Below are 65,408 nucleotides of genomic sequence, written 5' to 3' on the forward strand. Positions count from 1 at the left end.
GAAAAACAGACAAGTCGCGTAAGGCGAAAATACAATATTTAGTCAAGTAGCTGTCGAACTCACAGAATGAAACTGAACGCAATGCCATTTTTCAGCAAGACCGTATACTCGTAGCATCGTCAGTCCACCGCTCATGGCAAAGGCAGTGAAATTGACAAGAAGAGCGGGGTAGTAGTTGCGCTAAGAAGGATAACACGCGTTTCTGTACCTCTCTTTGTTTTAACTTTCTGAGCGTGTTTTTAATCCAAACATATCATATCTATATGTTTTTGGAATCAGGAACCGACAAGGAATAAGATGAAAGTGTTTTTAAATTGATTTCGACAATTTAATTTTGATCATAATTTTTATATATTTAATTTTCAGAGCTTGTTTTTAATCCGAATATAACATATTTATATGTTTTTGGAATCAGAAAATGGAGAATAAGATAAATGTAAATTTGGATCGTTTTATAAATTTTTTTTTTTTTACAATTTTCAGATTTTTAATGACCAAAGTCATTAATTAATTTTTAAGCCACCAAGCTGAAATGCAATACCGAAGTCCGGGCTTCGTCGAAGATTACTTGACCAAAATTTCAACCAATTTGGTTGAAAAATGAGGGCGTGACAGTGCCGCCTCAACTTTCACGAAAAGCCGGATATGACGTCATCAAAGACATTTATCAAAAAAATGAAAAAAACGTTCGGGGATTTCATACCCAGGAACTCTCATGTCAACTTTCATAAAGATCGGTCCAGTAGTTTAGTCTGAATCGCTCTACACACACACACACACACACACACGCACAGACAGACACACATACACCACGACCCTCGTTTCGATTCCCCCCTCGATGTTAAAATATTTAGTCAAAACTTGACTAAATATAAAAACCAATTACTGTGCAGAATGCGTGCGTTCAGTCGCCATGTTATTTTGGTGCGAAGTGTAAGGGGATATCACTGAATCGTTTCGCACACATTTTTTGTTGTTGTGACCTCTTATTTCTGAGATATCGCGTGTCCGTTATTAGGCGCCCGTCCGGTAATTAGGGCCTTTCCCCTATGCTTGTAAATGTTAGTTCAGTTTGGATCAAGCCATCCCTGGTGGCTACTCAACTCATGTACTAGCTGTTGTAATTGTAAAGGTTACGGTGTGTCAAGCATTTCTTGATAGCAGTTTAACTAATGTGCTAGATGTTGTTATGATTGTAAAGGTTAGCTTGCGTCAAGCATTTCCAGGTAGCATTTCAACTCATGTGCTTTGCACTGATTGTAACACATTTTAACAAATCTCAGAAGAAAGTCTGTGCTGACTTTCAATTGTTTCTTTTACAACTTCTGATGTTATATATTATATATTATATGTGCATGTTTCTTCCGTATGTTCGCCTGTGTGTCTTCACCAGTGCCAGAAAACTCCTGCCTGCACCAGGCTGTCAGAAAAGTAGATTTGGCGCTGTGGGAAAGCCTAGATGTCGGATAAGTCGCAGTGATCTCGACTATGCTGAGCATGTAGATAACGACATCGGTGGGTCACCTGGATGTTGGACAAATACGTCCGTGAATCACCGAATGACAAGCACGCCTTCCGCAATAACAACACGAGCCTCGTAAGCACATGAACGAAGCATCACAGTCGTGCATTCGCCATGCAGTCGTATCGCCATGCAGTCGTGTCGCCATGCAGTCGTATGGTGATGATGCAACTCTCAGTCTCGTAACGGCTGTGCGAGCCTTTCACTCGTAGTGAAAGACCTGTTGCTGTTATTGACGTGCAAGTCGTATATTAAAACAACAACAATGAGATATATACATATATTACCTACGAATAACAATACACTTTTTCAACAATGGCCGGATTGTGAAATGCCCAGTTCTTGATCAATGACACTTTACCCATATTAGAACATGCAATTTTCCCACTGCCTGTGCCCCTCAGTGCAGTGTCTGTTTTGCTCGAAAAGCAAAACGTCAGCAACTATGAAGTTGGTTTCAGACTTGGCAGTCTATACCGTGTGAAAAATAGAAATCCCGGCGGTTGCTGAGCCAATGTCAAAAGGTGCTGTGGGCACGCTATGCTTTATCTGTAACTATAGTTACTGAATGTCCACTCAGGAGGCTCTTCTGTTTCTTTTGAGAGATTTATGAATACAAATGAACACAAAGAAAAACTAAGGACTAACTATAAACATTAAAATTCTGCTCCTCCTTCATTACGCAAATTAGGGACATGGTGCTTCAATACTCTCGATCGTCTCAGAAAAAATGCTGATAAGCTGTTTGACCAGTGGGACTAATACCAAATGAGTGCATGAACACCTAAACATAATTGTGTGTGTTTTTCTTCCCATCTGTTCGATTTTTAAAGAAAATATAAGAGTTTTAAAATTACGTGTCTAGCGTGACGCTTCTCGTCAAGAAAAAAATTAAGCTTCTAAAGAATGTTGTTGTTCAACTAGGTACACTGACAAAACAGTCAGAGATATCTGTTTACTGGTAGGGTGGCCAACGATGAGACATCGGGGAAACAGAACGGATCCGCAATAGCTCAGTGGGTTTCATACTCCGTGAGAGATTATCGCTGAAACTTCAAAGTGAGACGTAAAGCCAAGCCTTGACTCTAACAAATAACAAGTCGCGTAAGGCGAAAATACAACATTTAGTCAAGCTGTCGAACTCACAGAATGAAACTGAACGCAATGCAATTTTTCAGCAAGACCGTATACTCGTAGCATCGTCAGTCCACCGCTCGTGACAAAGGCAGTCAAATTGACAAGAAGAGCGGGGTAGTAGTTGCGCTGAGAAGGATAGCAAGCTTTTCTGTACCTCTCTTCGTTTTAACTTTCTGAGCGTGTTTTTAATCCAAACATATCATATCTATATGTTTTTGGAATCAAGAACCGACAAGGAATAAGATGAAAGTGTTTTTAAATCGATTTCGGAAATTTGATTTTGATCATAATTTTGATATTTTTAATTTTCAGACCTTGTTTTTAATCCGAATATAACATATTTATATGTTTTTGGAATCAGAAAATGACGAAGAATAAGATGAACGTAGATTTGGATCGTTTTATAAAAAAATAATTTTAAATACAATTTTCAGATTTTTAATGACCAAAGTCATTAATTAATTTTTAAGCCACCAAGCTGAAATGCAATACCAAACCCCGGCCTTCGTCGAAGATTGCTTGGCCAAAATTTCAATCAATTTGATTGAAAAATGAGGGTGTGACAGTGCCGCCTCAACTTTTTAAAAAAGCCGGATATGACGTCATCAAAGACATTTATCGAAAAAATGAAAAAAAACGTCCGGGGATGTCATACCCAGAAACTCTCATGTCAAATTTCATAAAGATCGGTCCAGTAGTTTACTCTCAATCGCTCTACACACACACACGCACACACACACACATACACCACACCCTCGTCTCGATTCCCCCCTCTACGTTAAAACATTTAGTCAAAACTTGACTAAATAGAAAAATTCAAGCCGCTTTTAGACATTTTGAGAAATCTTGTACTTTTCAATTCTGAATTTCCACTGACATTTTAGCATCTTAGTTTCTTGTTCGGGGCTTTTACAAAGAATATCTTCGGATCAAAACTGACTTTAAACTAAAATCATCAGCCTTGGTTAGTCAATTCAAACTTCTGATAGTGTTCCTCACTCAAACAGTCTTTCCATCTGAAACATCGAAAAGCTCTTTCGGGGAAAAAATAACCGTACGCAACGAACTTCTATTCGCCAAGCCATGGGCCGCATGGACTCTGAAATTTCCCACTGTAAACCTATTTTTTGCTCCCTCAATTATAGGTAATAATAAACATAAACAGGGCATTCCCTCGCTGAACCGTATGAACTTTTTTCGTCCGTTTTGGTTGACTAACCGCCAAATATCATTTCGTTCAATTTTTAAAAGAAAATGCGCAGAGAAACTGAAACCGCTCTGGTTGTATGGACGAAAAACATAATGGAATGCAGCGGTGCGTGTCTCGGCTTATCTGTTTTCTATTGTTTGTGACGTGTTTCTGTTTGCTCAGGAATCATCAGCGAAAGGTTTTATTGGAATGTCTTGCTGAGAATAATTTCTTCGACTCCCCCCCCCCCCCCCCCCAATTTATTTTTACCATCATGCCTTTTTCTTCGTCGTCGTTTTCGGGTGATGTTGAGTCGTTACAGTTTCGTACCCGGGACAGACAGGTACCCATTACCCATATAAATCTGCTGAGCTGTCAGAGTATGGTTTGATCATGATTCATAATTATGGGGATTTTTGAGCTGTCGATGAAAACTGTGTTTTGTTTCCCTGTTACTTGCACGGACTGTAAGCCCATGAATAAACTCAGGCGGTTTCAGTATCCGTTCGTACGAAACGAAGTCAGTTCCCTCTGAATTCATGTTATGGCTAGCTGTGTTCAACTTCTGCAGCTTCCCGTCAAACTAAACAGTTGGAAAGAAAAGGTCTTGGATTCTTTATTTCTTCCCGCCTCCACATTCAAAACACATCCAACAACAACCCCCCCCCCCCCCCAACAAAAAACAAACATACAAACAAAACAACAACAAAATTAACAAAACACCACACCCTCCGCGCGTGTGTACACAAGCAACCATGAGTATTTTACTCTTTTTTTCTTCTTTTTATATTTAGTCAAGTTTTGACTAAATATTTTAACATCGAGGGGGAATCGAAACGAGGGTCGTGGTGTATGTGCGTGTGTCTGTGTGTCTGTGTGTGTGTGTGTGTGTGTGTGTGTAGAGCGATTCAGACTAAACTACTGGACCGATCTTTATGAAATTTGACATGAGAGTTCCTGGGTATGAAATCCCCGAACGTTTTTTTCATTTTTTTGATAAATGTCTTTGATGACGTCATATCCGGCTTTTCGTGAAAGTTGAGGCGGCACTGTCACGCCCTCATTTTTCAACCAAATTGGTTGAAATTTTGGTCAAGTAATCTTCGACGAAGCCCGGACTTCGGTAGTGCATTTCAGCTTGGTGGCTTAAAAATTAATTAATGACTTTGGTCATTAAAAATCTGAAAATTGTAAAAAAAAAAAAAATTTATAAAACGATCCAAATTTACGTTTATCTTATTCTCCATCATTTGCTGATTCCAAAAACATATAAATATGTTATATTCGGATTAAAAACAAGCTCTGAAAATTAAATATATCAAAATTATTATCAAAATTAAATTGTCCAAATCAATTTAAAAACACTTTCATCTTATTCCTTGTCGGTTCCTGATTCCAAAAACATATAGATATGATATGTTTGGATTAAAAACACGCTCAGAAAGTTAAAACAAAGAGAGGTACAGAAAAGCGTGCTATCCTTCTTAGCGCAACTACTACCCCGCTCTTCTTGTCAATTTCACTGCCTTTGCCATGAGCGGTGGACTGACGATGCTACGAGTATACGGTCTTGCTGAAAAATGGCATTGCGTTCAGTTTCATTCTGTGAGTTCGACAGCTACTTGACTAAATATTGTATTTTCGCCTTACGCGACTTGTTTGTTTTACAGCTGTCAGTCTAACCGATGCAATGCATAATGATCAATATTCCCAGTTCGAGTGTTTTCCGTATAATATGCATTTCAACAACCCCAGAAGAATTTTGTAAACGAATTACTGTGCACTGTTTTAGTAACTTTCCATGAAAGATGGCAGTTTCGGTTACTTTTCGATATTCTGAGAATTGCATCGACACTTCTAAAAGCATAGCACGTGTTTTATCGAAACGTGTCATCTTTAAACTATACGGGCGTTACTCTCATCAGATTCAGGGTATAAGGTCATCAAATCAGGGTAAAAGGTCATGAAGTTTAGTTCAAGGCGTCACATTAAAATTTTAGTCTTTTCATCTCTGCGACCAAAACAGTATTTTAATGTTCCATTAATAATTCACACTTGAATGAATAGCACCAAATATCCGGTGACTCAAAGAGAGAGAGAGAGAGAGAGAGAGAGAGAGAGAGAGAGAGAGAGAGAGAGAGAGAGTTGGAGGGAGGGGTAGAGGGGGTTGATTTACAGAGGGGGAACAGTTAAAAGTGTGTGATTTAGCAGTGACAGAGAACTGGAGAAAACTGGTTTAAAAAACAGCACAGTGTGTGACCTCGTTTCTCCTGTCACAATGACAGCGCACTGATCGCTGGTGTGATATGAATATTCATGTCTGCATCGACCCCCTCCTGCTTGGCATGGCGATTTTAAAGGCAGTGTCTTCCCGTGAGAGCAGTTTAGCTCACCGATCGATCCTGCCCAGGCTTTTACTCAGGGGATACCAACATCCTTCACTTGGGCACATACCACCAGTCAGCATCCTGATTGCTTGCTGTGTAGCATGGGAACTATGAATGAGTTCATTACGCACACACATATTCACACACACACACACGGCACACACACACACAACTATGATGCACACACACACGGCACACACACATTCACACACACACGGCACACACACATTCACACACACACGGCACACACACACCACCCACCCACACACACACATTCACACACACACGGCACACACACACACACACACACACACACACACACACACACACACACACACACACACATTCACACACACACACACACGGTACACACACACACACACGTACACACACACACACATTCACACACACGGCACACACACACACACACACACACACACACACACACACACACACACACACACACACACACACTGAAACACTAGCGTCAGTTTAAGAAAATCATTCTTCATAACAAATCCTATAGTCTGCGCAGAAATTTCATTGGCGGTTGCTTTTTGGTATGTGTTCAAGTTGAGGGAAGGTCGTATGGCCAGATCTTGGATGGTAAGCCGAATTGATAAAAGCCTAATAATAATTGTGCGAGGTCAACTTCGCGGCGAAGTCAGCCTCACGAAGCTCGCTGCACAAAGCCGCTTTGGCCATGAATTTTCGGTAAAAATGTTGAGGGACGGTTGCATCCCATGTCTAGCAAATGGTAATACACGCCGTGGATGGTGGCACGCCTAGTTTTTTCCACCGCAGGAACAACACCCAATTCGTTCCCCCGCACGCGGAAGCAAAATTGTTATCTCGCAAAGGAATTGCCCTGTGAAGGTACGTTGTGGCAAATCACATTATTAAGTATAGATATTCTGAAGCAGAATTGCCTAGGCTATATGTATAATATGTAATGTATGTCTTGTTGTGTACTCGTGAACAGTGGCGTTCGATTTTCTGCCGAAGTCCGTGAAAATTATACAGAGAGGTCTCAATTTCGTACAAATTAACCTAGAACTACCATTTAAAGCACTATTTTAATACTCACAGTTTAATCTTCGATACCTTGCAGCCTTGTATGCGCGTTTTTGGGCACCAGCATCGTGGATAAGCTGCTCTAATCTAGCGTTATTTTGTGGTACTCGATTCTCAGTGGGTAAGGTCCCCCGCAGACACCAGATAAGGTCCCCCGCATTTTTGACCAAGCTGCGGGGGATCTTACCCCGTCAAATTTTACTGTTGATCTTTGAACCGATCGTGAGTCTAAACTAAGGTAAGCTTAAACTTAAAAATGAAGAGCAGTATCCACAAGTAGTTTGACTTTGACCAGCAAAAAGATTTAAGCCCTTCTGTTGACCGTGCTTTGTGTTATTTCATCATTTTTAACGTGGGAGACAGTATTTCTGACTTGTCTTGATGACATTTCTTCTCTTATGTAGTACACGAGAGTGTAAATGGTAAGACAACTAGCTGATCCAATGCAAAATAAAGTACCGAACAGTATGATATAAACTTCAATACTAGAAAGTCTGGTTATCTACTATTTTAAGGCATTAATTTGGAGACACCTACCATGTTGTTCGTCTTGCGGGGGAACGAATTGGGTGTTGTTCCTGCGGTGGAAAAAACTAGGCGTGCCACCATCCACGGCGTGGTAATGGTGATGAGAAACCTGGTAAGAAGACGGAGCGATAGATCTGCTTAGATCAGCAGTTGTGGACAATCACTCAGACAGTGGTGGTAGTAAAAAAAAAAACTGTTCTCTGGTAGGGATTCCTGACACTCAAAACTTTGTAGAATGTAGCAGAAATTGGTACATTCTACTTATTTTTACACACAGGAGCTTCTATCAAGAAGTGCCGGTGTAACACGACATTTTTACTCCACGAAAAATTGACTCCGTGCGAAAACTTTACTCCGAGTACACCTGTCGTACGAGAAAAGAAAAGAACTCCCCAAGGAACGAACAAATTACTCCCTCCACGAATTTTTTTACTTCCAGTAAAAATCTCGTACGCGAAAATGGTATGCGGGCGAAGGAATAATGCCAATAAAAAAAATTATGTGATCTCGCGCAAACCGTAATGTCGCGCTACCCTTCTCTCTACCACCTCCAGGACTAACAGGGTTCAAGAGCATTCTGGTCATCATCGGTCCACGCTCTCGCTCATAAATGAGACCCGAAGGGGGGCGGGGACGTAGCTCAGTTGGTAGCGCGCTGGCTTTGTAGCCAGTTGGTCGCTATCAGCGTGGGTTCGATCCCCACGTTCGGCGAGAGATTTATTTATCGGAGTCAACTTTGTGCAGACTCTCTTCGGTGTCCGAACACCCCCGTGTGCACACATGCGCACGAAAAAGATCCCACGTTCACAGCGAAAGTCTCAGGGCTTGGAAAACACGAAGACACGCATGCATCATCTCTCGTCTCTGATTATCATGATCGTATTTCGATACTTTGACGAGACAACCCCAATGCTGGTGTGTCGAAGAAGACAGCCACAGCGGGCTTGTTCGAATCAAAGTATCACACCATATCTTCAGCGTATTACCAATACCTGTCCCAATATATGGCGACACTCTGGCCTGGAGGTTCACCGGCAGATTCTCAGGGATGCGCTGCTTCGAGTCACGCAAGCCATCACTGCTGCCGAGGTCGAGCACTTCCACGACCGCATCGCCAACGCCTCATCATCCAGGGAGCTGTTCTCCATTATGTCCTCTCTCCTGGGCTCCTCCCCCGCTGCCCCCTTACCCACCGCTCACCCACCACAAGATATCCCGGAGTTATTCTCGGAGTTCTTCAAGGACAAGATTGACAAGCTTCGGGGAACACTCGAACAGCAGCCCTTCGTCCCGTCCCCACCCTCCCCCCCCTTCTCCGGCTCCGGAGCAGTTGAGCGCCCACCTGTCTCGGAACTCGCTGATGCCAGTGTACCAGTCAGCGTGCTGCCCTCACCACAGCACCGAGACGGCGCTCCTGCGAATCACCACGGACCTCCTGAATGCAACAGATAGCGGTCTCGTCTCTGCCCTTGTGCTGCTGGACCTTTCCGCGGCCTTCGACACGATCGACCATCAGCTACTCGTTGATCGCCTCAGTTCCACGTTCGGCATTCACGACACCGCCCTCTCTTGGTTCCGGAACTACCTCCAGAACCGCACTCAGACTGTCACCACTGATTCGTTCTCTTCTCAGCCTGTCAATGTCCGCTTCGGCGTCCCAAAAGGGTCTGTCCTCGGCCCTGTCCTTTTCACCTTGTACACCCAACCCCTCTCCCTGGTCATCGAACGCCACGGCTTGAACTACAACTCCTTTGCCGATGACACGCAGCTCCAGAACAGCGCCAAGCCGGAGGACGTTGACCATCTCCTGGGATCCATCTCCAGTTGTTTCACTGACATCAAGAACTGGATGACTGAGAACAAGTTGAAGTTGAACAGTGAAAAGACGGAGGCCCTTCTCGTTGGAACACGACAGAAGATTGCTTCCCTCACTGTGACCGACCTCCAGCTGGATGACGCGACTGTTCCATTCTCCCCTGCTGCCAAGAGCCTTGGCGTCTTTCTCGACTCCACTCTCTCCATGCAGACACACATCTCCTTCATCATCAAGACCTGCTTTTTCCACCTACGACGCATCGCCTCCATCCGTCGCTACCTCACCCACGACGCCTGTGTCAAGCTGGTTGTCTCCCTCATCTTCAGTCGTCTGGACTACTGCAACTCCCTTCTGGCTGGCCTCCCCGCCTCATCCATTCATGGCCTACAACGAGTCCAGAACGCTGCTGCCAGGCTGACGTTGAGGAAGACGAAGCGAGACCACATCACCCCCCTACTTCGCTCCTTGCACTGGCTCCCTGTCAACACCCGAATCTCCTACAAACTGTCCACTCTGGTCTACAAGTGTCTCAACGACTCTGCTCCCGAGTACCTTCAATCCTCCCTGGACCTGTACACCCAGCCCTCCGACCGTCCCCTTCGTTCTGCTGCTGACCCACTCCGCCTACACATCCCTCGCTCGAAACTCGCATCTGCTGGTCAGCGTGCATTCCCCTCCGCGGGCCCCTCAGTCTGGAACGGCCCTACCGCTTGAGCTTCGCCAGAGCCCCTCTCTTGACGCGTTCAAGAGTAGGTTGAAGACTCAGTTCTTCCCGTAGCTGGCTGCGACTTTCATGTTCGACGTGATGTGTTGTGCCCCAAAAGACATTCTTGTGCTGTGCTCTGTGAGAGGTGTTTTCTTTGTGCTTAATATTATTTTGTTCGGACCTAGCTATTGATGTGTACATTGTTGTTAAACAGTTGTTTGTTGTATGTTTATCAGGGTTTGCTAGTGTGTGATAGGGTTCGTGTCCGTCTGTAGATGTTAGTTTCTTTGTTAGTCCTGTGTTGACAACTCTTCGACAAGCGCTTAGAACTGTACCCACGGAATACGCGCTATATAAGCATCATATTGATTGATTGATAGACCAGTTGCTCTAAGAGGACGTTAAACCCTAATAGTCAGTCAGTCAGACCCGAAGGAACGAAGGGAAGGAACTCATTTTACCTGAGTTCAGGATGGATTCAAGGGAATAAAAGTTGCGTACACTGACCTGGCGTGGGCGGTAAAATGCTCGTGTAAGGGTGGAGTAATTTATTCGTTATTTATTCGTCCAGAGCCTAACATTTTCGTACGAAATGTTTACTCGGAACACACCTGTCGAGGGGAGTAATTTTCTCGTTTTATGGGGGAGTACTTTTTTCGTAAAGGGAGTAACATTTTCGTACGAAATTTACTCCAGAGTAAAAAATCTCTTGGGAGTATTTTTCTCGTGTTACACCGGTCGATCTACTCATAGTATTTATTTAACACACTAGCACACTATTGTTCAACCCAGAAAATGAGGAAGAGGAAATTACCATGTATCCCGTATTGCCAACAATCCGCAAAGTCAGTAATCCTTGGAATGACGAATTTTCCATAGCGTGAAGACAAAAGTCTGGTGCAACCACATTAACTTGACTGCAGCTCCCCCCCCCCCCCCCCCCCCCCCCGCTCACCCTCTCTCTCTCCCTCTCTCTCTCTCTCTCTCTTATTATCATTATTCTTTCTACATGTTTAAAGGACATGTTGGAAGATTAGGCTTAGCCTTTAAACATCTATCCTTCTATAATAAAGTTCTGAATTCTCTCTCTCTCTCTCTCTCTCTCTCTCTCTCTCTCTCTCTCTCTCTGTCGTATGACCTCTGTTTTGCTGGAACATAAACGCCCGTCGTGGGCAACCACTGATTCACGTCACTATAACGGAGACTGACTCACACTTGACCACAGTACAGTGCCTGGTGATAGCTACCACCCCCCCCCCCCCCCACATACACACACACCCCTCACACACACGCACACCACCGTCGCTGCAAGTGCAAACTTAATAAGAGAGAGAGAGAGAGAGAGAAGGAGAGAGAGAATGTGTGCTATTTATTTATTTTTAACTTTCGCCGCGTAGGCTTTTATTTTGTCACTCGCCGCCTGTGACCTTAACCTTGGTCCAGTTCTTTGCCCCTGGCCTTGGCACTGTCAAAGCATCACAGTCAAGGTCACAGAGTACAGGACATGACCTTGTTGAAGTCCATATACTGGTCTATACTGTGATGCACTAGTGTAAGAGATGTTATCATCAAAACAGTATGAATCACGGTCAGATTTGCGCGTGAACTGAAAACTACATGCAGTTCTCAAAGTCCACTGTGAATCTATATATATATATACGACTAGTGTCTGTCTGTCTGTCTGTCTGTCTGTCTGTTCGCGATGCACGGCCAAAGTTCTCGATGGATCTGCTTCAAATTTGGTGGGCATATTCAAGTAGACCCGGGACACGACACAACCTGGTCGATATTTCAACACGTGCTCTCAGCGCGCAGCGCGGAACCGATTTTGGTTCCACCTCAGCTATTTTGGTTCCACCTCAGCTTACCCGGGCCCCCATACCGACACACCATAGCCGCTACACCACATCACAACGCCAAAGTTCTCGGTGGATCTTTTTCAAATTTGGACACCGTATTCAGCTACACCCCGGACACAATATCATCGATGAGATATTTCAACACGTGCTCTCAGCGCGCAGCGCTGAACTCATTTTCGTTTTTGGGTTCATTTCACCATTATAAGTAACTCTTCCTTATCTTCTCCAGTGTTTGGCGTTTATCTCCCTTCCTTCGTGTGGCTTTCCCGTTCAGTTGTAAGTTACTACACTGCGCTGTCCACTGCGCTGAGCGTCTTCGGATATTCCCGGCGTTCTGTTACTGTTACCTATTTTTAGAAGGTCAACGCAGTGTACAGAACGTAAATTGGACCCGTAAATTATCCTCACTGTAAAAGTGCAAAGGTCGAATCAATTTATAGCCACGCGAAAAATACACTGTCATCTATCTCTCTATAGATACGGCTTCTCTGTGTTTGTGTGTGTGTGTGTGTAAGTGTGTGTGTCTCTATGTAATCAACACCTGTGCATTCTTCAGTTCTGTTTGTGATGTGGTCTGGCGGCTTTTGTGTAATTTTATGTACTGGCCTTCCTTTGAGAAGCCATAACTTGCTCAGTCCTGTTTGAGTGGAGTTCGCCTCCAAAGGTGATTAACACGGTTACATTCGTCGACAAGGATGGGACTCGATATGGTCAGGAATGGCATTATGGCCACTGAATCATTTTCGTGCTGTTCCCATTCCACGAATCTGGGAGGGACCTAAGCTTGGCGGGTCCATAGTTCGGACGGCTCTAAGTACTTCTTCCCGGCGAAGCCGGCTACCCGGCGAAGCGGGTATTCATTCTAGTATATATATATACGACTAGTGTCTGTCTGTCTGTCTGTTCGCGATGCACGGCCAAAGTTCTCGGTGGATCTTTTTCAAATTTGGACACCGTATTCAGCTACACCCCGGACACAACCTCATCGATGAGATATTTCAACACGTGCTCTCAGCGCGCAGCGCTGTGCGCGCTGAACCGATTTTTTGTTTGTTTTTGTTTTGTTGTCGGATCCACTACCAGTAACTCTTCCTTATCTTCTCCAGTGTTTTCAGCCGCGATTATCTCCCTTCCTCCGTGTGGCGTCACTCCATATTCCCGTTACTACGTTACTATTTTTAGAAGGTCACTGCACGTTACTATTTTTAGAAGGTCTCCAGTGTTTTGCGCGTTTATCTCCTTTCCTTCGTGCGCCGTTCGCCGGCGTACACCCGGCAAAGCCGGGTCCCAGGCGCAGCCTGGTATTCGGCTCTACTTCTTCCCGGCGAAGCCGGTACCCGGCGAAGCGGGTAATAATCTAGTCAGTCATATCTGTGCACTGCAGGTTTTGTCCCGGTTGTGCATATTTGCAAGTACAGTGCGAATTAGGATCATGTTTGTATCCGCGGCAGCGCGTTCCACGTGCACTGATCACGCTATAAGGCTAAACTGACACATTACATGAACGCACATTCACATGCACGAGCAAACCGCGCACAAATGAATATATTCAAGGATATATTCAAATGATAAATTGACAGCTTGTTACACAAACATTCTTAAATCATAAAATAATTCTTTTTTCCTCAAGACAAGATCAGTACAACTCGAAGTTTTGAAAGTTTAAAAATAGATAGCCTGGAAGTGTGTCCCACAAAACGTGGTTCTCGCAGCAGACGAATGTTCTGCCCGTCGCCAGTTTCTTTGAACGGGTAACCGCCACCGCTCAGGTCGTGTGACTCACAGCCGTTTGTTCCATTTTACATTCAGAGGTACACAATAACGTGCTATTGCACATACAGCGAGTCGCATTGAAATCACAAACTGACTACTAAATTGTGAGAAAAAAAAGGAAAGTGGATCATACGGGTTCACGATGGCTCAGGGGTTAGATAAACCACAAAAACAGGTGTATGGTTTACGCGAGCTAAATAGCCATTCAAACTCATAACTCTGTCATTTAATGCTATTAAATGCTATTGCAAGTGTGTTCGATAAGGTTCGAACTGCTTTTTTTCATGAGAAGATTTAAATCGTTCTGCCGGGTAAACCATGTGAGACGGACTGGGGCTTCAAGGTCGCGGATTCGAATTCGGCCTGGTTCATAACGCGTTCAACGACCTATGTACTGGTAGGAGAGGAGGCTGCAAGTGGCTAAACGACCTCTCCATCTCTCTCTCTCTCTCACACACACACACTGCGGCCACACACACACACACACACACACTGACACACCGCGGCCACACGCACACACACACACACTGACACACACACATACACAAACACACACATACAAGCGCGGGAGCGCACACGTGTATGCAAACATAATGTTTACATAGACATACCCACTGATAAAGGGCGTGCCACATGCAGAGCGAGAGAGACTGTGAAAGAGAAAAAGACAGAGAGACAGAAACAGAGAGCGAGAGAGAGAGAGAGAGCGAGAGAGAGAGAGAGAGAGAGAGCGAGCCTTGATGAAGAAGCAAACAGAATGACTGACAGTTGTGACAGTAAAAAGCTTGTACAAACAAGTGCGCATTGGATGTCACAAAGACATTAACTGCTTCTGTTATTTTCATGCGATGTTTATTTCCTTTTTTATGATGATTCCTTCTTCAGTTATATTTACGACTCGTAATTGACGTATTTGTCGTTTTTATTTTCATTTTTTGCTTGAAATACAGACTTACTCATACAATCATTCCACCTGCTAGTAGATTCGTGACATCCGTTGACGTCTTGTTTGTCATCTGAACGGAAATCGTCAACAGGGTGGGGGCACGTTTTCTCTGGAATCTCAGAACTTTACCCCGGCTTTAAATAACCATGCTTTTATCGGCACAGACAAATCGTGTAATTTCGCCGCGGTAAACTGACGATCTACTACGTTGCTGAGGTTGCGAAATCCTCAGATCATTCTGTTACCAACAGACAGACGATCAGTCTCAGCAGCCTCAGAATAAAACTACAGGTGTTTGAAGCATTTTTTGTCAAATGTAATGATAAACAACACGGGTCTACGGATTTGCTCGTGTACACAATTGTACCCATTAGTTACATATTTACAGTGAAACCTCAGTTTAAAGACCCTCCATTCCTCTATATTAAGATATTCTTTTCTCGGCTTGCAGACCCTTTTAATTCCAGATAACTATTTGTGTTATGCACGCTTGAACACACCGACGGTAAACCCTTGACTCTATGCTGTCTCAGACTATGCCAGACAAAAGTTGTTGTTGTTGTTGTTGTTGTTGTTGTTGTTGTTGTTGTTGTTGTTGTTGTTGTTGTCCTAAAAGCTTATGTAAATAATCGGAAGAAAAAGTTCGGAATGACCTGAAAAAAGAATTGTTTTCAGTACTGAAAAAATTGCGCTGTTTCGGTCTCTGCCACTAGCCTCTGGACTATAAACACACCTTTGAAGGCAAAGGGCAACAAGATCAGAAATAAATGTAGTCATTTTAATTTAATCGCTCCTTTGGATTCGATCTATTTTCGCACTTTCTCATTTTTCTTTCATCTCTTCCTTTTTATATTAAGTCAAGTTTTGACTAAATATTTTAACATCGAGGGGGAATCGAAACGAGGGTCGTGGTGTATGTGCGTGTGTCTGTCTGTCTGTCTGTCTGTCTGTCTGTGTGTGTGTGTAGAGCGATTCAGACTAAACTACTGGACCGATCTTTATGAAATTTGACATGAGAGTTCCTGGGTATGAAATCCCCGAACGTGTTTTTCATTTTTTGGATAAATGTCTTTGATGACGTCATATCCGGCTTTTCGTGAAAGTTGAGGCGGCACTGTCACGCCCTCATTTTTCAACCAAATTGGTTGAAATTTTGGTCAAGTAATCTTCGACGAAGCCCGGACTTCGGTATTGCATTTCAGCTTGGTGGCTTAAACATTAATTAATGACTTTGGTCATTAAAAATCGGAAAATTGTAAAAAAAAAATAAAAATTTATAAAACGATCCAAATTTACGTTCATCTTATTCTCCATCATTTTCTGATTCCAAAAACATATAAATATGTTATATTTGGATTAAAAACAAGCTCTGAAAATTAAATATATAAAAATTATTATCAAAATTAAATTGTCCAAATCAATTTAAAAACACTTTCATCTTATTCCTTGTCGGTTCCTGATTCCAAAAACATATAGATATGATATGTTTGGATTAAAAACACGCTCAGAAAGTTAAAACAAAGACAGGTACAGAAAAGCGTGCTATCCTTCTTAGCGCAACTACTACCCCGCTCTTCTTGTCAATTTCACTGCCTTTGCCATGAGCGGTGGCCTGACGATGCTACGAGTAAAATGGCATTGCGTTCAGTTTCATTCTGTGAGTTCGACAGCTACTTGACTAAATATTGTATTTTCGCCTTACGCGACTTGTTGTTTCTTCTTTTGTTACCTTAATCCTTTCTTTTTCTTTTTTCTATACTTTGTTTTATATAGGGTGGGTTTTTTCTTCCTTCATTTTTTTTCCAGTTTTCATAATGTGTTGTTTTGGTCGTCATTACATTTAGTCAAGTTTTGTTTTATTATTCTTTTCACTCGCTGCGTGTGTAGGCGTATCACAACATAAAGGTGTTTGGTGTCAAGATCCTCATTTAGACTCTGACGTCTGAAAACAGCCGTGGTTTCGCCTTTTCTGCCGCTGTTGCGACAGCAAGAATGTCTAATTTAATTAATCTGGGAATAGATGGCGGTGTCATTTATCTTTTCTATTTATATAGTCTGCCGTGATACAAAACGAACCGTTTAACCTTTTGGAGACGATTGTTTGTGCGTTTTCCGTTTTCGAGATGTTTTCATTCATACTGCCGTCATTTTTAGTGTGCCTCAGTTAACTTCTTTTGTCAACATCGCATTTCAACATTTTGTCGTGATTCATGGCGAGTTTCCAATTGGAGAAGTTGGCATTGACCACGAGCGAATGAGTGTAGAGAAAATGAAAATAACAGTGAAAACGTTAGTCTTCCTCGCACGACTCTGCGTGACTGAACATGTACTCAGTACATGCAAGTCCCTCGCGAAAAACCAAACATAAATTGCAACTGAAGAGCACGACTCGAACATGAATGAATGTCATAATTCACACAAACACACTCACACAGACACACACACACACACTGGCGCACATACACTCACTGCCGCACACACACACACACACACACGTGTGCCGAGGTAAGGCCTGGATAAGAGGAAGATTATTGAAGGCGCTTCTTGATTCTAGGCGTCCGGAGACGCCTAGTAATTGGGATCAAGTAAGCGCTTGCCTATGGACAGGATAACTCTGCGGTTGCCTATGGGACACTGCCACATTTACGTCTTGAGTTACTGCCCTTACTTTTTTTTTTTTTTTTTTTTGACAAAATTGTTCAACAAAAACATCGTAGGTCGAACTGTGCAGGGTCAACCGCAACAAACTCTACCCATTCATACTTTGAAGTATTTGAGTGACTTATATACCGACATTTTTACTTCTTAGTTTTAGCACAGGTGTAGGAAAAAATCATGAACCAAAATGTTATTTATTTTTTAATTTAACATTTGTTTTACAAATGTGACCATGGTCTTTCAAACATACAGTAACATTAAACATTGTTATGTTAAAAAAAAGAAAAAAAGAAAAAAAGCTTTTGTGCACAAATCAGAAAATACATTGTACATTTTACCTACAGGCCAAACAGTGTCCGTGGCGGCAAAGGACCTATATTTTTAGATCAGTCACTGTGGCAATTTGTCAAGAACAGGCGCTTGCATTTGGATGTGTCCACTGATAGTAGGTTTGGTTGTGATCAATCAGAATGATGAGGAATAAAAATGTATGACAGTTTGTTATGATGACATGTAATTCACATATGCTGAAATGTAATATTATACATGATATAATATTATTATGGCTGTTGCCATGACCATGAACCCCAAGAAAGGTTTAATGTTATGTAAAATCAAAATACCAAAATCAAGCACCTATTTATCTGGTCTACGGCGTGTGTGTTCTGCTCTCTCTTGGCACACAGCCACAGGTCAAAGCAGAGGTTAACTTGAGTGCGCGTGTACCTAGCGGGTGATTTCTATTAGGGCCTTTTACAGCAGACCGCGCGCTGAGTTATTTCGAGTTACTCCCCTTGGGTACGGGCAAACTCGCTGTCGAAGCCACGCTGCAAACTGAGGAGTAGATTGTGTGTGTGTGTGAAGTAAAGGGGATGGTTTGCGTCCTGATATTAATCAAGAATATATTTTTCGGGGAACAAAAATGTGATGTATAGCTCCCAACAGTAACAACAACAGCAACAACATTATGAAACAAAAGCAAGACGAAAACGCAGTGAAACACATCAAAACCAACAGCTAACTTCGAGTTTAAGTCACTGCAATAACTTGTCATAATTCCAGACGTTATCTGGTGTTTTGCTCACTGCGACAACTTGTTTAACACGATGTGAATAGCCCTCCGTAATCCCAGCGAAAACGTCCAAAACGCAGACACCAAAACTCGATGTTTTACCGTGTTATGCATAATACTAACATCTCAGGAATTTTATTGCGTTACGGCAGTTTTTCTAATGTGACATGAATCGCATAGGTATAATGCCACACAATTCAGCTGATTAACGTGATGTTTGATGTTATATGCCAAGTTAAAGTGCCAAAACGAGACTTTTCGCCCTGTGGCAGAAGTGGAAAAGTTTTTCGTCTACACCGCGGAGGTAAAACCGACACAGAGGCAGACAACCTACCTGCACACTTCCTGTATAAACTGTGGATAATCGTCAGCGAAGGTGGGGGACATTCTGCTGGAATTTTGCCAGTGTCCGGGGGGGGGGGGGGGGGGGGTTAAGTACTTACATTTCACAACTTAGGCATGTTATTGTTATTGTTAGTATTGTTACTCCTCACTGAAACCAAGTAAAGCAGGCTGTTCACCCTCAATAATGCTTTTACTGTATTAGTACTGTCACAGTATGTTTGCATGCAAATATTAGTAAGCTTCCATGAAATATTGAATATATATATAATTTATATCCATTTCACAGCACTAGGATGGGATGTCTGGCACTTTGAATCACTAACAGAAGCACTGCCTCTTCCATACCCATCTCCTTTTTGAAAAGAGTATACCTATGGACCAGTGAATGGTTACATTTTAATGATCATATGGGTTGCTCTGATTTTATTCAGGATCAGGTACGTTTGTTTTTTTAACCACACAAACACTTAGACAACAATTATCAGAGTATGAGTTTTTCCGCGTGTTGATTTTTATTTAAATCCAAGTCACAGCTTCTGTTTTATGATGAGTGATGTAGTTTGAAACACTTGGACAACAATTATCAGAGTATGAGTTTTTCCACTTTTTGATTTTCATTTAAATCCAAGTCACAGCTTCTGTTTTATGATGAGTGATGTAGTTTGAAGTGTTGGTATTAAATGTTCACTGACAGTCATTCTGTGCTGGTATTCCCATTTTCACCTGCAGGGTTATGAAATATATGGGGAGAAACTTGGTCAGTAAAATCATCTTCAAGCGTGAACTGATAATTGTCTCTGTTTAAAATTACAATGTATTTCGTGAACACACCTTGAGAATGACCCTTGCGTGATTTAAAACTGCCTGCTGTGAATACTGTTGTCATACTATGAACTTTCTTTTGAGAAAAACAAAAAGAATGAAAAGCTTTTAACTAGCTTGTGAATGAGCCTCTTACTTCCATGTGGGGCTAGCTGCTTTGAACTATTTTTAATGCCTGAAAAGGATAGTGATGGAAATTACTAGTTTAATGTCAGGTGTGACATATACTATTGATTGAACTATTTTTTTTATTAATCTGCAATTTTGTTACAACCTACTTTGTTTATTTGGTGACAAGCTAGTGGGAGGCACTTTTTAGACTTTTAAAATGTCAGGTATGGGAATTGTTAGCAAAGTTTCACATTTTCTGCAGTTGAATCCATATCTCCACAACAACAAAATGTATGGTCTTATGAACAAAAACACATACTTTCTGTGCTTGTTCGAAGGTAAAGACATATTTCTTTGTGTTTGTTAAAAGAAAAACCTCTTAATTTTGTCTGTTGTGAAGGAAAAGTTTACATGGTTTCGTCACCCAACTTACAAAATTTGTCCCACAAAATGTTAGGGTTTTTTTCTCCACTTTTTTTTCCTTCAGTTGCCATGTCTAAAATGTACACATTACGTAAAATACTCCATGTCAAAATCCAAATGTTTAAGGCAATGTGACAATTATTTTAAAATATCATTACACTATTCCTATAGCTTTGCCCAAATATAATGCAAGTAGGGGAGGTAATTGTTGATCCATATATTCATCTTAACTTTTTACGCATATGGACGTAACTCCTTAACTTGCATTATTTTTGTGCAAGAGGATGCATCTCAAGATAGTTGATATTTTCTTATTCCCAAAAATAACAACAATTCTGTCCAAGCAGATTTGTTTTTAATTTTTATTTACAGAGGACCATTGTCGAATGTATATGGTTACTGTTGAATGAACATTTGAAATTGATTGGCTGATTACTGGTTGTTGTTTTTGTTTTGTTTTGTTTTTTTACTACAGTATGAAGTTATTATATCTATTTTCTTTCATCGCAAATAAACATCTTCCTTTCTGCATACGTTTCACACCTCATTCACGTATACAACTAAATTCCATACCAAATCATCTTGCATTTTGTTCACCTCTTTCTACATTTCTCTAAACATTTTTATTTCAGTAGTCAAACACCTTTTCTTCCTATGTGGATGTTCTGTGATCAATGGATGGCGCAGACTAACATGAACATGTGCTAGAAAAATAATGTAAAATGTTTAAATGTAATCTAATGTCAGTTGTGGGCAAACACTTAACCAAAGTTAAAACGTGACCTCAAAAATGGGGTAATATGCAAAAACTTAAAAAATATATCAATATGTGATGTCATGTTAAAGCTGTCTGCAAGCAGATTTCTACACCTTCTCGTGTCATGGCCTATCCGATTCCTTATATCTCAAAGTGTCTTCCACTTAATTTTCAGTCATTTGGCTGCAATCAAAGGAAACAACAAAAGCAACGAAAAAGTTTTTATTTTACTGCGTTTTAGTGAAACATGCAGCCAATAAACACATATTCACTTGCAAAATTATACAACAAACTGTATCAATACATGTTTGTCACATTGCATTCCAAAAAATTTATCTACGATACCAAACCTAGAAAATAAACTGTACTTACATGTATGCGCGTCTATCTAACCGCACCTGGGATAACTGCAGTGAGTCGTCAAAAATAGTGTTTTTTCTGTGCGTTTTTTTTCAAATAATGCAATAACAGCACACACATTTGCTTGCAGAATTAAACAACAAATTTCACTGATACATGTTAGTCATTTTGCATCCAAAAAGAATGATCTACGACTCCAAACTTTGAAATATAAACTGCACTTATATTAAAATATTCTGTCAACACGTAGTTCAGTTTAAGGCCTAAGTACTTAAAGGCATATTATGTACTCGATGACTATACACGCTAATTGCTTTACCAACAGCTGGAGACATGCTAAATTAAGTTCCCTGCAAAATATTGTGGTCTAGGACCCCTTCAATGTTGAGATATGTTAATTTTCATTTTGATCTGGATCGTCCTATTTATAGATTTGGCAACACATGTAACGTTGATGCAAGGGAGCTAACAACGCGGCTTTGTTGACATCCTCACTTTTTCAGAGGCTAGAACAAGCTGTAATGCATGTATTATAGTCCGCGCATGGTGACATATCGTCATTATATGGTCTTATGGTGCGTTTGACATCGATTATGGGCAAACTACACTTTGTAAACACGGGAGCGCGTACATATGCCTTTAAGCATTTAGGGTCGAATCTACTTCCGCTATATTCGAAAGGGTGTGCTTGCCAGCTTCTTTAATGCAAAAAATTGAAAATATTATTCATGACGTTGCATTAAAAAAAAAAAAAAAGCTTTCAGATCTTAGAATGTCATTTCATGTTTAGACAAAAACTTCAAATTGTTAAAACATGTCATTTTTTTTTTTGGGGGGGGGGGGGGGTAAAAACTTTAAAAATACTGAAATTTCATGTTGCAAATGCCTTAGTGGGCAAAAACTAAAAAATGTTAAGGTGTGACTTTATTTAGGCACATTTCAACTCGCTTCTCATCAAGGATAGCAAAAATGTGATTCAAAAATTTTCTTATTTGTATATTACACTATTTTTTTCCGATCAAATTAATTATTACAAAAATTGTCTAAAGTGACAAACTATGAAAATCATGCATTTAAAAAAAAAACAAAGCTTTTAGAGCTTTCTGATGTCGCTGTAACACTTTAAAGCTGCCAGCATGCAGATTTCTACACCTTCTCGTATGATGGCCTATCCAATTCCTTATATCTCAAAGTGTCTTCCACTTTATTTTCAGCCCCGTAGAGCAAGTCGTTTGGCTGCAATCAAAGCAAACAATAAAAGCAACGAAAAAGTGTTTATTTTACAACGTTTTTGTCAAACATGCAGCCAATAAACAAATATTCACTTGCAAAATTATACAACAAACTGTATCAATACCTGTTTTTCACATTGCATTCAAAAAAAATTATCTACGATACCAAACCTAGAAAATAAACTGTACTTACATGTATGAGCGTCTATCTAACCGCACGTGGGATAACTCTGCAGCAGAGCGTATATTGCACGCTCTGCTCCGCAGTGAGTAGTCGAAAATAGTGTTTTTTTCTGTGCGTTTTTTGTAAATAATGCAATAACAGCACACACATTTGCTTGCAGAATTAAACAACAAATTTCACCGATACATGCTAGTCACATTGCATCCAAAAAGAATGATCTACGACTCCAAACTTTGAAAATAAACTGCACTTATATCAGAGACATCTCTGCTTACATTAAAATATTCTATCAACCCGTACTTAAGTTTAAGGCCTAAGTACTTAAGCATTTAGGGTCGAAACTACTTCCGCTATATTCGAAAGGGTGTGCTTGCCAGCTTCTTTAACAAAAATATTCATTTTGTCAAAATAACATGGACGCCTGTTCATTTTGAATGAACATTTTTCTTGTTGGTCCTTGTTTTAGGCTGTACTCCATTAATGCGAATTTGAAAGACCGCAAAAGGAGCACATTTTGCAAGGTTTCAACGAATCCTCACAAAAGAAGACTAAAGATTAAAGATCTTGAATGAAGGAAGTAAAGGGTAGCCACGTCGTGTGGCGTTAAAGACCTTGTGTCCTTAAGGGAGGCGTTTGCCAGTGCGGCAAGTGTGCCCTGAACAGGTTGCGTCAGTGATTCAGAAGTAAGGATTGAGCGGTGTGAAATAAGCCACCGAAACGTCTTTACTTCTCCAGAATACTTAACATTGTACACATAAGCTAAGGGAAGTAGATTATTTCAAGTTCTTGTAGCCTTCTTTTTCTATTAGTGTAGGGAGTTCGATTGACATGGATTTAACAGTGAAGTAGTCTTTGGCACCACACGTATTTCATTTTAAGAGACACACACACGCACATGCACACGCACGCATGCACGCACGTACGCACACACGCACATTAGTCTGTATGCAATCAGCCGAACATACAGATGGATGTCGGACAGTAACAAAAACTTCGAATGACAATGCAGCCTCATCATTCTCTTCTTAATTTAGAAAGACAAAAATCTGGTTCAAAAGTTCTGGAAAGAAAAATGAAAGATACATATCGAGAACTGTCGAGACGTTCTAGTGACCTTGAGATTGAGGTTGAGCTTGAACTTCGTCTTGAATAATCCATAACTCTGAGATGGTGCATCAAATGTAAGCAAAATAAATCACAAAATCTTCTGATGTTACCGGTTCTGTGGGGAAATGTATGAAACAACCAGGAAACAGGAGGCGGAGCGAGCATCAACGGAAAATAACTGACCCGGCGACTGAAAAACAATGATATTGATTTTTTGAAATTTTTTTTTAAACAAAACAGTGAAACTCAGCACTATCACGGTTTCTCGGATGCATTGATTCATATTCTACTTCGCGATACCCTACTGTTTCCCGCCCCGGTAGAAGTAATACAATCTCAGAAGAAGAAAAAATCTGATCAAATGATATGACTAGATGTAAAACCCGATAGGTACCGGCGTCTAGAATTAGGTCTATAAACAAACAAGGCAAAGACGCATTTCATTTAAAAAGTGACACACACACAAAAACACGCACACACGCACGTACGCACGTACGCACACGCACGTACGCGCACCGTGCGCACGTACACACACACAAACACCCCCCCCACACACACACACACACACACGAGAGAGAGAGAGAGAGAGAGAGAGAGAGAGAGAGAGAGAGAGAGAGAGAGAGAGAGAGAGAGAATTTTATTTGGATATGGGTGCGGACACATAATGTATACAACTAGGTGTATAACTTATCTGCGCTCAAGCGCATCGAACGTGTCAAAAGTGTATGCCTGTGTGTGCATGCGTGCGTGTGTGTGTGCGCGCGCGCTTGTGTGTATGTGTGTGTGTGTGTGTGTGCGCGCGCGCTTGTGTGTATGTGTGTGTGTGTGTGTGTGTGTAGGTGGGGGTCTGAAAAGGGTGTTCAACTGTACGAGAGTGACCGACGACGAACGCCTGACCTCCTCCCCAAGAGTATTGTGCACGTTAAAGACCCCAACCGAATTAGTAATCTCGAGCGAAGGCTATTCCACATGTACCTGGTTCCCTGAACAGACAGTTCAGTTCAATACAAGCAGAGATCTCTCTGGTTCAAGCTACCTTCAATGACCTCCTGTGTGCACGATGATCTCACAATTCAGCAGAGATCCGTCCAGATTTTTGACTAGCATAAAAAGAGCATCCTTCCATTTGTCACATGCAGCCGGGTTGTTTTCTGTGCAGAGTACACAAGTTTTGCTGAAAAGGTTTGTGTTTTTTAACTGACACCCATGTCAATCTGCGAAGCTAGCCGCCTAATTCTGGTTGGTTCCCGCTCTGTTTGTTTGTATAGGGGAAGGGCCCCCTAAAAGGAAACACTTTTTGTTTCATGCTGATAACTATAGCTTGTTTTCTCGCGAAGAAGTTTGGTAGTTGTTCTCTTTGGTTAAACCGTTAGGCTTCATTAGAGAGAATTAGCTTTGATAAACATTCAGCAAAAATTTAGATACAGAAAAATTAACAACTGGTCCATATTTGAACCATTCCCCTATCCAGGAAGCAGCTAGGCTGTATACTTATTGTTGGCATGTGCACAAGGGGAAAATTAATATGCTCTTACTGATTCCACGCAAAAACCCGGACCGATCTGTGGTTGTCTTCATGATCGTTTACACAGAAAGGAAAGTACCTTTAACAGGGATGGCCAAATTGTCCGCCCGGTCACCAGGGGCGAGTAAGCGAGTAAGCGAGTAAAAAATCCGCCCGGCTGGCAAATGAAAATTCTGGTAAAATGCGAGCCTTTTGGTTGTACTTTTGAGTTTTTTGTTTGTTTGTTTGCTTAATGCCCAGCCGACCACGAAGGGCCACATCAGGGCGGTGCTGCTTTGACATATAACGTGCGCCACACACAAGACAGAAGTCGCAGCACAGGCTTCATGTCTCACCCAGTCACATTATTCTGACACCGGACCAACCAGTCCTTGCACTAACCCCATAATGCCAGACGCCAGGCGGAGCAGCCACTTGATTGCCAATTTTAAAGTCTTAGGTATGACCCGGGCCGGGGTTCGAACCTACGACCTCCCGATCACGGGGCGGACGCCTTACCACTAGGCCAACCGTGCCGGTACTTTTGAGTTTTAAAGGTGGTCGTCTACATTTTTGCTTTTTTTCAATAATCTTATGGTTAGATTTCGATACAAAATTATGTCAAATGATGAATGAACCATGGAGAAAAAAATTATAGAAAAAAAAATATGTAAAAAAAGATTTTATTTTTGGGTAGCGCTGTCGACGCTTTTGTTAAACGCACGAAATGCACAGGATTTGAGAGGAGTTTTGCGCTTGGCATTTTCCAAATAAGGCTATCCTACTATGAGTACTACGCTGGAATACTACAATGAATTTTCAAACGGCTACACTGGCTTCGTCTTTCCTGATCGAAAGGGGGTGTATTGTTGATATTTGTAGATAATAGACTCTGCATTTTAATGGTCAAATGGCGATTTTGGCATAAAAATGTAGACAAGGACCTCTAAAGCTATATAAACACTGCAGATCAACTGTGGTATGTACTGGGCCAGCGAAATTTCTGCCGGGCTAGTGACTTTCTTGAAGTTTACTCGCCCGGGTGGCGAGTTAAAATTTTGAGATTTGGCCATCCTTGCTTTAATGAAACGTTTCTTCGTTACCATGACGTCTGTCATGACGTTTGACAGACGACAAAAGCTCGTTAGCGTCGTGGTGTGCGTATTTGTTGAATTTTAATAAGTTGTGTTTAACCTTCAGACAGGGCGAATCGGGTAATATATAAATACAGCATTTTAATTAAAATTAATACAGGCTAACGAGACACAACGTGGTTCAGATTGACGTCATCATGGACATAATTTGACGTCATCTCAGTTGTGCTGTTGTGCGCATAATGTGCCCGAGGCTACGCGGAAGTAATTTTAATGAGGATTTAAAGTTGGAATTTTGCTCATAATCAGCTTGTTATTTAGCACAAGATGACGTCAGATCCGTGTTGCATGGGTAAACGCGTGTGGTTGTAGTAGTAGTAGTGAGTTCCTGGGAATGATATCCCCGGAAGTTTTTTTCTTTTTGTCGATAAATGTCTTTGATGACGTCATATCCGGCTTTTTTAAAAAGTTGAGGCAGCACTGTCACACCTTCATTTTTCAATCAAATTGATTGAAATTTTGGCCAAGCAATCTTCGACGAAGGCCGGACTTCGGTATTGAATTTCAGCTTGGTGGCTTAAAAATTAATTAATGACTTTGGTCATTAAAAATCTGAAAATTGTAAAAACAAAAAAATTTATAAAACGATCCAAATTTACGTTCATCTTATTCTTTATCATGTTCTGATTCCAAAAACATATACATATGTTATATTTGGATTAAAAACAAGCTCTGAAAATTAAAAATAAAAAAATTATGATCAAAATTAAATTTCCGAAATCGATTTAAAAACAATTTCATTTTATTCCTTGTCGGTTCCTGATTCAAAAAAACATATAGATATGATATGTTTGGATTAAAAACACGCTCAGAAAGTTAAAACGAAGAGAGGTACAGTAAAGCGTGCTGTGCAGCACAGCGCAACCGCTACCGCGCCAAACAGGCTCGTCACTTTCACTGCCTTTTGCACTAGCGGCGGACTACGTTCAGTTTCATTCTGTGAGTTCCACAGCTTGACTAATGTAGTAATTTCGCCTTACGCGACTTGTCACTTTTCTTTCTCAGTCAGTGGTGTTGAACTTTAGAGTTGTAAATTCATAGCTCACAATCCAGTGGCATTTAAGCCTCCAATTTTGCAGAACCTGCCCTTGTAAGCGTAACAAGTCATTTTAGATACCTTTGCAGTCACAGAATGAACTGTGCACATGCCTTTTGTTTACATGGGTTTTAGAAGAAAAACTTGACATCGACACAGCCGCAATTTCGAAGGAGGGGAGGCAACCGTGTGGATATTACGTATGCATTTTCTCGTCACTGTGTGTGTGTGTGTGCGGTGTGTGTGTGTGTGTTGTGTGTGTGAGTGGTGTGTGTGTGCCGTGTGTGTGTGTGTGAATGTGTGTGTGTGTGTGTGCGGTGTGTGTGTGTGTGTTGTTTGTTTGTGTGTGTGTATTCATGTTAGTGCGCGTGTGTATTTAGGTCAGTAGCGGTGTACAGTTGTGTGGATAGGTACAGTGAAACGGGTCAGGATGTGTGTTGCTGATCAGTTTTTCAAAACTGAAAAAAAAATCAGATACACCCGACCTAGACACACACACATACACACACACAAACAGGCAGATAGACTGAAAGAGAGAGAGAGAGAGAGAGAGAGAGAGAGAGAGAGAGAGAGAGAGTTTGGGGGGAAGAGTGAGAGACTAAAAGGGGGACTGAGAAAAAGAGAGAGAGAGAGAGAGAGAGAGAGAGAGAGAGAGAGAGAGAGAGAGAGAGAGCAGAAAGAAAAACAAAGTGGCAGGAAACGAGAGACAGAGAGAGACAGTCCGAAATAAACAGAGAAAAGGAGACAGATTCAGAGACCCCGAGAGAGAGAGAGAGAGAGAGAGACCCCGCGGCCGATGCCCGTACAAACAGCAAGTGTTTGTTGTCAAAAAGGAAACTGGCACGGAGCCAGCCATCACGTGCGCGCTAGGAATAGGCGGCCTGCCAATAAAAGAAATACCTCCCTCACGTGTGAACCATCATGCACACCACCACAGATCTGCCAGAGCGCTCGTGTGGGATAAAGAACAACTTGCCATTGTGTTTATACCGTGAACTCTGATCGAAAATGTGCATCGTCTTACATTGTATGGACGGATGCGCATGTTAATTGATTAAACGCCCCACAATGATGTGCTTTAAAAAAAAAAGTAAAAAATAATACAATAAAAATTAGTTTGGAACAAGTGGTGACAGTCTGGGGTGGCATTCATGTATCGTTTTATTTAAAGGTAAGCTTATGTACCTTCCTTCTCACGGGGAACAATCATTTATTTATTTATTTTATGCAATTTATATCGCGCACATATCTCAACCACGGATTCAAGGCGCAGGGATTTATTTATGCCGTGTGAGATGGAATTTTTTACACAATATATCACGCATTCACCGCATTCACATCGGCCAGCAAACCTCAAGCCTATTAGGGCGAGCATTCACCTTTCACGGCCTATTATTCCAAGTCACACGGGTATTTGGTGGACATTTTTATCTATGCCTATACAATTTTGCCAGGAAAGACCCTTTTGTCAATCGTGGGATCTTTAACGTGCACACCCCAATGTAGTGTACACCACAACAGATCTGCCGGCCAGGCTTTTACATGAGGTAAGAGCATCCTTCCATTGGGACACACACCTAAATCAACAGCTTGGCTGCTTAGCCGTGTGTAGAGTACAGTGGAACCCCCCTTTGAAGACCCTCCAATTGTTAAGACCTCTCTCGGCCGGGCCCTTTTAAGACCTTGCTTTTTCAGATGAGATTTTCTGTTCATTAACTCTGTAAATGTACCCCCATTTTAAGACTCCCTCCTTTCTAAGACCTGAATTTCTTAGATGTTTGGAGGTCTTAAAAGGGATCGAGGTTCCATTGTATGCTCTTTTTTTTTTTTGCCTGATTAATTTGACAAATTGACACGGGTGTCAGTTACGTAATAACCTTGATTCAACAAAAGATACTGATCATATCTGCACAGGCAGCTACCATGCCTTGTGAATGTTCAGTGGTACTTGTCAATTAAAGTTGAAAAAATGGATGGATCAATCATGATGGTGGTCACATTTTTTTTGTTACTGTCAGAGAAGGGAGGTATCTTTAAAGTAAACGCAGCCAGACCTTGGCTTCCCGTGCGCTCAGCGCTGAAAGAATATTGACCTTGAACCAGTTTCTGGATACACCAGACACTTTTTTTCTATTCTGTCTTTGATGGTGGCTACACTGACGACGGAATGAAAACCAAGAACTGAAGTAGAATTTACAGCTTCTTTCTTGATGCATCACATAGGCCGAAAGCCGCACAAGGCTTACATACACCGCACACTAAAACCATAGTGTGTTCAAGTAGTCTGGCGGTTATATTGACCTTGTCCCAGTTTCTGGATACCGCACACTAAAACCATAGTGTGTCCAAGTATCTGGCAGTTATACTATAGTTGATCTTGTCCAAGTTTCTGGATACACAAAACACTTTTTTCTTTCTTTTTTCTTTTATGGTGGCTACACTGACGCCGGAATGGAAACCAAGAACTGACGTAGAATGTACAGCTTCTTTCTTGATTCTCACTGACTCGGCCGAAAGCCGGACAAGGCTTACATACACCGCACACTAAAACCATAGTGTGTTCAAGTAGTCTGGCGGTTATATTGACCTTGTCCCAGTTTCTGGATACACCAAACACTTTTTTTTCTTTTTTTCTTACACTGCCGCCGGAATGGAAACCAAGAACCGTGCTGACGTAGAAATGATGTATATAGCATCTTTCTTGATGCATTACTGAGGCCAAAAGCCGGAAGGCTTGCATACACCGCACACTAAAACCATCGTGTGTTCTAACTGCCATGGCAGTTATATGTTAGGACATGTCATTTGTACAATAGAATGCCGCGGTGACAATATTTTGCCATATTAGGCTTTTTTAGCTCTCTTGTTTTGTGCCCGCCTCGCCACTACCGCGACGACAACACTTTGTTGACAACTTTGACACGACCTTCACCTGTGGCGGTGATACCGCAGATCAACTCTGACGTCAATGGTTATTTTTAGAATATATGTGAAGGGTTCTCCGGCAAACGACTGTTACTGCCGTTTTCAAGCATAACTGGTTGCAGTAGTGGTGTCATGGCAGAGTAAGGTCTTCGAATATCTGTCTGAATGTAGCTTAGTGAAACACATGCGGCTGTTGTGTGCTCGGGACGAAGTCTTTCGTTCGTGTTCTACCGAAAATTCCCGAAGGAATATTTTTAGCAGACCTATTTTTTTCATTGGTCGGTATTTTTGTTGTCCTGTGTGATTGGTCAGAAATTTTGACGTCACCTCCTCCTTCGCAGGATTTTCTCGCCAGATCAACACAAACCAACGTTGCAATCGGCAGTTGAGAATCTGTGTCTTCGTTTTCTTGCATATTGCACGCTTCATCTGTGACATATTCTGAACAGTCTGTGTCTTAAAGTTGTCGGAGAATATACTGTTTTTAAAGGATCGCCTAAACAGGTTTGTTATTTGCAATTTTTTTAGTATTTTCGAAGCGAATGTTTTGCAATCGACAGCAGCTTGCTCGCACAGTGCTTTAGGAGTACAAATAGTTCATACGTAACATAATTCACAACAAATGGAGATTTGGTTAGATTTGTGTCTGTGTGTTGAGTTTTGCGTGTCGTAGATTTGTTGTAATATTTCATTTTGACTTTAATTCAACAAACTGAGGTTTTTCAGTTGGGTTTTGATCGTAAATAGGTTTGTTTACGTCGTGAGGCTGGTGGGCAGCCACGTGACCCGATTGTGTGTGTCACTCAGTGAATCCGCTCTGAGTCAGTGCCAGCGTGTAGGTCATGTCACGTGCTTTCGGCGATTGCATCGGTAATAGCTTGGTTTTCATCATCTTTTCTGTTCAGTTTTCTCAAAAAAACTATTTTGTTCGTTGTAATCATCGCTTCGACTTCACCGATTTTTTTCTCAGAACTTTAAGGCCAGAGCGAGGCTCTTCGCGTACGACACGGGCATCACCCCGCGTGGCTGACTGAGGCTTATTTTTGTCACACACGCGTGGGTTCCTTGCACGCGTTTTTAGGGAGTGGGCAGCTTTTTTGCTCTTGGTTCCATTTATTTCAATCAGTTAGCAATGGTTTTCACGATGGAGAACATGACAGAAGGAGGAGAGGACGTTAGAAGTACGTCGTCGTCTGCTACTGCTAGCCCGTCGTGTAAAAATCGAACTGAAAGAACTGAGAAAGTTATTGTGGCCAAGTCTGTTGAAGTTGTGAACCCAGAGTCAGATACTGATGGCGATGGTGTAAAATTGAAAATTGAAGGAAGTACCGGATCTTCTGAACTTGTGACATTGGAATCTGATGAAGCTGGTACTGATGTCTCAGTTCCTGGGAAAAGTGACACAAAATCTAAGGCAGCAGCTCAGCGGTTAGAGTTTGTCGTTTTTAATGGGTGTTTTTTTTAATTCATTTACTCTGTGATCTTGGTTTGGTTTCATCATTTCTGGCAATCATTGTTCATTGACTGGTTCCTATGTATACAAACTGCACTATGACTATGTGCTCTCATGAAGAAACTTTTTACTTACAGATTTTTGTTGACTCACTTCTTCCTGTTTACTCACTGTCCACTTTACAACTGTTTCAGGCCAAGAATTTACCCAGGATTTCAATATCCACCCAGAGTAGACTACCAGTGGACACCCCCAGGACCGACGCCCGCTCATTTTATCCAGAGAAGAAGAATCGCTCATCCTTACTACCCACCTTTCCATCCTATGTCGTATTCTACTCTGCAGAGGAAGGTAAGAACATTTTTGTTATGTCCACTTGTTCTTCCCCATGACCTTTTTTTTTTAAACCTGGTAATGTATGGGCAGTTTCGTAACATTTGTGGGTTATAAGTCCTTTCATTTCTTCCTACACATGCTCAAAAGCAAGAACTTGTGAGCAAAATGAGTGCAATTTGTATTGCAGGACTGTTGAAGTTAAACATTATTTTCTTTTGGACACAAATTCCATTGCATTGACTTTACTATTCTCTTAAATAAATGTAGTTAGCAGTGTTATTTTGTTCACCTGGACAAGGGTTGCTTGACCAAAGAAGTGTCCCTTATTTTATTATTATTATTTTTAGATTTAATCAAAATTTGTGGTTGCTCTTCTTGCTTGCAGTTCAAAACGTCAAGAACCATGGACTATGTACCCAGCCCTGAGAGTTTCTACGCCCCAGAATACACAAAATCCACATTTGCCACTAGCCCCAGCAGTCTGTACATGTACGATCAGGAGCGCCACGACATGCAGAACACCTTTAACAACGGTATGTTCGGCGAGACCTGCACAGCCACTGACATGACCCCCCTCGGCGCTGAACCTGACTTTGACCTTAACCCCCAGTACGAGAACTCCAACAGCCTTGAGGGCTTCTTCGGCTCGGCTCTGAGCAACGGCATGATGCCCACACCGTGTGATGTACAGGGCAGTCCTAACCGTTGCCCAGAGAAGCCAGTGGTGTGCAGTATGTTGGGTCTTTTGGGTGTGGGGAGACAAGACTTGAAGATGGCCGGCCCCACCCTCACAGAGCTGAACATGGACCCCTTTCTCATTGAAGACATTGACACTATTATCAGCAATGAGGATGGTGAAAGAGTTCAGTGTGCGCCGGTGGCATCAGGCGACTACGCAAAGCAGCCTGTCAGTGTGGTGAAGACAGAACCTCACAAAACCCTCACCATGCTCAGCCGTTTCAACCCCAACCAGCTGCGTACTGACCAATCTCAGGTCACCCTTACCAACCTGTTAGGAAACCGAACGAACAATGCGGTTGTGCCGACAGCCACCATCAAAACTGAACCCATGGACACTTACGAGACCAGTCCCTCCAAATCCTGCTTGCACAAAATGCTGACCGCGTCCCAGAAGACCTCAGCGACCCCTCAGCATGCGGGGTCACCCCCTGGGGGCCAGGTGATGCCAGTGGCGGGTCAGACCCGAGCCCCGCCCCTGGGTCAGCTGGTCAAGAAAGAGTCCATGGAGGAGAAATGGAAGGAGATTGAAAAGTTCATCCATGACCCAGAACCCTCACCCAGTCGCAAGAGGAAGCGCTATGGTGAGTTGGACAGATGTCGCTGTTTGTGTGTCATGTCTGACATGGCTGATGTTCAGGAGAAATGTATCAACCGGGTGGGAACCGGTCACGGGGTCTGATTGGTTGAAATCACAAACAAATCTCAATTTCAACCAATCCAACCAGGCGGCTGGCTCCGTTTCTCTTGAACATCAGCCCTGCTTTCTGTTTCTGTCTCTCTCTCCTCACCCTTTTCTGCTTCTGTCTTTCTTTCTTTCTGTCCTTTTCCGTTAATTGTGTGTGTTGTGTGTGTGGGGACAGCTGAAAAATAATACCTGAGTTCTGTCAAAACATCCTGGAAAGCTTTAGCTATGAGAGGAAAGGGAAGAAGGATGTAGCTGATAATTATGTTCCAGGATGCTGCATCGTTGCCTGTGGTGTAGTCAGTTTACAACACAGGAGGTTAGCGATGTGCTCTCACAGGAAGAAAAACCCTTGGAGCTGATCAGCTGGCATGGATTTTATCCAGGTCATAAAATTGGCGGGCTGCCACTTTATGTGCTGTGTTGGTGCAGTGACTTTGTTGTGAGTTCTACTTGCACAGCCTAGAACAGACTCGACGCCTGGCTGTACCAATAGATCTGCCCTATTGGCTGAACGGTTTGGGGGTCTCACACGTGACTATCTGGAACGTTCTGTGTCCCAGTTTCATGACAGTTGGGTGACCAAGTCAGAAGGAATCAAGGATATATATATAGTTGATATTCTTTGTCTACCCTTTCGATCCAGATAAGGCGACCTTTGGGTCAATGTCCGATAGCTTGTGGTTGGTTGTTGTTGGCTATCTGGCCTGTAAGTATTCAGTTCTTTACAGGTGAGTTTCTGATGATGCAACACGACCTTAGCATGAGCCAGACATTTAAATCATTTTTACCCGTTTTTGTTTGAAAATAAACAAACGAACATTGTTAACTGGTTGGTTGTACTGGTTTTTACACAAAAATTGCTTTTGACATTTTTGTCTGCATCAAAACAGACTTGTTAAGTAATGAAATGTAGGACCAAAAGTCTATGTCTATTGAACACTTAAAAATGTCACATTCATAGCCTGCATTGGTACAAAGTAGTTGAACCTTAGAGAGAAAAAAATCAGAAATGGAAGTACCAGTTCTGACGATTGCTACTGGCAGTGTTACTAAAATTCCCGTTCAGTTCAGGTTGTTCTTCCTGACATACTAGGTCAGTAAGTTGTGCCAAACCTCAGGCAATCTTCCTTCCTGGGAAGCAAGTGCCCACAGCAATGATCTGGCAATTCAGAGTGAAGTGTTGTTGGATCAGCTATAAATACTCGAGAATCAGATCTATCGATCAACATGACTTTTGTATCAAATGGGTCAAAATATGTCCTGCTGTGATTACTATATTTTTCGTAAGCACTACATTTCCCACAAAGTTGATCTGATGCTTCGTCAAGTTTCTAAGTTTGTACTGAACTTGAGTAAGAGAGGCGTATGGCTAGGTCATTGACATAAGAGTATACAAAAGCTTGATAGAAATAAGGGTTAAAACTCTTCCTGGAAGAGGCTCACCTTTTTCTCAGAATTACGGAGAAAAAGGATCTCGGTCAACGCTCGCAAAATTTAGTGAACAAAATATTATCATCTCAGCTAAGTTAAAATGTGACGATGACTGTCAATCTAAGTATTGTTTGACTGGACAAACTTCGATTAAAACTCCATGCTGTTATTATGTTGGGCAGTAGTAAGGCCGTCTCACTTCATCATCATTCTCTAGTTCAGTTGGGGAATTCCCAACGGGGGTGGCACGGCGGCACTCCCGTGAACCCTCCACAGCAAAAAGCACGTGAATGAAGCGTGTAGTGCTAGGCGGCGGGAGGAGTGTTTTCATCTACACTCGACATACTGTCTGGGTTCAAAACCTGGCTCCGTTCTGTCTTCCGGGAGATGAAAGTTGAAACGATTTGGACTTTGACCGGTCGAGTCACAGTGAAGCAAGACAAAAAGGGATTGTTCGTGATCAGTGTTGTGTGATGACTTGACGTCCCGCGATTCGTGCCCTGTCCTTGGCCACGTCTCGCGGACTGGGCACTGTCCGCCTACAGACCTTGCATTGTGAAAGCTGCACACACACACCGGCCTAAACCTGTTGAGTTTCCTATGTCATTGACCGGATCCGGCAGTGTCAGGCAGAATTCGGTCACTTAATGGTAACGTTACATAACACACAACAGAGCCTTTTCCTGGCTATAGCTATAGGATGAGTAACAATTTTACTCATTTTTGCGTAGGCGTGGGTACCGTGGGGCGTTTTAGCGGTTTTGATTTTCTTCAGTTCCTCGGTGGGTGGTGTTATTATTCTCAATCATAACATAGACCTCTAAATATAGGTCCCTGATCATAAGGAGTTTAAGGAGCCACCTTTTATACAAAGTGTTTTTTCCAAACACATGATTTGTAACGGCAGATGTTTGTGTATGTGTATGTTTGCTCAGTCTCTCTCTCTCTCTCTCTCTCTCTCTCTCTCTCTCTCTCTCTCTCTCTCTCTTTCAGTCTTTGAAATGAGTTATGTCTAAAAGAACTTACTATTCTTTCATACCACTTGAAGCATTGGTTGTTTTGTGACTCAAAACACAGAGCAGGCGATTTACGGTTTTTACTACACCAGGCCTGTAGTAGTACAGAATCAAGGCAGGGCTCTGAGGGGCGGGTTTGTCCCAAATGCAAAACGCCGCCCTCGGTCTCTGTGTGAATCTTTTCTGCCTACAGTACTACTCCTTTTTGCCCCATTCATAAGTAAAGCTTCCCCACCCGTGGCCTCTCTTTTTCTGCCGTGTTTTGAAGCCAGGTCATCCACCGTTATAAGGAAGTTTTCCGTTCCGGCGTTACTCCCACTGAGGGCACGTGAATTATTTGGGTGTGACTGACACAGTGTGGCGATGTGAGATTGGCCCCTGTGTCACATTACCCCCTCGGCCCCGTTGATCTTGTAAAAACTCCACACTGAACAAAAACATTCTTCGATAGTACTGATGAGCGACCTTGGGTACCTTACATTCATGGGGCCAAATTATTGTCCAACCGATTTTTTGTATTTAAACTTAGAAATTTGATTCATCCTAAAATGTTTCCCTTCTCATCCATGGACGTAACCACTCGGTACATGTTTTCGAAGAAATCGAATTTTCGGGTGAAATTTATTTTCTTCCCATGCAAGAAACTGACATGCTTTTCGTCCTTGAATAATTTCACTTCTTTAATTTTACGAGGAAACATTTCAGTCGAGTAAAAATATCGAGGGGGTAATGTGACACAGGGGCCAATCTCACATCGTTACACCGGCCGCCGCTGCACCATACCCTCTACCCCCCAAAACTAGAGAAGAACGTCAAAACAAGAAGTCATAATGCACAGCAGTCGACATGTATGCCCCTACAACTTCTTGACAGGCATAATGGGAGGGCACTTGGGTTTGATAGCGAGAGCAGAATGTGATGTGTGTTTGTTTTTGCCGAGAAAAACAGACCCCGGCTGGCACAGGGAAGGTGAAGGTCGATTTGGGGAAAAAAGAAGAGAAAAACAGCCTTGTCCAAAAGCGAGGACAGTGTGCACAGATACTGCCGACAGGAGCCGGTGGCTCAGTTGTGCCGCAATGCGCAGTATAGATTTAAATAAAAACTAAAGAAAACAGAAAGGTCTTAATTCTTACAGTTGATGTCGTTTGATCAAGTGAATGTGCTGGCATTGCTTGAATTAGGCGTGCTTGTTTACTGCAGTCCAGTGACTGCCTGGCTGTGCCGTGCGCACAGGCTAGTGACCCAGTCATATAGTGACACCAATCAATACTCTAGCGCGCGTTAGCGGACAGAGGTTGTAAAATAGAGGCCAAGCGAGAAGAGGTGAAATAGTGACTGAATAACATAAAGCATAAAATAATTCCTTCTACTTGAATTCAAAAACAATGAAAGAACATTGAATACAAGTCAGTGAATCTATAATTGTCATCTTCCTTTCCCTAATCAATAGTCGGGGTCAGTTTCACTTTCTCTTTGTCATCCTCTCCTCTCTCACTAGCTGTCTAACTGATCCCCCCTTATCTCTCTCAGAGAGATGAAGGCCGGTTAAGTTGTGTTGGTATGCTCAAGGGAAGAAAGTCAGTCTGGCTGGGTACACGGCAGTGTTACCAAGACCACTCTTTTTATGTCCCTTTTCAGTTTCACAGCAAAACGAAGTAGTATTCTTCAGAGAGGCAACCTCTCTGTGTAAAGATGCTCTAGGCACTGGAGGCCTCATTGTTTAATTTCTGGTGCTGTCTCAGTCGTTTCAAGTGGTTTCCTTTGGATATCAGTCACAACTTTCTTATACTTTTCATGTCCCTGACCCTTACATGTTAAGCGGTCACACCCAAAGGCACCCCTGTATATGATAACAAGACATGTAGCAGCTACATGTCAACAAGTGGATAAAGTGGTGGATTTGCATCCGGGACTTTTGTAAACAAGTGAACAAATGTATGTCCTGTTGTAAAATGACAGCAGTGAATATTTCATGTGTTCATATACATCCTGTGTCATGCTTTACTCATTGTGGCTCTTGCTTGTGTGTGTGCAGCTTCTGGTAGCTCATCCATCATGTCCGACGACGAGGACTACAAATCCACGCGCTACAGCAACTACAGTGACGATGACTCAGACTCGGACGCTGACTCGGACATCAGCGACACGCCGCTGGATGAGACCTTGACGGAAATGTCGAAAAAGAGCAAGCAGTATTTCTGGCAGTACAACGTGCAGGCCAAGGGGCCCAAGGGCACGCGACTCAAACTGAACATTCACGACTCTGACCCTCACCACCCTGCCAACTTTGAAGACCCTGTGTTTGACGAGAACAGCACCAGTTTGGTAGGGATCCGACACGGAGGCAAAGCCAGGAAAGGGGACGGGAACGAGGTGACCCCTAACCCCAGAAAACTTGTCTCCATCGGCAAGCAGCTGTACAAACTGAACCGACAGATCAACAGCTTCCAGATGTCCAACGATCTTCCGGCCAGCGTGCGGAACAAGTCGCGTAAGGAGAAGAACAAGCTGGCGTCCCGAGCGTGTCGACTGAAGAAGAAGGCACAGCACGAAGCCAACAAAGTCAAACTGACTGGGCTCGACTATGAACAGGGTAAGTTTTTCTGCTCTCATTTGTGACGGAGAGTTAACGCAGTAGATGATAATCTACACCCCAGTCAAAATAAACATTACAGCTTATCAAACTCAACGTTTCGCCTATCGGGCAGAGCTTTGTTCTGTACAGAATCCGCTTAATAAACACACGGTTAATAAGGACAGCCGCTTTTAAAATACACTTTAGTCCGGTCCGGATTTATTGCTATATGGCCCATGTAATAATCCTTCGGTTAATAATACAAAAATCCGGTTAATAAAAATAAAGTTTGTTGGCGAAATTGGGGATTTTTTCCGTGCTGGGACGCTCACTTAACACAAATTTGACAATGTATTGTCAAACACGGACAAATTTGACAATGTATTGTCAAACACGGAGCGATATCTACTCACCCGACAGACGATGCAAGCATTTGCTGAAGCTTAGTGAGCTAAGTTCAGCGAAAATTGTGATTTAGGGAAAAAACGAGATCACGAGAATTAGATCACGTTTGCATTCTCTCATTGCATTCTCTCCTACACACGTATAAAGCTCGCAGTTTTGAACATGGCGTCCAAGGGCACAAAGAGAAAAAGAACAGAAATGACGATGAAAGACAAGGTTCAACTTCTTGATCGCTTCCATAGTCTGACAGCAAAGAGTGTTCGGGAAGCTGCAACTTTTTTGGACGTCTCGCATTCGTTTCTGTACCAATCGATACATTTTTAAAATTCGGTTTATTAAAACTTTGGTTAATAAATACAAATTTGCCCAGTCCCGAGTTTTTATTAAGCGGAGTCAACTGTACTTAGTTTCTTAGAAAAAAAGAACAGCATTAAAAATGAGAGAATAGAGTTTGTTTTAGTATTGGTTATTATAACCTTTGAACTTCATACTTCAGTGTGCTGTAATGACATTAACCATGAAGAGTTTTTGTATTGGTATAAACCCTCGTTCCACAAAGCGTAGCAAGAAATGAATACATCAATGCTTTGTCCTAACGGTTACCTTGTCTTGTTTTTTGCAGGAGAGTTGCTGGAGGTCCTTCGCCTGATCTGGCCCCAGCTGAGAGAGCGCGCAAGGCAGCAGATGAAAGGCGTGGTCCCCGATTCCAGACCCACAGACACACTCACTGAAAAATTGGAATCCCTTGCCAAGGCTAAGCACAGTAAGAATCCATTTTATTCTTTGGTGTGACAGAATTGAATGTGCTTGCCCGCAGGAATGTTGTGCTTGCAATGAAATAGTGAATATGGCCAGCGCACTATAATACAGTGCTTAGATTTTGAAACTGGAGAAAAAAATACTGAAGTTAAGAATGTGAAGTTGTTTTCTCCTGCGTTTGTGTGTGTGTGTGTGTGTTTTTTATAGATCTTTGGGCCTTTGGTTTTTGTTCTAATCTGTCTCTGTATGTCATTTTGTTATCTCTATACTGTCTCTCCCTATTTTTTTCTGTCTGTCTGTCTCTCCCTCTGTCTGTCTGTCTCTTTCAATCGCACTCTCTCATTCTCTGTCTGTCTGGAGCTCTTCTCTTTCTAACAGCTTTTTCAAACGATCTTTGTCTTTTTCAGACACAGTGGTCGCTGGCAAAACAACCGACTTTGTGAACGACGTCATCGCTAAAGTGGAGGATGGCGACCCGACTGGTGGCCTTGCTATCAAGGTGCGGGACAGGAAATGAACGACCTTGACCTTGAACACTAGGTATTGAAGAGGTTTGGCCCAAGATTCCGAGGGCAAGCGAAGAAGAGAGTGAGTAGATGTGCTGGCTGCATGTGGTTAGCTCACAGGTGGTCGTCGCAGATCAGTTTGTGGATTGTCATTGCACAAGAGCTGTTTGTACAAGTGGGCAGCTACTGGAAGAGCATGGAAGCTACACTTTCCTCCACATCATTGCAGTCTAGAGACCACCAGATCTGAGCAACATCCGCCGTTACTTACCATGCGTCCCGCTCCATGGTTAAAGTCTAGAGCTCCATTAGCCACAGAACAACAGGGTGGCTACAAATGGCAAGGGAGGTAAATCTGCTTACAGACCGAGTGTCACCAAAAGCTGAATACTTCCTGACAGTTTAAGAAACAACATTCATAAACTTAACTGAACCGTTCCTGTGACCTAACTCAGGTTTTATAACACGGCATCTACTCAATTAATCATGTATGTGTGCTATACATGATGTGTAAATATATAAATAATTTATTCAAGATTGCATTCGTAAGTACTGTGACTGTTTTTAATGAGGGCAACATTGTTTTGAAATGTTTCTATTTTCCTATCATGGGCACTTTGACTTTTGTGTAGTATGTGCTGTCTACTAGCTGTCATTACAACAGTCAAGTAGCTTGGAAGAGGAGACTTGGACTTTTAAATTCATCGTAGATGTGCGTTAATTTTTTCAGAAAATGTGTGTTTTAGATATATATATATACATATAAGGCTTGAATATACGCTTGAATCGGAGTCACTTTCCTGTCCTGTTTCCTATTCCTTTATATATCTTTCATCATAATGATGCTGGTTGTTAGCCTAAGAGAGGCCAGGTGAAAGCTATGATGTAATTTAAATGTGTTATGCACTACAACTTTGTTTACCTGCATCTTTTGTAATCTCTTTGTCCAGGCCTAGACTGTGAACTCCATTCTTGTAACATAAATGTAGATGTTAGTATCATGTTGGTATTTCTTTGTTGCCATGTCAGTCTTGTCTTAGTGTCAAACAAATCATGTAGGCAAATGAAAGAAAAATTGACAGTTGCTTGAGAAAAAGTGAAAGTGTAGATATTGATGGACTGGTTTGCTACTTACACTGAAACGGCTGTGAACTGTTGAAAGAAAGGGACAGTATGCAAACTGTTGGACTGGGAAAAGACATAAACACTGTTGAATTGAATGTACAAAGTGTTGAAAAAAATGTTTTTGTGTTGCTGAAAAGAAATATTTCACTGTTGTTAAAGATAAATGTGTCATTGTTGTTGAGAGAAAACTACAAGGGCAGGTGCTGTTGAAAAGAAAACATTCGAAAAACTGTGTTGTGAGTGGAACACACTATATTGATGCAGGGATATTTTCAGTGACTGTGATACAGTGTTACAGAAGATTATGATGCTAATGTTGATTCATTGTCAATTGAAATTATTCTTTCCTGTGTAACAAACTTACTGTCTTCAGTTCGTTGTTTTGTTTTTAGATCTTTGGTTTCTTGTTAATTCTCTGTATTGTATTTTGGGCCAGTGAGACTTGCCATCTTTGTATTTGTGTTCAGTGTCGGAACAATATCAGATCTTGCTCACTATAGCAGTATTCTTGTCCTGTCTCTCTTTGTTGAGATGTAAGTCCCTGCTTGGTACAGTATATGGTAAATTCCTTGTGAAACTGTCTGAATTGGTGCTTTCAATGGGTTAGACTTGAATTGTGTAGAAATGTAAGAATTGTAGACAGTAAAAAATGTGATGAAAAAAAAGGGAAGAAAAAACAAAGAGGAAACAATCCTGTATAAGAAGGAAAGAACACTTGCAAAGGAATAGCAACAAAAAAAAATATGATTAAAACGTGAATGAGTTCCTTTAATCTAATGACCCATTTGGCAGAACAGTTTATTTCCTGACCCCTTTCTTGCAGTTAGTGTTATTTGGTGGCCCATGGGAAGTTATAAAACATACTTTGTTTAACAACAACAATTTCTTATGATTTCATGTACAATTTCTTCATTTGTGCCTGAGTGAGAAGTAATCCAGCTTTTGAACTGAGTGAATGGCAGAAGATCGCAGTGGATGTATGCAAAATTATAACAGTGAAAGTATGTGTGTATGGTATAATTATAGTCGGACAAAGAATGGATTGTGAACAGCAGCACTGCCCATTGTATGATATGATGTTGATAAGATGGACACAATACTGTTCCTGTTGTTTCTATTTGTTGACATTCGTCCAAATCATGTTGGAAATTTGTTAAATAAAAAAGCTAAAATGCCTCATTGATGTCTTGTTGTTGTTGGTGGTTGTGGGGTGGGTGTGTGTGTGTGTGTGTGTGTGTGTGTGTGAACAAACAATAAGCGTATGTAATAATACAGCATAAATATAAACACCAGAAAAAAAATACAAGATAACAACAACACACCAGATTAACCTTGAAAAAATCACGAACAGATACATAGAGAGGTACCAGCAGAGACTAGGTTTAAAAATTGGAATTCGCTTTTGACTAACAAGCTGATGGAATAATTTTCAGTGTTCAATGAATGTTTTGTGTGTGGGTGTGTGTGTGCCATTAGTGTCAGCGTGTGTGTCCAAATCTTTCAATATAGTTCCTACTTTCGTCGTACGAAGAAGAAGAAGAAGTTCCTACTTTTATTTACTTGTATTGAAGCTCATAAACGATGCTCAGTCGACCTCTTTGTTTATGTGTCTCTTTTAACATTTGACGTGTCACACAAATACTCTTTCGCGGAACGTACGTTTTTTCAAAATAAACATAATTGCGGGCAAGTCGGCTGTGCGACTTTTTGATCCTATCAGTTTACTGGCCCTAGTGACGGAAGCGTAGCAAGTGGTAACTGGTAAAGCCTCAATGCTTTTGACCTTATTTTCATTCATGTCGATCACACGGAAACCTACTCGAACATTCCTAGGGCCCTCTGCCTGTGACGTATCCAGTTATTCATTGGCCAGAATATATGCCGCGAGGACACCATGAATCACCTTGAACAACCAATCACAGCGTTCCGCATTCGGTGTTATTTGGACCCTGACCTACTGAACCGAATGTTGTTGTGTCTTTTATATGTAGGCTATGTATTTAAAAAAAACACTAAACTAATTGACTGACTCAGGCAAAACGAAAGGAAAAAAAAGAACAACGCACTTGCTGACAGTAGTCTATATTTAGACAAGAGTGTTGACTTGTTTTTCATAGTTTTAGACACCGAGTTCGGCATTGCTCAGAGAGAATCATTTCACAAACAACCCGGTGTCACGATTTCATCTTTCGCCTGTGTACATATTTCCCCCTCAACATATACTCAAGACTGAAATGTTGTTTCCTGGTAAAATTAAGAAGTGAAATTATTTATGGACGAAAAGCATGTCAGTTTCTTGCATGTGAAGAAAATTGGGGGTAAAATTTAATAGATTTCACCCCCAAAATCGAATTCTTCGAAAACGTGTACTGAGTCCCTTGAGTAAGAAGGAAAACATTTTCTTTATTTGGTGTTTAACGTCAGTCGTTTTCAACCGTTCAAGGTTATATCGCGACGGGGAAAGAGGGGGATGGGATAGAGCCACTTGTTAATTGTTTCTTGTTCACAAAAGCACTAATCAAAAAATTGCTCCAGGGGCTTGCAACGTAGTACAATATGACCTTACTGGGAGAATGCAAGTTTCCAGTACAAAGGACTAACATTTCTTACAAGGGCGGATCTGGGGGGGGTTACACGGGTTACGTAACCCCCCCACCCCCCCAAAAAATAGGTAATTTATTGGCTCAGAATGCACCAGATAGCTCTATTTTGCTTCTTTGGATAAAAAAATTTTCCGGGGGGGCATGCCCCCGGACCCCCCTAGCGGCTTAGGTGCCTTCGGCGCCGTCAACTTGTATCTTCGCAGTCATTTTGTAACCCCCCCCCCCCCCCTCCAAAGTGAATTGATCCGCCCTTGGTCAAGGTTTAGAAAAAAAGAAAGTCTAAGTCCTGTGACGCGTTATAGTGGGACGCTTCGGTACCCGGACGCTAATTTGGTACCGGGACGCTTCGGTACCGGGACGCTTTGGTACCGGGACGCTTCGGTACCGGGACGCTTTGGTACCGGGACGCTTTGGTACCGGGACGCTTCGGGGTGTGATATCCCTCTTGTGAACGGAAGCCTACGGACTTTTCCCCCGAACTTGTCCACACGGATACAGTATTTCCAAATTGGTGTGTTGTGAGTACAGATCTAAAGTAAAGTTGGGGAAAAGTTGGACAAAAAGTGATTTTTTTTTTGCCGAAAGCAAATCAAGGTCTGTGCAAAATTAAAAAGATCAGTGAAGTCAAGGTCAAATCAAGGTCAAGATTAAATTTAAAAAAATAAATATGGTTAGTCAAGTCAAGGTCAAATCAAGGTCAACAAGGGCGGATCTGGGGGGGTTACACGGGTTACGTAACCCCCCCACCCCCCCAAAAAATAGGTATTTTATTGGCTCAGAATGCACCAAATAGCTCTATTTTGCTTATTTGGATAAAAAAAATTTCCGGGGGGGCATGCCCCCGGACCCCCCTAGCGGCTTAGGCGCCTTCGGCGCCTTCGGCGCCGTCAACTTGTATCTTCGCAGTCATTTTGTAATCCCCCCCTCCAAAGTGAATTGATCCGCCCTTGTCTTACATACTGCTTGACTAAATTCTTTACAAACATTGACTATATTCTATACAAGAAACACTTAACAAGGGTAAAAGGAGAAACAGAATCCGTTAGTCGCCTCTTACGACATGCTGGGGAGCATCGGGTAAATTCTTCCCCCTAACCCGCGGGGGGTAATTTTTAGGGTGAATCAAATTTCTAAGTTAAATAAAACAAATTGGTTGGACAAATTTGGCCCCATGAATGTAAGGTACACAAGGTCGCTCATCAGTACTATCGAAGGATGTTTTTTTGTTCAGTGTAGAGTTTATACTAGATCAACGAGGCCGAGAAGCGAAATATCAATACGGCGAAAGATGAAAACGTCACACAGGCATGTGTGTCACAAAACTCGGAAAAGCCGGCCGGCAGACGACAAGTGTCCCCCATTTCTGGTGTCGTCAATTGTTTTCCTGTTTGTGTCGCGGTTTGTCAGAAAGGTTAATGGCCCGCGCTGAGCAGGATACGGCATGCCACCGCGACATCATAATAGCGACGACAGATCACGGAAAAACAAACCGCACACGTGACAACCGACTTTTAACCATGCGCGCACTTCCTGCACTGTCTTTTTTTCACGGTCACTGCTAATAATTATGCACGTGACTCTCTTCTCTTCAAACACTGTGTGTGTGTGTGTTTATATCAACAACGAACCAACCACTTGAACCAACCAACCTCATAATATATAGCTCATTCCACACACACACACACGCACTGACCGGTGCGCAGGCTCTCTTTCTCCCCCAACGGCCACTCCCCCTCTCGCGCGCACGTGTATGTGTGCACTGCGTCTGTGACGTCGATCGTGTGTGTGTGTTTGTTTGTTCGTTCATGGGCTGGAACTCCCACGGCTTTTACGTGTATGACCGTTTTTACCGGCCCGCCACTGATTTAGGCAGCCATACGCCGCTTTCGGAGGAAGCATGCTGGGTATTTTCGTGGCAGTTTCTATAACCCACCGAACTCTGACATGGATGATTACAGGATCTTTTTCGCCGTGCGTACTTGGCCTTGTGCTTGCGTGTACACACGCGGGGGGTGTTCGGACACCGAGGAGAGTCTGCACAAAGTTGACTCTGAGAAATCCCTCGCCGAACGTGGGGACGAACTCACGCTGACAGCGGCCAACTGGATACAAATCCACTGAGTGCGCTACCGACTGAGCTACATGTGCCGTGTGTGTGTGTGTGTGTGACATAGAATGACATAAAAGCCATCAACAAAGTAGCCTACGAACTTCCAATCAGTGTGGAATGTTGATCTGGACAATGTGGCAACTGATTGCGTGTCAACTAGCTATTGCGTATCAGTTAATCCAATGCTATCACGGGGTATAGCCTTGCATTCCTGGGGTATACCCCGCGGTGTTGTTCTCGTGTAGTCCCCCAAAATCGGCGTATGCTTCCTGAATGGCGGGGTAAAAACGGTAATACACGTAAAAACCCACTCATGCAAAAACATGAGAGAACGTGGGAGTTTCAGCCCATGAACGATGAAGAAGAAGTTCTCGGGTATGCTCCAATAACAAAATCTGCGCGGCAAAACTGTGGGGTTACCGTTGCGGGCATGTCACGTCCTCAGCACGGTGTTCATCTCACGCCAAGGCGGTTGGAGGAGGAGGCGTACGAGGAGACGAGAGAGGATTTTGACCGATTTCCCTTTCTGTAGTAAAAGTCATGTCATGAGATTTGAAATGAGAAGAAGTAAAAAAGAGAGAGAGGGGGAGTGGTTGGGGGAGAAAGAGAGCCTGCGCACGGTCAGTGCGTGTGTGTGTGGAATTAGCTATATATATATTATGAGGTTGGTTGGTTCAAGTGGTTGGTTCGTTGTTGATATAAACTCAGTTGGTCAACAAATTATTGCAACAATTTTCGCACGCAAAGAAACGCAAACGCAATTCATTTTAGTTGAACTTTATATGCTCGAAAAGGTAATTATGTCAGCCAGCTGTACATGTCATTTGTCCGATTGATGGTACCATAGACTTGATGGTACTTTGTATAGGCATCCCCGCGTGACAGCCTGTCAAACAAGGTCACCCCTAAAATCGACCTGACAAAAACCATAGCCCCGTATTTTAAAATATGCAAAAAATCGGCAGAATATGCACTGACAAACCAAACACTTGTGACAACCATTGGAAAGGCCATTCAATTTTCTGTTCAGAACATTTTGTTTGATGCACCTGCCTTCTCTAGTCTTTATGTAGCCTTTTGTCAAAGGCGGTAGGTGTCAACCGTTTCAGAGGCCAAAAAAGGCACGTTTTGCGGCCATTTTTGAGGGGGTCCTCCACCCAAAGAGCCATATCTGCTCAAGTTCTCAATTATTTGCTTTACTGAAGATGCCACCTCACATGTTGAGTGCACCAGACTCGGCAAGGTACTCGGTGATTAGCAATCAGTGTGCGGTTCCTCGGCCTGGACGCCTTGCACGCAAGCCAAAGTTGTGTAAGCGGTTTCGGATCGTCTGACCACTAACAACAGTGTTGGAGGTAGCTTGTAGGCGTTGCCTAATGTTGTTTGCCGTAGCCATTCTTTGCTGCATAGTCTGCCTCTGAATGAAACGATCCTCTCTTTGTGTGGTGACTCTGGGCCGACCAGAACGTTGTCGCTCCTGCACTCTTCCAGTCGCGTGGAATCTCTGTTTTAGTCTGATGATGACCGAGGGAGCCACTGCAAGCCTCTGGGCCACTTGCCTGGCAGCAACACCGTCTTGTAGCCATCCTATTGCCCTTCCTCTATCCAAATCGCTCAATTTTCTTCGTGGGGGCATGTTGCTACAAGTACTGTGCATAATTGTGTCAGCGTGTCAACCTTTAAACACAAGCTGGTGAGCGATGTTCATAGCCAGGACCCTGTTGTAGCACGTGCATCACAACCTTTTGCCCTGGCATGCGTTCCGCAAATTTCAAGGGGCTATAAAAAACACCCTTTTTCTTCCAAAATGCAGAAGCTTTTGAGAAGTCCCACAAAGGGAAATAACTCTGCCTGCCAAACAAAATTCTAGGTCAAGACTCATTGTTCATTTGTTAATTCAAACACATTTATCTTTTAATTATTATGTCAATGTTTAATTTTTTGGCAATTTTTTTTAATTAGATCCGTTTTTTCAACCGATCCTTAACTTTTTTTGAAGAGTGTATATTGATGTGTGCGTCATGCCTTTGTTTTATCAAAGTAGACTTGTGTTTTACCCCCAATGATTAACATTTCAAGTGAACAGATCCAGTCTCTCTCTCTCTCTCTGCCCCCGCTGTCTCTCTCTCTCAAACATATGTCTCTCTTGTTAAAATGTTTCTTTATTAACAGCCTGAGGATACAAAAAAGTATATCAATATGTTCTTTCTACTCACAATAAGAATAATGAGTTAAAAAATACCCCCTGCGGGTTAGGGGGAAGAATTTACCCGATGCTCCCCAGCATGTCGTAAAAGGCGACTAACGGATTCTGTTTCTCCTTTTACCCTTGTTAAGTGTTTCTTGTATAGAATATGGTCAATTTTTGTAAAGATTTTAGTCTGATGATGACCGAAAGATATGTTAAGTCCTTTGTACTGGAAACTTGCATTCTCACAGTAAGGTCATATATTGTACTAAGTTGCAAGCCCCTGGAGCAAATTTTTGATTACCTAGTGCTTTTGTGAACAAGAAACAATTAACAAGTGGCTCTATCCCATCTCCCCCCTTTCCCCGTCGCGATATAACCTTCGTGGTTGAAAACAACGTTAAACACCAAAGAAAGAAAGAAAGTTAAAAAATCCCTGGTAGGAACTTACAACAGGTACACTGATAACCTGATTGTAACATGCATCCGCTGAACTCAACAGCCACACATTATGCTGTATATCCCTAACAAATAATACAAAGCACAACACTCACAGAATCATTCAATCTGTAAGTGCTATCAAATGAAATACACTGAACACCAGAATTTGTAAAAAAAAAGAGTTTTTGCGTGTGATACAGTAACACTGTAAAAACCTGAATTTAAAGCTTTTGATATCAATATAATTATTTGTTTATCTATTTCATTCTCACTCTTGTAAAATTATTCAAGTGGCACTTCAATAATCTGAAACACTGACAAAGCCGAAGGTAAACAGGATTATCTACCAGAAGAAATCAAAGACAAGTGCGATTATTTTGATCTGAACTTATTGAAGAGCGCCAGTGTCGAGTCGAACATCTCTGAACTATCATACTAGTCCCTGAGGACTAAAAACTGTTTGATTATGAATCTGATTACATTTCATATTGGTCACATAAAAACACGTACAAACACACATACACACACGCACGCATGACATGCACATGCACGCACGCACACACACAAACAGTCTGACACTCAAGTTTTCGGTCAGTAGGGTTTCTGTCAGTAGAGTTTTGGTCAGTAGGGTTTCGGCCAGTAGGGTTTTGGTCAGTAGGTTTCAGTCAGTAGGGTTTCGGTCAGTAGGGTTTCAGTCAGTAGGGTTTTGGTCAGTAGGGTTTCGGCCAGTAGGGTTTCGGTCAGTAGGGTTTCGGCCAGTAGGGTTTCAGTCAGTAGGCATGACACCAAAATAGGCACTTACTGCTCCAAGGCTCCAGGTGTACGTCATAAAAAAGCAATGTACAGACTCTGGACTGCATTCAAAATACACAGTTCTATACCAAATATAGCTACATGTATCTCATTCCTGAGTAAAACGAACTGCGCTATTCTGAGCCACCTGCCTGGATTTTGCTATGAAGAGGTGTTGGTAGAAATCATTTATATTCCTGCCTGAAACAATTTCCTTGACTGTGAGACAGTTTGGTGGGGCACGTCTGGTGTAACTTTCTTGTTTGAAGACAACCTGCAGCTGAGACATGGTGTATATTTTTCTGTTTCACTGGTATCAAAAATATGCGAAAATGCACATGAAGTTGAAATGTCTCAGCTGACTCAATTACAATAACAACAGTGATAATGCAAAAATTCTTTTGTATTCCCTTTCCCGAAAGAAACAACTGACAACAAAACATATTACACCAGCATATGCAAGGCTAACGTCAAGCACGAAACATACAATATTTCATGAACATAAACTAAACAAAATATCTGTGTCTACTATCAACTATTAAATTGGTTACAATTTTGAGTTGAAGCCTACACACAAACTACAAACATAATGCCCACAACTAAGCAGTTCTTTATTGACATTTTAGAATCAATTCACAGAGAAATGAATTCTCACAACAAAAATTGCTTTCAAATCTGACATCAGTGTCAACATGCAAAAAATTCCCAATCTGCACAGAACGTAGCCAGGCTGTATATTTTTGGTTTGCGTTCAAGTGGAGGGATCATGCTTTCATTCTGTGTAAGAGCCTGACAGATCTGCGATTCAGATTGCCGACACGATTGTTCACATGGGAAGGAATGTATAATAATAATAATAATAATGATAATGAAAAAAGGGTATTTAACTGGCACAAATCCTAACATTAACACCTTACAAATATAATAGTAATACATTTTTGTAAGAAATCCACAAATAAACAAATGAACGGTCATGTATATGATAAGAACAATACATATGTATAACTTCTGGGGTATATAGTGGTATTTTACCTAAAAAATAAGCGCACACAATCTTTGGCTTAGATGTAAGCAGAACCAACAAATTATAAATTTTAATAATAAATTTTAATTTGATTATATACTTACCCAACTCACATAAACGCAATTTACTTCAGTCTAGTGCTAGGACGCTGAATCGTCACCTTGGTAACAAGGGGAGGTAACCCTAAAAAAAGAGCGACCTTGACCCTTTAATATTACGAAGTCTCGCGTGACTTCCTGACCTTGCCGCCATCTTTGAATCATACAATCGAAAGCGAACAGCAAAAAACCCCTCTTTTTTTAGGAAACCACAAAACCCTCAAAAGCGGGGCAGGTGGGAGGGTATTCACTATGTGAGTTGGGTAAGTATATAATCAAATTAAAATTTATTATTAAAATTTATAATTAAATTACATTCTTATCCCAACTCACATAAAAGCAGATTGCTAATAAAGGTGGAGGGAAAAAAATTTCCACTTACCTCAAAGAGAAGGTAAGACTTGTCCAGCGACGACAACGGCTGGTAGAGAGTTACTGCTATCCTGTCGGGTGCTGGCCACATCACGCAGGTAGAAATTGATGAAGACATCCTGCGATCTCCAGTAGGCCGCGTCTAGGACCTCAGCCAGTCTGCCTGAGCGGAGGACCGCAAGCGAAGTAGCCCAAGCCCTGGACTCATGAGTTCTTGACGACGTCATAGGGAGGACAGAACGAACGTCCCCATCCTGTCTGTGCCACCATGCATACGCCTGTTTGATCAGCGTAGCGACCCATCTCGCCAAGGTGACCCTCGCCACGTCCTTACTCCTAACAGCGTTAATGGAGATAAAGAGCAACTTCTGATCTTTAGACCTAATGGGAGTGGTACGTGATAGATAGCTGGAAAGAGCCCGAACAGGACAGTTAGCCAGATCTGGGTCATTTGGAGCGAGAATCGTACTTAAAGGAGGAATTCGAATAACGGGGGATGCCAGACCAGGCTTTTGATTTTTGGCAAGGAATTCCGGCCTAAATCTTAAAACAACAGAACCATCAGATTCAAAAGAAACGTCTTTAGCTAGGCCCGACAGGGCATGCACCTCGCTGCCTCTACGGGCAGAGGCTAACAAGACTAAAAACAAAGCCTTACGAGTCAAGTTCGCTAGGCTTGATGCAGATAAAGGCTCAAATTCTGAAGAAGCTAGGAACTTAAGTACCAAAAACAAATCCCACGAGGGAAGGGGAGACTTTGACTTCGCAGAATCTATAGCCGCCCCTTTAAGAACGCTAGCAATGACTCCTCCCAAGTTAATGCTATGCCCAAGTTGCTTCAGAGTCGAGGAGATAGCTGACCGTCTAACTCTGAGAGAGGAAGGAGACAAACCCTGAGAAGCTAACCACGAGAGGTGGTTCGCCACATGCATAGAACGGGGCGACAAAGGGTTAACCCCGTTCTCTGTACACCACTTTGTCCAGGAAGCCCAGTGCGAGGAATAAACTGAGCCGGTAGATTCCCTATGAGCCTTCTGTACAAGACTTAAAGTAGCTTCTGAGGCGCCGGAGCGACGCAGAGAGACCCGGACAGCTTCCAGGCGTGAAGCCGTAGAGATTGGGGGTTCTCGTGTGGAACTCCCGACCTTGGCTGCACCAGATCTCCCCTTTTCACGTCGAGAGGGAAGAGAGGGCCGTCCGCGAGACGAAGAAGATCGGGAAACCACTGTTGGCTGGGCCACCAAGGGGCCACCAACAGCAAGCAAGGCTTTTCCAAATCCGCTTTCCGAAGAACCTTGCTCAAGAGGTGGAACGGAGGGAACGCGTATGCAACCAGTCCTGACCACTCTATCTCGAGAGCGTTCGTCTCCCACGCCTCCGGATCTGGAAAGGGAAGCCTGCGGGAGAATCTGGTCGCAAACAGATCGACCATGGGCTTGCCGAACCTCAGCCACAGTCTTTGAATGACCTGATGAGTCAGAGTCCACTCTGTGTGTATTACTTGCGACGAGCGACTGAGAGAGTCCGCGAGAACGTTTAGACTGCCTGGGAAGTATTTCGCTGACAACAGAATGCGGTGCTGGCTGCACCAGACCAGAATCTGACAGGCCCTGGCAGAGAGGGTGAGAGACCGAGAGCCTCCCTGTCTGTTGATATAGGCCGCCACGGTCGTGTTGTCTGTGCGAACCTGAACGTGTTTGTCCCTGACTAGAGACAGAAACGATTGGAGACCCAGGAAAACAGCCTCTAGTTCCAGAGCGTTGATGTGCCAGCTGCTCTGCGTCTCGTCCCACAGACCCGAGGCAGTGTGAACAGAAAGATGTGCACCCCAGCCCTCCATGGACGCATCCGTGAACAGGGACTCGTCCGGAGGGGGAAGCGAGATCGGAACTCCCTGAGAAATCCAGGGGAGTAGCCACTGTCTCGCAGTGTGCAGGAACCAATTCTCGAGAGAGACTACTGTCTCCCAGCCCTGAAGAGAAGGCTTTCACATTGAACTCAGGGCAGCCTGTAACGGCCTCTTGTGGACTCTGCCTAAGGGCACAAGAGCCGCCATAGATTCCATCTGGCCCAGCAGAGAAGACAAGGAACGCACAGGCGCTCTCTTTTTCGAGGACAGAGATCGAATCAGACTCTGTAACTTGTCCACCCTTCTCTGTGAGGGACGGACCAGCCAATCCACTGTGTTGAACGTCATGCCCAAATACGTAAACACATGTGAAGGCGTGAGTTCTGACTTCAGCAGATTGACCGAAAAACCCAGATCCATGGCTTGGCTGAGCACCAACTGAGTATGGGCCCTGCACAACTCCAAGTCCTGATTTAGAATGAGCCAGTCGTCTAGATACGCCCGTAGGCGCACCCCTTTTTGTCGGACCAGCGCACAAAGCTGACGAACAACCATCGTGAAGATCCACGGGGCAAGAGACAAGCCGAAAGGAACAGCTCTGAACTGGAACACTTTCTTGCCCCACCGAAATCTGAGCCATTTCCTGTCTGCAGGATGGATAAGAACGTGGAAATAGGCGTCTGTTAAGTCTATCGACGTTACCCAGTCGCCCGACCTGAGAGCGTCTCGTACCGACGCTGAAGTCTCCATTCTGAACTTCACCACTCTTAGGTATTTGTTCAGAGGAGACAGATCCAAAACTGGGCGCCAGGCGCCCGAGGCTTTTGGCACCACAAAAATTCTCCCGTAAAAGCCCGGAGAAGTGTGATCCCTCACCTCCTCGATCGCTTGCTTCTCTAGCAACGATAAAACCTCCCCCTGAATGGCCTCCTGAGCTCCCTGTTTCTTGGGAAACTGAAAAGAAGGAGGAGTCCTGGTTAACGGGGCCTTGCCGTCTAGCCAGAGAAGCCGGAACCCCGAACGCACAATGCTCACTATCCACTGGCTGTTTACTGTCTGTAACCAGCACAGCAGGGCCCTGGAGGGGCCGCCCGCCACCAAAGGGGTGGGGGCAGTGTGAGCGGTGGGTCCGGGGAGGCATCATTGGGGGGGGGGTGGGCTTGCGCCCCGACCCCCGTGAATTCCCGAAAGAAGGACCCTTCCTCTGGTAAGGGGCACTGCCACCCCTGCCCCGAGAAGAAGGACCCTGGCGCTGAGACTTACCCCTGTAAGACGAAGACGTCTGAGGCTTGCTCGAACCCTGGCTCTTTTTCTGCTGAGAAATACCATGGTGGGCGATTTGAGTTATAGCCATATCCCTCGCATCTTGTGTCTCCTTGCGAAGGGCATCCAAGGATGGTTGACCCAGCAACGCACCCTCAACAAAAGGCGCAGACTTGAGGGACTCAATCGTGACCTTGTCTTGGATACGAGAACCCGTGAGAAAAGCCGATCTCCTTGCATGGACAGAATGCGCATAGAGGCGAGCTGACAGATTCATCTGTTCGGCCGACACCTTTGCCAGAGAGGCTAACAGAACCATGACATCCTTCTCAACCGCGTCATCACGAAATTTGAAAGGATCCAAAGACGACGTGATCGATCTCGACAGTGCTCTCTGCAGAGTCTCAGAAAGAGACGATAACTCGAGCAAACGTCTGCCAGTCTCCTCCAAAGACAAAAGAGAAGACTCCGTATACGGAACTACTCTATCCTTGCTATATCCATCCTGCCGAAGGGCAGCAAGCTCCGGTGTAACCGGAAGAGTGGAACGAGGCAAGGCAAACGAGTCGATCAAATTGCCCGTGCTATGCGGTAACAGATACCTCTTAGTCACACCAGCAGGCAAAGCCGAGGTTAAACCCGAGGAAGCGAGATAAGGCTGTGCTAAGACAGGAGCCTGACCGTGCGCTGAAAGCAGCGGTACCGGCTGAAAAGCACCACCCTGCTGAGTAGTAGCTAGAAGCTTAGAAAGTTCAAACGCTACCAACGGGGATTCCCGAAAACGGAACTGCTGCTTCTCTTCCTTTGCAGAACGGAAATCCCCGAAAGCGGAAGGAGGTTGTGCAAACAAACCAACAGGTGTTGCAACACCCTCCTCGAAATACCGCAAAGCCACTTCCGCCGCCAAAGCCAGTGCTTGCGGAAGTTTAACCGGCATCCGGAAGTCAGAATCTTCGTCTTCCTGAACGGAAGCACCGAAATCCGACTCAAAATCCCGCACATCCGTGCAACCAGGCAACGCACTTCCGCCCTGACTATAGTCAGGCGAAGCGTTGCCCGGAAGAGACGACACGCGAGGGATGCGATACCCACGCAGTGTGTCCCTAGGGACTGCTTCCGCCCTGGCGGACGGAAGCGGGGAATGCTGCGACGCCGCACCTACCGATCGCCATGCGGTGGTGACAACGAACGCAAGTCCCCTGTTCGGTGAGACCAAACACGTATCTGGGCTCACCCCCTGTGCTATCCGCCCGAGCTTACGGAGCGGCATCACACTGGGATGGCTTTCACTCACGGCGCGGCGTACCGGCGTGGCTACTTTCTCCAGAATACGATCTTCGCTTTGGCCGGAGAACCCGGTTACTAACGAAGAATAAATACCTTGATCGTCAACAGGCCGGCCACCAGAAGAGGCCTGAAGACGCAGAAGAGAGAGATCGTCACTGCCATCAAAAGAAGCATGCACATCAGCGGAGGTGACTGTGGCCGACGGAGAAGCACGCACCCTCCCCAGGGAACGAGAATCGCCAACGCCAGGTGGAAAAGAACGAAGTTCAGCCTTCGTAGACGAGAGCTCCGCTGAAAGCGACGCAATCTGAGCGCTCAGTGAGCGCAAAACAACAGACACATCCTGCTTATCGCTAACTGAACTAGAACCAGGGGCGGCTGACAATGATTCTGAGGACAATTTGGGCATAGATGGAGATTTAGGCAAATCAATAGCCACGTCAAACGAAGATTTAGACACGGGGTCCGCGACATTAATCACGGCATGGCTAGTAGGAGCCTTCGCTTTACGAGAATGACTTTTAGCGGGAGAAGGCTCTGCTGCTGGCTTAGCGTTTTTCTTTTTGCCACTATCCGACATAGTGAGCGAAAAAAAGTAAACAAACAAGTCTAAGCCTGGCAAAACCTAAGTCGATAAACACGAAGAAAATATCAAAAATGCTCACCCCAAAACTCAAGCCAAGAGCAGAGGAACGTGACAAGTACCAAGGTGAGGGCCTGACACTAACCGCATCAGACAACAACGGCTGCAAAGCCGGAGCATTTACCAGAGACGTCCGTACCCACGGAACGCTGAAGAGAGTATGATTCAAAGATGGCGGCAAGGTCAGGAAGTCACGCGAGACTTCGTAATATTAAAGGGTCAAGGTCGCTCTTTTTTTAGGGTTACCTCCCCTTGTTACCAAGGTGACGATTCAGCGTCCTAGCACTAGACTGAAGTAAATTGCATTTATGTGAGTTGGGATAAGAATGTAATTTAATAAAGTCTATGGAACATTAGTATAGTCCATCAGAAGAACAGCAACACACAGCTTTTTGGTGCAGTAATATATTGGACTAAGAGTAACATAAATTAAAGCCTGATATTACCTTGTAATTGGTAAAAGTCTACTTCACCAACCTCGCTGCTCAAAGCTTTGCCACTGGATTTTTTATTAAAAAGACTTTGCAAACTCTTCACGAAGTCAACTTCAGGCTCAAATAAGGAAGGCCTTTATGGGCACAGCAATATACTGGACCAAGAGTAAGACAAAATGTATGGGCACAGTAATTAATATACTGGACCAAGAGTAAGACAAAATGTATAGGCACAGTTGTAGCTACACAAAGAGCAACACACTCTTTATGGGCTCAGAGGTAGGGATGATGGTGGTAGTGAATAGTGAGATCCCATGTGCATACTTTTTTGAAGAAAAGACCGTCATATTGAGCTGACACTACAGAAAATGCATATCGCCGCTCACTTTGCACTGTGATGCTTATGATGGCTTGCCTTCACTAATCAGATTGCTTCAGTCAGGAGCGCAACTCTTATACAGCCCTCAAAAACCTCAATGTATTTTTGTGTGAACATTGTCTAATGCAGTACCCCATAGAAACCAAGCAACTCGATTTTAAAATGAGTTTCCCAAAGCAGCAGCAATAAAAAATGTCTGAGCACAAATCTACCTTAATTAATATAGAGATAACGGTAACAACTAATAACTTGTAAGTACAAATCATCTGCCCATAACCCTTAACAATAGCATTGATTCCATTGATGAATTATACATGCAGCAAACACATTTACTTGAGTTAAGGGGAACATTTCAAGACAATTATAACCATAAGATTTGTTTTGGTAATACATGTATAAGTAATCTCGTTAAGATGCACATGTATGATAAATGGAAGAAGCTACATGTTTACATGATCAACAATATTTTTACCCAAAATTCATTTCACTGATCAAGATACAGTCCCAGGTTAAGAAGACAGTAAACACTTTAACAATAACAATAACAACACTTTATTGTCCATTAAAATGTTACATAAAAATGGAAAATTTTCTTCGGCACACCCTGCCTGCCTGTAAACGATTATAACAACAATTGGACAAGAGGACAACACATAAAACATAGGTTCACGTATGTAATAACAAGCCTATCATACTTCCAATAACACTGACCTAAAGTGCTGTCCGTGTCATCTTTAAATTGAATACATTTTATGAGCAACCTTGCTTATAAAATGATCAAAGATTACAAGAACACATATTGTGTGCGTATCTATGGTTAGCAAAGATGAAAATTACCATTTCCCTAGCATCTCTATAATCAAACACTCTCAAAACAGCTGAATCACTTCTGCTTCCCCAGTTACCCCCCCCCCCCCCCCCCACAATTAAAAATCAGAGCTCTTCTTGAACAATATATGACTGGCCCTGTTAAAAACAAAGAAACTGTACATTTGCAGTCAATTTGTGCAACATATAAGACTTGTTACACAAATGTCAATTGTTTTTGTTGTAAGAAAAAAGCTGAGTGATGCAAAAAATCAGTACAGTGTACATGTATCAATAATGAACACGGTTGGTTGTAAGAATCACTATAAAAATATTCTGAAATTTCAGCTTGCCTTTACAATAATGGCTATAAAAATAGATGTATTAAACAGCGGTATAGAATGAAGTAATGAATATTCTAAAAACATTACATGTATTACTGTAAAAACATAACATGCATGTCATTACTCATTACAAATAATGTAAGCAGTGCTTTACATAAACAATAACAGACATGTTCCTGTCATAAGCACCACTCACCTTTTTTGTACAAAGCAAAGGTACTACAGTGGTACCTGCCATGAAAGGACACCCTTGGGACCAGCCAAAAGTGTCCCTGCATTGCAGGTGGCCTTTCATGACAGGTATACTTTGGTAGAGATAATATAAAAAGGGACAAGAGAAGGTGTCCTTTTAAGGGAGGTGTCCTCACATGGGAGGGTCCACACATCACAGGTACTGCTGTAATCTCAATGTTAGGTGGGGGATGAGGGGGAGGGAAAAACTTCAGGACAACTTGTGATACCACAGTTAAACCTGCCCTGGTGACCACCTCTAGATAACAACAACCTGCCAATCACAACCACCCAAAAGAAACCTTGATGAGGTTCTTTCCTATGTAATTCACCTTTCCAAAGCGACCACCTGTCGACGAGGACCACTTTTGCTTGGTCCCTTATGTGGTCGTTACGCACAGGTTCGACTATACATGCATTAGAAAAGAGATCTAACAACAAAAGTAAATTCTCTTACTAACAGCACCTTACAATTTCTTAGACATACCATCACCAAGTTTTCATGTGGTATCTGTTTGATTTCAAGGCTTCCATTCGTCACTTCGTTCAAAATATTGCGGTAGATTTTCACACATCAAAGAAAGTAGATACATACACACATCTAAAGCCAGCACCGTTACCGACAGAGCTATCTCCCCGTCCTGTATTGAAGAAACATCTCTGTTGAAGCTTAAATGCCAGAGCTTGTCCCACCACCACCCTTCTTTTACACTGTGAAGAGGATAGTCTTAAATGCCAGAGCTTGTCCCACTACCACCCTTCTTTTACACTGTGAAGAGGATAGTCTTAAAAGGGAGGCAGTCTTAAAATGGATGTAAATTTCACTTTCAAAAGAAACTGTGCACAAAAATAAAGTCTTAACCCTTAGGCTGGTTGTCGCAACATATGTCGCGCTATTGGCTCAGTCTGTTTGGTCGCTTCCGATTACCTCCCATGGATGCGAAAACCTATATGATCGTTTTTCTGTATTTTTCTGTTATTTGACCAGTGGCTATGTAACATGTGTTACAGAATTGCACCAGTGTAAGGGTTAAAAGGGAGGAATGGGTGTCTTAAAAGGGGGTTCCAATATAGCTTGGCTAGAGCTGTTTTGCATTCATTTGTAGGCACCTCTCAGTCTTATTAATTTACATAGCAGTGCGAGTTCACCCTGTTGTGTCCAGTCCTTAGACTGAACAGGATTGTATACCGAGTGAGGAGAACTGACCACATCTCACACGAACACTCTCCTCCACAAACCACATCTCACACAAACACTCTCCTCCACAAACCACATCTCACACAAACCACATCTCACACAAACACTATCCTCCACAAACCACATCTCACACAAACCACATCTCACACAAACACTCTCCTCCACAAACCACATCTCACACAAACACTCTCCTCCACAAACCACATCTCACACACTCTCCTTCACAAACCACATCTCACACAATCACTCTCCTCCACAAACCACATCTCACACACTCTCCTCCACAAACCACATCTCACACAAACCACATCTCACACAAACACTCTCCTCCACAAACCACATCTCACACAAACCACATCTCACACAAACACTCTCCTCCACAAACCACATCTCACACAAACCACATCTCACACAAACTCTCCTCCACAAACCACATCTCACACAAACACTCTCCTCCACAAACCACATCTCACACAAACATTCTCCTCCACAAACCACATCTCACACAAACCACATCTCACACAAACACTCTCCTCCACAAACCACATCTCACACAAACCACATCTCACACAAACTCTCCTCCACAAACCACATCTCACACAAACACTCTCCTCCACACACCACATCTCACACAAACACTCTCCTCCACATCTCACACAAACACTCTCCTTCACAAACCACATCTCACACTCTCCACAAACCACATCTCACACAAACCACGTCTCACATAAACCACATCTCACACAAACCACATCTCACACAAACACTCTGCTCCACAAACCACATCTCACACAAACCACATCTCACACAAACACAATCCTCTCCTCATCATCATCTGGTTCCTCTGTGCTATCCTCCCTACCAGTGCGACCTTCTGCAGAAGACTGTACTACACCTGACGTTTCCTGTGACGGCTCTGTTTGCTTCCTCTGAGGCCCTCTCCCCTCGGCAGCGTTCGGCTCCTCCCTTCCCTCCCTCCTGACAGTTGGCACCTCCTGTTGACGGTTTGCCATACTCGCAGCTGCAGAATGTTCAGGAACAAACTGACCGTGAGAATTAGGCTTTACCAGGAGCACTGGTTTATGCGACTGTACAGTGAAACTTCCAGCTATGGAGCGCATGCTACCAGCAAACGCAGGCTGCTGTTTTTCTGCTTCAGAGAGTAGTGAAGATGGTGGCTGTTCTAGGTGAAAGTCTGACACTGCTGCTGTGACAGGAGGGTGCATGTATGCTACGTCTGGTCCTGTTGGTGGCACCAAGGGTGGAGGATTGTCGGAGTCAAACGCCAGTTGTCGCTGAACGGGCGGAGTGGGTGGCAGAGGTCGGTGGCTGTGGGACAACCCCCTGACCTGTTTATTGTTCGCTCCTGGTGCCCCCTCCATCCTGGTGCTTCTTGGTGGTGGTAGAGGAGGGGCATCTACCATCATGTTTTCCATCCTCCTGGTATCCAGGGAGGCGCTCCTCTGTCCCGCAGCGAGGACGCCCTTTTCCAGCAAAGCAGGCTTTGTAAGATCCTCCCAACTCTTTGCAGGCTTGGGATTACGTGGGGGCAACGGGGGCGGAGGGGGGGAGTTCATGTAGACACCTCCTGTATCAGGCTCTGCTGGGCGCTGAGCTTGTGCGGGTTGAGCGGGTTGCTTAGTACCTGATTCTGGCACCGATTCAGGTGAACTGTATTTGTCCAGCTTATCATATGTCTCATCATCACTCAGCCTTTCTCGAGGATCAGAAGCAGGCGGAAGAAAAGCTGCTGAGGTTGCCTGTCCCACCTGAGGGTCATTCTTGTAGACATTTTCAACACCTCCAAGACCATGAGAATCCCTTTTTGCAGCAGCTCGGTCAGATTCTTGCTCCTCCTTGGCTATAGGTGCCGTCTGCTTATTTTCATCCCCCTTGCTCTCCTCTCCAAGTTCCATGTACATTTCTTCATCAGAATCACAGAGGGAAACTGAGCTAACCTCATCCACTTCGCTGACTGCCGACTGAAACGAGGGATTGCCTATGCGGAGGCCATACATAGAGGAGCTGGAACTGAAGCGGTGATAAGAAGCTGAGCTGTAACCGAAGCTGCATTCAGAGGCCGTGTCAGCGTCAGACCTATCAGAAGGATTGCCGATGGAAGCACAAGACCAAGATGAGGTGGTGCTAAAGCTGGACCCCGAGAGAGAGTCTGTGTCTGAGGCGTTGGCAATGTTGCCCACTTCTTCGTAGCCGTCATTCCCCTCATCGTCTCCACTGATCTGCGTCTCGTCCCTGTGGAAAGAGGGCAAAAAGGTAGGTCATGATTACTTCAACCATGCATGGACAACACACTAGGAAACGTTTGTTTTTTTTAATCAATTCTGTCAACACAAAATTTCAAATTTGAAGCTATGTAGCAATTCATGACTTATGAAGAAGAATATGAAAAAAACATTAAAACAATAGAGAAACCCCTACAGGAACCAGTGGCTAGGTATTTCTTCGCGAATATTTCATCAGCTGTTGATAGTTAACTTCTTCAGGAGGACATGGGAAAGAATATGAAAACGTATAGACAATTACAATGAAGCCATCACAAGAGACATACATCTTTATTACACCACTGCTGTGGTATGTGTGTGCACAATCATATTAAACTAACACAGGACACATACAAATGTCAGAAACAGCTTTTCTGTGATAACAGGCTTTGGCAGACCTTCCTCAACAACTTAATGTGTGGGAAAATAATCACTGACTCCACTGTAATTTTGCAGAAACTGGAAAGAATTCACTATGCCTGCAATAACACAGTTGATTCAAGGTCAAAGAAAGGGCACTTACATGGTGAGATTCCTCCTGAGTTTGTCTATGGAGGGTCTGAGGTGCATCTGCGACTGCCACGACGCCTGCATCAACTTGTACAGACGCTTGGGGCAACAGTCTGGTCGGGGCAGCAGCGGTCCGCGAAAGCCTTCGATCACATTCTCGTAGATCTGTAAATGAAAACCAGTCATGCATGTTACCCTATTTGGACAAGATGACAAAATCTGCAATCAGCTCCCCTGGCTAAACAATAATACAGACCTGCCTACCCCAAAAATTACAAGGAGTAATAAGCCCAGCCAAAAAGAGTAATCTGGTGGTAGAAAGAGTAGTTTTTCGTTGCCAAAAGTAACGGCCATCGGTGGGTGTGACTAAAAGGAGAACCCAAATAAAGAATATGACACTACCTTGCCCGTAGACATTCTCATTTTTCTCCCAACGGAAAAATAGTTGTTCATAAAGTCTTGCAGGACACAAACATTCTTCTGCACACTTTCTGTTCATATTCAGTTGCTTCGCAAAAATAAAATGTCATTGATTTTCTCAAATTGTGACGTCAGTCAAAACGACCCAAGAACGCAGCACTGGGAAACTATACTGATTGGAACGATCTAGGATGACGAAAGCAAAATATGTCATGTGCACAGTGGTCACACATCTCAAGAAATCAGCCTCGCACATAACCAGCGCTCCACCATTTGTGTAATCAAGAGTTTGCTGAATGAGCATAGAGTTTATTTGGAGGTAGAGGGCTTTTTCAAAGACTTGTAATAGCATGACTTAAATCTGCCAAGTTCTGCTTGGCTGTACTGCCTGGTGCCGAAGGTTCCTGATTTGATTTCAGGAGGAGCAGACTCTCCAATGTCTCATCCGACAAAGCTCACAAAGCTCGGCGAGAGCAAAAATACGGATCGGATTTATATCGGGACGAAATGCGAAAAATCGTACTTTCGATTTCATAAAAATCGTATTTCCATCGCGGAAAGCGTAGTGGCGTAATTTGGAATAAAATTCGTAGTAAATTACGCCCAAATCGTAAGGGTAGGCAGGTCTGAATAATACAAACATACACCATTTTAATAAAAAAAAATTGGGGGGGAGGGAACTACTGGTAGGGTGGAGGAATATTAGAGTGATTTCTTTCTTAATATTTAATTTGATACAAAATCGTATTTACCTGTAAAGCGCTTTGGGAAATGCTATCCAATTACAAAAGTGCTTTTATTATAATTACTATTGCCACTGTCACTGTTGTTTTTAAAAACAAGACACTCTCCCATTACAAAACAGCTAGATGTTTTCCCATGGGAAGAAAAGGTGAATGGGGATTAGGAGAAAGAAGGGAGAAGCAGCATTTTGATTTTATTCACTGCAGGTTCCTCCATCCTCTAAACACCCAATAAAGGTTTCCAAACCAAGAAGAGCAAGGGATTCCCACTTTGTTGACAGGCACAGTGTTGAGCGGAGAGAGGTCCCCAGGGTCGGACACGGTCCCAGCGTCAGAGAGGTGGAAGGCGTTGAAGACCCACCACACCAGCATGCTGAAGCAGTAGACGTCTGACGCTGGCGAGTACTGGCCGTGTTGCAGAACCTCTGGGGCAGCTCTGTGAGACAGGAATAAAGTATGCTAACAGTGTTTGCATTAACTAGAAATTTCTGGAATTGCACTGGTGACAAAATTGGACGACCCACGCCATCTGAATAGGGATAACCATTGTAAATTCCTTCTTTAATTCCATATGGGTCGCCCGCGACCTACATCATCAAGATTGTTAAGTTCAAATTACGGCATTGTTTATTTTATTTGCTTGTTTACAAAGATTATCCTTCAGAAAGCGGTCGCTGGGAGTGTCCTTCTTCTTCTTCTTCGTCGTTCGCTCAGACAGCAACTCCGGAGGCCCTGATGAAGGCTGCTGTACGCCGGAGGCTCTCCATGGGTCCATAGAGTTTGTCCCTCATCGGTGTGTCGGCAGGCTGGGAGTGTCCTATGGTGTTTGAGGATTACATGAAGAGATACGGACACTTTTGTGAGGCTCTGGGTAGTCCACGACCCAGGAAGCACAGTGAGGGTTAAAAAGTAAGTGGTGCCTCAATGGATGGGTCCATTAGAGGAACACTTCTGAGGCAGATTTTGATTTTTTCTTCTGGGTTTGCCAACCATAAAGCCTTGACCCTTTCTCGGTATTTGTTGCTTATTTATTTACCTTGACACTTACCTGCGACGCTGGTCAGGGTCCTGAGGACAATGGAGGTTGACGTGGCGATCCAGCTCGTTAGCCACCTGGCCTTCAGGTAGCACCTTGATCTGTGGTAACGATGTCACCCACACCTGTCCAAACAAAAACAAACAAGAATTTTCATGCTGCCAATACAGTGGAACCCCACTTTTAAGTCTCCTTTTAAGACCGACCCCCTCTTAGATTTCAGACCGACCCCCTCTTAGATTTCAGACCGACCCCCTCTTAGATTTCAGACCGACCCCCTTAGATTTCAGACCGACCCCCTCTTAGATTTTAGACCGACCCCCTCTTAGATTTCAGACCTTAGTTTTTCACATTTTCTATGTCTGTAAATTTACTTCAAAAATAAGACTCCTTCCCTTCTGAGACCTGATTTTCTCAGATTTGTTAGGCCTTAAAAGGAGGTTCCACTGTACAATTTTATACAAACTGACTTGTTTCCGTGCCATGCAGCATCAGCATTATCCCAAACAATTTCGTTTTTAATCTTTGATCTTGATCTCAGAAAATGAGTTACTCCATACCTGCTAACAAACACACCCATTTCTTTCTTTATTTGGTGTTTAACGTCGTTTTCAACCACGAAGGTTATATCGCGACGGGGAAAGGGGGGAGGGAGATGGGATAGAGCCACTTCTTCACCCATTTCTCTTTGTTCA

At 43.1% G+C, this 65,408-nt stretch overlaps 2 protein-coding genes across 3 annotated transcripts in view; one reads left to right on the forward strand and one right to left on the reverse strand.

Moving 5' to 3' along the window:
• Window positions 1-30,972: 30,972 nt before the first annotated feature.
• LOC138982223 (uncharacterized) lies at window positions 30,973-42,838 on the forward strand. Of its 2 annotated transcripts, none has more exons than XM_070355451.1 (6): window positions 30,973-31,131; window positions 32,275-32,431; window positions 32,802-33,738; window positions 38,325-38,882; window positions 39,892-40,032; window positions 40,436-42,838. In XM_070355451.1, the coding sequence occupies exons 2-6, from the start codon at window positions 32,405-32,407 to the stop codon at window positions 40,543-40,545; spliced, it is 1,773 nt and encodes a 590-aa protein (XP_070211552.1). In that variant the 5' UTR covers window positions 30,973-31,131; window positions 32,275-32,404; the 3' UTR covers window positions 40,546-42,838. The 2 variants fall into 2 exon arrangements, with proteins under 2 accessions (XP_070211552.1, XP_070211551.1); XM_070355450.1 differs by lacking the exon at window positions 30,973-31,131 and adding an exon at window positions 31,757-32,055.
• A 14,832-nt stretch (window positions 42,839-57,670) lies between these two features.
• The window catches only part of LOC138982225 (uncharacterized), a 46,709-nt gene continuing 38,971 nt past the window's right edge, over window positions 57,671-65,408 (reverse strand). The window contains exons 18-21 of the mRNA XM_070355456.1: window positions 64,726-64,838; window positions 63,948-64,113; window positions 62,528-62,679; window positions 57,671-61,975 (exon numbers count right to left, since the gene is read on the reverse strand). Of these exons, the coding sequence (XP_070211557.1) occupies window positions 60,526-61,975; window positions 62,528-62,679; window positions 63,948-64,113; window positions 64,726-64,838 (1,881 nt within the window). The 3' untranslated portion in view covers window positions 57,671-60,525. The remainder of the gene's footprint in view (window positions 61,976-62,527; window positions 62,680-63,947; window positions 64,114-64,725; window positions 64,839-65,408) is intronic.

The sequence above is a fragment of the Littorina saxatilis genome, linkage group LG12 (genome assembly GCF_037325665.1).
Source record: "Littorina saxatilis isolate snail1 linkage group LG12, US_GU_Lsax_2.0, whole genome shotgun sequence".
In the NCBI taxonomy this organism is placed as follows: Eukaryota; Metazoa; Mollusca; class Gastropoda; order Littorinimorpha; family Littorinidae; genus Littorina; species Littorina saxatilis.

Bases quoted from the DNA above. Each gene is read 5' to 3' on its own strand.
- LOC138982223 (XM_070355450.1), top strand. From the start codon at position 31,760: ATGGTTTTCACGATGGAGAACATGACAGAAGGAGGAGAGGACGTTAGA. The intron at 38,883-39,891 runs GTAAGTTTTTCT...TGTTTTTTGCAG, and splicing joins TGGGCTCGACTATGAACAGG to GAGAGTTGCTGGAGGTCCTT. The intron at 40,033-40,435 runs GTAAGAATCCAT...TGTCTTTTTCAG, and splicing joins CCTTGCCAAGGCTAAGCACA to ACACAGTGGTCGCTGGCAAA.